The 72,089-nt window shown below is 42.8% G+C and overlaps 3 protein-coding genes, 1 non-coding gene and 1 pseudogene across 8 annotated transcripts in view; 4 read left to right on the top strand and 1 right to left on the bottom strand.

The window, feature by feature from the left end:
• ncoa7b (nuclear receptor coactivator 7b) overlaps positions 1-3,612 on the bottom strand; it is a 14,353-nt gene extending 10,741 nt beyond the window's left edge. For all 4 annotated transcript variants that reach the window (XM_076756136.1, XM_076756139.1, XM_076756137.1 and 1 more), the window contains exons 1-2: positions 3,550-3,612; positions 2,449-2,629 (exon numbers count right to left, since the gene is read on the bottom strand). In XM_076756136.1, coding sequence (XP_076612251.1) covers positions 2,449-2,486 — 38 coding nt within the window. In that variant the 5' untranslated portion in view covers positions 2,487-2,629; positions 3,550-3,612. The remainder of the gene's footprint in view (positions 1-2,448; positions 2,630-3,549) is intronic.
• A 238-nt stretch (positions 3,613-3,850) lies between these two features.
• Positions 3,851-3,922, top strand: trnae-cuc (transfer RNA glutamic acid (anticodon CUC)). The gene has a single exon. It is a non-coding gene; the product is annotated as a tRNA-Glu (tRNA).
• Positions 3,923-19,597: 15,675 nt separating this feature from the next.
• gata4 (GATA binding protein 4) lies at positions 19,598-26,035 on the top strand. Its single transcript, XM_076756576.1, has 6 exons — positions 19,598-20,120; positions 24,573-24,739; positions 24,913-25,038; positions 25,438-25,519; positions 25,616-25,752; positions 25,910-26,035. Exons 1-6 carry the CDS (start codon positions 19,598-19,600, stop codon positions 26,033-26,035), a joined length of 1,161 nt encoding a protein of 386 aa, XP_076612691.1.
• Positions 26,036-33,424: 7,389 nt separating this feature from the next.
• fdft1 (farnesyl-diphosphate farnesyltransferase 1) lies at positions 33,425-40,448 on the top strand. 2 transcript variants are annotated; one of them, XM_076755982.1, is made up of 8 exons: positions 33,425-33,735; positions 36,395-36,492; positions 37,162-37,345; positions 37,549-37,677; positions 38,006-38,197; positions 38,607-38,783; positions 38,934-39,086; positions 39,166-40,448. In XM_076755982.1, the coding sequence occupies exons 1-8, from the start codon at positions 33,637-33,639 to the stop codon at positions 39,391-39,393; spliced, it is 1,260 nt and encodes a 419-aa protein (XP_076612097.1). In that variant the 5' UTR covers positions 33,425-33,636; the 3' UTR covers positions 39,394-40,448. The 2 variants fall into 2 exon arrangements, with proteins under 2 accessions (XP_076612097.1, XP_076612096.1); XM_076755981.1 differs by lacking the exon at positions 33,425-33,735 and having other exon boundaries at positions 35,905-36,492.
• LOC143336657 (uncharacterized) lies at positions 40,285-63,370 on the top strand (annotated as a pseudogene).
• Positions 63,371-72,089: the final 8,719 nt, after the last annotated feature.

The raw sequence follows: 72,089 nt of genomic DNA, 5'->3' as shown, positions 1-72,089 counted from the left end.
AATATTGTTGTTTTTAGGATATGTCTGTTTTACTTTGACTTTGTTTCTGAATCTGTGAAATAGCAGCTCTCTTGCAGACACCAGCAGCTTTTCCTTCAGGACATTTCTTCATTGCAGCGCTCACTTCACCCCCTTTCTTGTGGCACAAAGGCATCCCCAAAGCATGATTTAAAGTGTGGATTTCCACTGATGTGCACCTTCCACCAAAAACATGGCCACAATCGGAATTCTCTTCTCATCAGATGAAAGAACTTCCTCCTACTCTGATCGACAGGCTCCTAAATATCTTCTGGCAAACACAGGCAACAATTGCAGCATTGCTGCAGTGTCTCGCTGTATCAGCCATAGCGCTCTGGCTCTGCCATGAGCCTCTTGGTGGTTTGTGCACAGCCCGTCCCTGGCAAATTTATAATCTCTCCATTTTTTATTCATGATCTTATTGCATTCACTGTATGTTCATGGCCTTTGAATCTCCATAACCTTGTCACATATTTGTTCAGAGTACTTTTTGCTGCTTCAAAAGGTTGTTTTCAGTAAACTGAAGGAGCAGCACAGCAGCTGAACCTTCCAGATATTTAGCCTAAAAGCACTTGACACACCTTCATATAGTGTCAATTTCATTTGCTAGTTCTAGAAACATATTATCACCCGTCACATTAGGGTAGTTAATACTTCGATGTGTTGGCCTTTGCCAAATTTGTCAGCAAGTGAGGCAGCGCGTGGTGCAGCAAGCAGAAGAGCTGCATGTTACAGCAGCTGTGTTGGAAGACGAGGCTGTTCTTCCATCCTCACATGTTCACTCAGGGCACAACATGGCTATCGGTCTTTACAGCGGTAGAGGTCTGCAGGAGTCTGATCCAGTATTGATCTCTGCTGTTTTGCTGCTCACCCCCGACGAGTCTGCACACTCCATTTGTAGGAAAACACCACGTCTAATTCAGCTCAAAGCCCGCATCCCAGTAATCAGAGAGCGACTGAAATGCGACGCCACTGCAAAATAATTTCTCTCCATGCAACGTGACATTTCCAACATAAGCCAATCAAATCAGGAAAACACAAGACAAACTGCTGGTTTGTACCAGGCTGTCAGCAAAGCCTGGAAGTAACCTGAGACATTATACGAAAGAATAAAGCCCATTAGGCTACACTGCATTACCTCACGACATGAAGTACACACTCAACAACTGTGATATCGAGCACACTCACCAGGCGAGTGCTGCCTTTCGCTCTGCCCCTGGGCCTCAATGTTCAAAGAAGCAAATGTTTACAATTCAGACAAGTTATGTAAATGTTTTTGATGCTACGATACCCCGTTTACGTAGAAAAGGCCAGTCGAGGGTGTGATAAATGAAGCAGAACAACGACTATATTGAGGCTTTTTAGACACATTCAAGCCACATGACAGAGTGGTACTCCCCTTCATCATGTTTACGTGCTTACATTATTCACTCTCTAAGACACATCTCATCTGCAGATGTCAGAAAGAAAGGGCTGCTCTCCGTCCGTGACCAGCCGACGGCTGTCGCTCTATGCACCGTAGCCGTGACGAGCCCCTTTCCACACATTTCCTGCTATCATGTTTCCCAGTGCTGCCACTATCCAATTTTAAAGTCGGCAGGATCCCACTGGGTCGTTTCCTGAAAGAAGTCTGACGCATGGCTCGGATAATACGTATCAGCTGGGTGCAGCTCACGGACAGGTGACTTAACAGTGCTGATCCATGGTTAAAAAAAAGGATGGGAATAAAGAATTAGCAAATGCACCTTAACGGCAGAATGTCAATGTGTAAACAACTACGCAGCACAATGGAAAAGTCCCGGTAACTCCTCTAAGCAGCAATGCAGAACTTGTTGGTAAAAAAAATGTATTTTGGACTTTCCCCTTCAGATATTCAAATATTACCAGAGCCAAAAGACTTCCTTCCAACACATACAGATACACATAGATATAGATCTAGATTAACATCTGGGTGAGAAAGCCTGACTTATCAGTGCTCATCATTCATTGAACTTCATGATATTAATAGGAAATTTGATTAATAGAGTCATTTCGGCTAGCATTTGGAGGAAACCCAACTCTCTAACTGTACTGTGACATTAATGCAGACATAAGCTTGGTGTCATGACTCACTCAAAACAATTACTATGACAGGATTTCTGAGCAGCTGATAAGTCACTGTGATGACCGCAATCGCTCCAAATTGCTCAACATCTTGTCTGATACGAATTCTGCACATATATTTACACTTCCGTTAACAGTTTGTCACACTGCTTCTCCATCTGTGATTTTAAGGAAATAACCATGGATGCAAACCGAGTTTAGTTAAGTTATTGCAAGTACTAAAAACGCAGATTAATCAGAGAGAAAAGCTGTCACTTCACATTAGTTTTGCTGCATGAGAAATACCTGAATCAAAAGTGAAACACACAAATGCAAACAGTCTCTTACCTTGCAAAATATCCCGGCTTCCTGTCTCTCTTCTCCATCAGGCCAGGGTCCTAAATCTGCACGCAGTCGAACTCATCCATACAAACGCCCACCCTTACACACCCCCACAGTGTGTCCCAGCCAGCAGACACAACTCTGGAAGATCACCTCTCACGCTGTGCTCTCACACTTCTTTCTTGTCCTGCAGAGGAAATAAGTGAGGGGATTAGCAGGCTCGCCGGGTGCCTCCTCACTCAGCGACACTCACATGAATGCAAAAGCCCAATAACTGATGGTGGAGCCTCATCAGGCTGAGTGGAGGGCGATGAAAGCATCCTATAATAAGCATGTCAGGCCACTCAGCTGACAATGGCTGACCAACAGGATGGAAAATGTCTTCGCATCTGCTTCTACTTAATGCTGCTACAGTAAACATGCGTTGTATTATGTCCATTATGCTTCATCGCGTCTGTTTTGAGCAGCATCAGTTCGGGAATCCAGTAGATGTAAACATTCAGACCACCGGGGCTACACAAACAGCTAGCTGTGAAATCACAGGAATGAACGAAAACGAAACAAGCGATTACATGTCTATCACACACACAAAAGAGCGGAAATCAGGCAACTGAAGTTCATCCACGTGTAGCCTGAAGGTATTATATAACAGGTACATGGCTAATCAGAGAGGAAAGGCTAAATCTGAGCAACGTTACCACACCTAGCTACATTTTTCTGTGTGTTGGAGCTTGCTTGAGGCTTTCTCTGTGAACCACTGACCAACCTCTTCTTAAGGTGCAGCACTAACAAAAATATATCCAATTATGCTAATGCTAATACCGACAGGTCTGAGCAAACACATGCACGGCGAACAAGGTTCAGTCTTCCAGCTGACCTGACAGCTGCTGCTAACTGTGCTAGCTAGCCACTTTGTTTACAGGACAATAGCAACCTGGTGGAGACGGTAAGGATATTTTATTCGGCCGAGCCTCTAGTCCGTTCTCCAAAAATAAAGTATTCCTATCCAGGTAATGCGGCCGAACCCTGAACCCAAACTCTGACGTTCAACGACGCATTGAAAAGCTAAATTTGACATAAAAACAGGTAGCGAAATTGCCCACATACCTTGCGTGCATCCCCAAACAGCTAGCGGTTAATGTTAAAATCAAAATGAAGCCTCCCTTCACGACGCCCTCTGGTGTCACATGCACTGTAAAAACACAAACGAGATTAATGTTACTAGCTACTAAATTGTGTTATGGAGGTATAAACGGAGGCATAAATCTCCACGTAGCTAAAGTGAGCTTAGGTAGGTTGAAGAGTTGAGTTGGTTTATGTGACAACGCACAATATAGATAACGTAAATGTACAACAGTGCGTTCCGACATGATTAAAACTACATCTGATCATAAGACGAATATCGTTGTCCCTGGTGGTCTAGTGGTTAGGATTCGGCGCTCTCACCGCCGCGGCCCGGGTTCGATTCCCGGTCAGGGAACAATATTTTTCGGATTGTCGAAAATTTTTTTACCCTTTTAAGCCACCTCGAAACACTATCATTCTGCAGTCTCGTAAACCACACGACAAAGCCCTCAGTATCTTTACCTAAATATAACCAAGTAGCTTTGGTTCCTACACGTAAACGTTTCGAGGGTTATCACCTAGTAGGCGTCTCCTGGAGCTCCTGTGAGTCCGCAGACACACCCGCTTGTCATGATCACCTCCCATGCTATTAATCACATACACCGCTAGGTGGCGACAGTTCACAACAAATGGAAAAGAGAGCCCGAAACAGGGGTCTGCAAGCTATGGAAGAAGGCCTCCTGCCTTATGTATACAGAACAGTGCATACATGAAAAGTATTGTACATTAAAATAGTGTATGCCATAAGAACCCTGTAACTTAGATGAGCTGTTTAATTAGCTTTTATAAGTTAGTGTGTTTGAGGAGTGAAGATGCCCCTTTCACCTCAACATTTCATACTGAGAGGTTAGCGGTGAGGGAGAGACTGTTGAGAGTCTTTAACATTTGTTGTTGAGCAATTTCTGCAGTTTGCACATGACACATGAAGTCCAATATTCACTAAATATTTACAAAATTCACTCAAATGTTCAGATATAACTGTAATGACGGTTTTCTGCCCCTCCTTCCATTTAACGCCTAGTTGAATCAAACCTCTTTCACAGTGAGGGCAATGAGACGCTGATAATGTGTGTTTGTGGAACCTGGGTCTTAGAGAGCCCTCTAAGGTGGGGAAAGACAGAGACCCCGGCTGCAGGCCCTCTGATTGGACAAGGCAGGAGTTAACCAGTTCCTGGCTGGCTATGTATCTTGGCAGTTATTTTGACAGGCGCTATCATTGTGAGAGACGAGATAAGTTGTCTTAGGGATCGCCATGGCGCCGGTGTGTCCCTCCTCCGTCCTGTTCAGACTCTCATCAACCCCTCTGCACCCCCTCCCTTTCCTACCCTGCTTGGAGCAAAGGATTGTGGGGGACTGTTTGGTTGGGAGCGGGGTTTGTGTTGGCAGGGACCTCTGGGCTCTGGGTATCATCGTCCCCCTTCAAAGCCATCAGAAATTTCATGGGACGAAGCAGTGGGACAGCCACCTAAATGTCGCCATCTTTAAAATGCTCTCTCCTGCTCTTTCTTCCCTTTCCTCATTTCTAATATTTTCCCTCAAGTTCTGAAATGCAAGCTCTCTTTGATTTTTCTCCCTGAAGGTAGAAAAGGAAATTTGAGGCAGACAGAGCAAGACAGTTTCACAGAATTTTAAGCACTAAAAGAAGCCAAGGATGAGCTCTAGTAAACTTTTGACTCTTAACTGAGTAATGTTTTCAAGATGTGGCTCACAGACAGGGCTATAATACTGGTCCAAGTCGGTCAAATCTATAGCGGCCCCGGTCTCCCTGTCATATAAGATCTGTACTGTATACAGGTAGTCTCATTTCAGCCTCTGATACTAGAATTTTTTTTACGGTACTTTCCTGTCAAGCCTCACAAACAGCTTGGTAGCATTACAGTTTCTGTTTTTTGTGTTATTGTTATTACTGCTACACACACACACACACACACACACACACACACACACACAGGAATTTATGTTGCGGAAGATGCGCAGAAGAGGAACAAAAAAAAAAGATGAAGCATATTTTCAGGACAGTGTATCTCCATGTTCCTTATGTGTGCCACTGAGGATGCATATATGTTCTTGTATTTCCCAATGAATTGTATTCAGTACTCAGTGCATATTTAAAAATAAGCCACGTGATCTTCACTTGATTTTTACTATTTATATACTATACATATACTATTTTTACCCTGCCTGGTGCTTGAATGGGGGACTTAAAGAGTCAGACTGTCAATTGCAGCAACTAAAATCCTTTGTCATTTTATTCAGTGTCTTGTTTTGCTAAGTAGGTTTAAACAAAGATAATATCTTGCTTATGTGTTTTAAAGTGTTATAGTCACAAAGGTCTGATGCAGCGTAGGCCTTGGAGGGATTTAAAATCATTTTCCTCAGACGTCATACACTTCTAGCTTAGACTACAACCACTGATAACTTCAAGTACACCGTGGCAGCAAGAAGCTGCAAAACCTAAACACTGAAAAAGGATATGTCACACAAATGATAATTGATAGGCAATATGGGAGTCATAATTCATTTTAATGAACCAAACCTAAAAAAAAAATATGTATCTGTATGTTTATGGGAAGGCGTAAGAATGCTGACAGACATGTTATGCAACAAACCAATTAGAACAAGATTTTTTTTGAGATTGAGCTGTTATTAGTGGAGCTAATCAGAGCAACTGTTTAAAAAAATCAGGACTGAGGGACTCACTTACAAGCCAGCAACGGTTACAGATTTATAAGCGTTTGCATTGAGGCTCAGATGTACAAATATTTCACTTTTTGCCTCACCTTTATGTTTGGCTTGTTCCACCTCGTCTTGTTTCACCAATTCATTGATTACTGAATTAAACCGGGTTGTATAACAAAAACTGTTAATTGTGTAAATGTAGAGATTAGCTGTTAGCATATTTACACTTGGTAACTAACTTTGCAGCCAAGTGAATGAACTGGCAAAGTTAATGTTAGCTTGCTAACATGACCTGTTTTAGGTTAAACAACCTATTAACAACAATTTTCAACAACATATCAATATAATTACAAAATGCTAATGACATTGGACTGAATGATCAAATTTCAGCTGCTAATAGATGTTTGCTAGTAACCAATTTACACCTAAGGCAGCCTACTAAAGTGTTTGTTAGTAAAGATATTCCCTCTGCTTTAAAGGATTTGAGTGTAAAATAAAACCCAAAAACCAAAGTGTTTATTATGGATTAAAGAAATAAGAACTAGAGGTGTAATTTTTTTTACCATTTGACAAAACCAAGTTAGCTGTTTCCTGCTAAGCTAAGCTAGCTACTGGCTGCTGATCGTAGCTTCATAGTAGCAGATTTATTGTTTAATATTGTTTTTTCAAACTTGCATATGACGCATCACAAGATACAACAGTTTAGATGTGATGGAGACACATTTACTACTCCCTTGGTGGTCTATGAGAGTCCAGAGTGACTGAAAACCCACCAGGTTACCATGAGGTTAATGACCCCCTACTCACACACACACACACACACACACACACACACACACACACACACACACACACACACACACACACACACGCACTGCCCACTTGCACAAGTCAGTTAATGAAGACAGAGAGGGGAATGAAAGTGATGGAGACATGGCTTGAAACACACTCCATACTGTATACCGTCTAGTGCCACTACACTCACTGTCAATCTGCCAAGTCAGCTGAAGCACTGCAGCCATGACCTTTGACCCAGGAACTGAATGCCAGGGGAAAGGTTATCAATGTCGGGGTTTTCATTCTTAAAGCTAAATGTCCAGATGGTGCAGGAGCCACACCTCGAGGAAGGAGCAGGAGTAGGAAACCTGAAGAAGAGATGGACATTAGTGCTATATCGCCTCTCAAACACACACACACACACACACACACACACACACACACACACACACACACACACAGACACCCTCTCATCAGTGTTTTTGATCACATGACCATGGTAGGGGAGCAAACAGTGCATGGTTGTTTACCCTGCTTATCGGCGGTGTTGTAACAAGTAGAGGAACACACAGGCTGACCTCAGTGCACACATGCAACAAACCTCACTCTGGGCTAATGCAAAAAAGATCCAAAAATCTAATGGTATAGATCATTTTCTGGCTTTTAATAACCTTATTTGATATACCCCAGTTCACGCTAACAGAAGCCTATATTCTAACACTTAGACAGCCCACGATAATGAGCACAGATCACGAACTATTAGCCAACATTAGTAATAAATCTCCCTCAGTAACTCCTTAACTCTCCTCTGATCTCATCTGCCATAAAAAGAGGCTTGTCCTGTACAGTAACCATCACTTTTCAGAAGAAAAAGCACAGTCCCCGCTCAACTCATAGGTAAAACTATGAACTCCAGCAAACACCGGCCAATAAATAACAGCTATAAATTCCTATATGAATTATGACCGTGTCTGCTTATTTATGATTTTGCGATAAGTCAGCTTTTCGTGCACTGTAAAGGCTGTGTTCCTTTGAGAGGCAAAAGATATAAGGGCAACTTGAGTGTGTGCTTACTGTGTCTGAGTGTCTACATGTGTACGCCTTTTGATGTGTGTGTTCTTGGGCATGTGTGTCTGTGTGCGCTCATACGTCCACTCCCACTCTCACACTCAGACTCTGGTTAGTCCTAGCCAGCGCCACATCAGTCCATCATCACAGATATGGCTTGTGGTCAGATAGCAGGGCTGGCGGCGCACAAGACATTTTGTCCACTCTGTCATGTTTACTTATAATGATAAGCTTTGATGGATTCCCCGCAAGCTATAGACGCCATGGTGCACACACACACAGATTCACACATGCATGCTTGTGCACACACTGTCACACATGCATAGAACTAGAGGAGCAAAAAACACATAAGAAGTAGACAAACTCCAAATATTAGCAATAAATGCTATTAAAAATACATTATAATATTTACCTTTAACAGAACATACACTTATATGAATCGATAAACACAGGCTCCAGATGGCTGATTGTGAGATTTAGACATTGCTCTGTTTTGCTCTGGGGAAGAAAAATATCTTTTGAATTAGAGCTACGGAGACAAAGTTGGTCAAAGTTTTGAGGGCACAAGTGAAGGCCAACAAGCTGTCAAGCGAAGGGAGTACATGTGTTTAGAAATGGATTCCTTGTGTGATTTTTAAAATCTAACAAAGCAGGTCCGCGAGTAACATTTCACAAGCTCAGATGTTTAATTTCTTTCGGCATCAGCTGAATTTGCTATGACCTAACGTGTTAATTAAAGATAAAAAAAACTGTACGCTATGAAATCCCCTTTTGGTTTAGTCTAAATCAAACGATGTCTTTGTCAGGCCTGATGTTGCACTCTGTGATCTGTTGGTCGGCCTGCACAGTGTTTCCATTTGGTTGGTTTACTTTAGCCTGGCATGTGGCCAGACCACAGGCCAGCTCACTACAACTGTTTTGGACCAATTAAAAAGACTAATGAGGGCCTGTGCTTATCATGTTCACCCATGGGGCCGAGAGGGGGGCACCGAGACAGGCAGCGTGGCAGACTATCAAGAGAGCCGAGGAGGCGATAGCTGGCTGGAAGGTGATCACATGATTCATTTACTATCTTTATTAATGAATCAGCCTTCTGTTCAAACACGCCCTTCCCGAATCTGTAACGTCACCCACAGATGTTTTTAAGTGGTTCGCTGCTGCTATCCTGCCACTTCTCTTTTAGATGGGAAGTCAAAATTTGGTCAGTCAAGCTAATGTGTCAGAATGTAACTCTTTTTGAGCTTTAATATCCTCTTAATGGACATTAAGAGGAAAGTCTGCTATAATGCATTGGTTGAGCCTGCTGCCACTTGTCAACATGTGCACGTTACCTGCCAGACAGCAGCTGCATGGCTTTACAGATGTTGAGCAATGTCATGCACCCAGGTGGTGTTGAGCACATGCATGTCTTTTACATACAATCCACAAGCTGCACGACAAAAGCCACCTATGGCTTATTCATGCGCTGATGTGTGATTGTCATTGTACATTCACTATATATTTGCCTTTTAAGGCCCAGTAATATAGTATATATTGAGAATAGTTTGGGTGCAGACACACACAAGAATCCAATTACAAAGTCTGTTGTAATGTGAGGTGCAGGGTAGCATGAGGAAATGCAAGGAGGACAAATAATCACAGTGGCATGCTGGGAAAATAGGCCGAATGTTATGTGTGGCCTAAACTGATGCTGCTCTTCAAGAACCAGTTCATTCTCTCTCCTTCCACTCATGAGCGCCCACCTTTCCAGTTCAGACTGGCCCATCAGGTACAAAGTTAATAACAGATACACATCGTCTGTGTTCAGAATCGCACGCTAACGTACAATTCAACATCAAATTGAATATATGACCTCGGAGCTGTAATGCTATCATCAATACAGTCATGTCATACAGTTGCATGACTGTCTTGCTTGAGTCTGCTGGTGATGAGATGACAAACAATCATTCATTTAGTTGGCAGTATGCATTAGGTTAGCTTACGATTCCATACACATCCATTGTTTTCTTAACTTTCTCATACCAGCAATTCATTCTTCAATATGTTAACTTGAATATTGTACATTCAACAGTTGCACATCAGTCAGTATTTATCTTAAGTAGCTGTCATTTCATCACACGTCCACTCGAATCTGAGAACCTGCAGCACATTAAAGCTGCTGCTGTTGAAGCAGCTCTCTTCCATGAAGGACTCAAACTCTGACAGGTTGTGGCTTTGATTACAGCACCTCTTTTTATGCATTTTAAAGGAATCCAATTAATTCTAATGCTGAGTACAAATCTTTGTCAACTGACATAAAGAAAACGAGAATGTCCACCGTTCTTTGTGAGGGAGTCAGTGCTTCCTCACAAAGTCTAGTCTGAATGTTTGTCTTAAGAAACTTGCATCTTTGGTCACTTGTGCACTGATTTCAGCGACTTCAGGGCACTTCTTGCTACTTCCATATTAAATCAAATCACAGCTGACTTCTTTATGTTGAATCCACAGAGCAGAGAGAGAGAGAGAGAGAGAGAGAGAGAGAGAGAGAGAGAGAGAGAGAGAGAGAGAGTTCAAGCTGTAAAGCTGGAATTATTCTTTTCCCCAACATTTGCAGAGAGCATCTTAAGTTCACCTTTCATTTCCCACCTCTTGCTTGCACTCACCTCTACTCCTTATTCCTCACTTGTTTTATAGTTATTTATACTCAAGGACACTGCGGCCACTGGTGAAATTTAGGGAATGTGTGTCTGACAAAGAGGGTGAGAGAAAATGACAGCGAGGCGGAGGGGAAGAAATAAGCCACTCAGAAAACAACGGCCTCCTTCTTTCGCTGATTCTTATTTTACACCTCACCCCCTTCTCTCGCTCTGTCAAGGCCACTCTTTTCTTCCTCCTACTCGCTCGGCCGAGAAGAGGTCAGAGTAAGAGAGAGAGAGACGCACACACCGCAACCAGTACAAATCTTCTCCGCCTTATCGAGGACAACACACAGATAAGAGTGTCTCCACTCCCCATCCGACAAATCCATCTCCGAAAACATCTGAGACACACGGAGGAAGATGTGGAAATATATGTGTGTGTAACTGGCAGATTGATGCTTCCATTCACTCCCATTACTGTAAAGCAGTCAAACCAGAGTTTGAATAGAGTTGAGACTGGTGGTTTCAGTGGATGCACCAATGTCGAGGGATGATAATTAACAAGGTTTAGATGACACGAGTTGCGTGTGTGTGTTTGCACATTTTGGGAGTGCTGCACCTGCAGCTAATGATGTGAAAGCCGCCAACTTCATCTGCTGCAGCCCTCCACACACCGCTCCCTCCCCTCAGATCAAACTTGCACCTGTTGACCTGTACCAACACACACACACACACACACACACACACACACACACACACACACACACACAGTTGTGTTTCCAGCAATTTGGAGACATTACATAGACTTACATTTATTCACATGCATTCATCTACATCAAATATAATGGTTTACTTCATGGGGACTTGCCCATAACATCCCTGTAAGCACACACACACACACACACACACACACACACACACACACACAAACATACATGCACACACACACACACACACACACCTTTTAAAGATGTTTTTGGCATGACAATAGCCATTCCACCACTCAGGGCTAAGTGCCTCCTTAACCTAGTCTCAGGCAATTAATTTCCAGATTTTTCCTCCCATGAATTCGTGTCTCATGGACTAATACCAACCCTGACATCATAATCAACTGCGCGGTCTTTTATGGAGACACATGGGCTGACAAGTGTCACGTAACCTCAGCTTTATCTTCAGCCTAAATGACAGTTTCCTTCTCCACATGATATCTGTCTTATACTGTTTTATCAGGGTGAAGGGTGTCAGGGGAATTGATTTCTCAAGAGTGAGGCTGAAAGCATGTAATTCATGGCTCATTAAGTGATTCCCTGAACTTGTGCACTTTGTATTTATTAAATGGAAGTCAGTCACTGTGGAAATGTTGTGACAAAAATTATTGGAGATAAGCAGTTACAGTAATATTGCTACCTTGGGACATGTTTGATGCAAAAAGACATGAGATGTTCAGCAATTTCCATAAGAAACAGCTCACTAACAGCACAGTTTGTATCTTCTGTGGCCGAGATTCTTGTATTTACTTTAGGCTGAAAAAGAGACGACAGGGTCTATGAGAGTTTATTTCATATATATGCTCACAGCTTTATATGCATTTACATATGCATATGTTTCCTTTTTTATAGATGTGCAAGGTGTGCTGCAGATACATGGGTTTTACAAATCACCCTATACATCCTTTTTTTAATTATAGGCTTTTGTTAAAACAAATTCCCAGCATGCTTCCTAGCAATCTCCAAATCAGCAGAAATAAGTCCAGTGGGGGAAATGCTGATTAACATTATATTTATTTTATTTTATTATTGTTGGTCTGAAAGCAGTCCAATTTAACCATTTTTTGTAGGGTTAGGGTTAGGGTTAAAAATTCCTCATTGTGTAAATTTTTAATTGCAGAAATTCTCCCCGGGTTACCACCTGCCAAATTCTCAAAAACTGTGTGTGTTTTAACAAATTAACCACATATCCTCACTGCTACGTGTGTTTTTGTGGTGGACGTGCGGGGCCACTGGGTCGAGGTGGGCTGGGTCCACGGTTCCCACAGCCTGTGTGGAGGCAGCCTCTGCCGCGCTATCAGCCTCCGTCTCCGGCCCCCCAGCACCAGCGGGCCCCCATGACGTCAGCCCTGGCCTGATAACGGGGTCCGCAGCAAGCAGCAGAGGGGTGAGAGGGGGAGGAAGGCGGGGGGGGGGGGGGGGGGGGGGGGGGCCTGTAGATGGAGGGATGAGGTGGAGGGAGAGCAGCCAGCAAGGAGGGAGGGAGGGAATGGGGTTACACTAACAGAGCCAGTGGTGGATAAGACCCTCAGACAGATAAGACAGAGCAGAGTGTGGAGCCTCTTTTGTTTTCCACTGCTCCTCCTGTCTGGTGGCATCTCCCTTCTCCTTCTCTCTGACGTTCCCTCCTTTTTGGTCCACTTTCAACGTCTTTTTTTCCAGCCAATTTGTTAAAGCCACCCCTCCTCTTTTTGTCCAGGCAGAAATATTCCTGCTGTTATCGGGGCATGTGCGCCACGACCGTCCCTGGATTGAGGAACCTTTTCTCCTCTGGCTTCCTCATTGTGTTTTTGTTTTCTCTCACAGTGCTTTGATAGAGGGAGGGGCCTGCGTTTGACTGACGGCAGAAGAAAGTTTTTGACACTGACGAAAAGTTCGCACACTTCTTCTCTCGGCCTTCCTCCATCGCACGCTGTATCTTCTTACACCCTTTTAGCCACCTCTTTAACCCTCTCTGCATGAACTCTGAATGAACCCTTCAAAGACACCAGAATCCATTGTTTTGATGATGTCACCTCACCTTTACCTAACCTGAGTCTTACCCCTAACTTGCCCCTCCACGTACAAACAAACAGCTTTCCCTCTGCCTGCCACATCACTGCAACTAAGCCCCAAGTATCAGCATATTAAACACTGTCTTTGCATGTGTGTGTGTTCCCTATTTGCTCTTCAGGCCTTCGCTAGCCTGCGGACTTTGGCCACTGCTTATCACAGGGAGAGGTCCTGGGATCCCTGAGTCTTCATTGCTAAAAATACACTCGCTCTAGCTCCCACACACACAAACACGCACACACACACTCTGGTATCACAGGGCACCCTGCTATGAGGCTGTCAGTCAGATATCCAGCCAGTATGATTGGTCAGTGGTGGATTTTGCACATGGGACCGTCTGCACAACGCTCACGTGATTACAATGAGTCACTCACAGAACTTCCTTAAGATTTTTCTCGATTTTATAGCTGGAGGTCCGAGCGAGCAACACCCGGGAGTGGAATTCCAAATATTAGCATTCAAGCGTCAAAAGAAATATTCAAACGTGTGTGTTTGACTCAGTTGGTTAAGTAGCTTTACAATCAGCGGAGCCCATCAGAACAAAAGAGGTTTTGATAATTGAATTCTTATCATTGGTAATTAAGCGCTGGCTGATGTGTTTGCGCTGCTCTTCAAACAATGTGAACCGAGAGTCCAATTCAGAACTTGAGCCTGTCACATATGAGAACCTGCAACTGAGGAGTTAATAATTTATTCAAAAAACAAAAAACACACTCCTGGTTAATGGTGTGAGTGTGTGTATGTGTGTGTGTGTGTGTATATACGTGTGTTACTCACATATATCTGTTTGCACAGTGACTTTGTGAGGACTCACCTTCCTTATGGGGACAAAACACAAGTGACCATCATGCAAATCATTACATTTTGGGGTGAAGACTTGGGTTAAGGTTAGGGTATGTGTGTGTGTGTGTGTGTGTGTGCAAGTGTATTTTCACATTGTGATGTTACCTCAGTGACATTGTGGGGACTCGCCCTCCCTAGGGGGACAAAACTTAGGTCCCAGTAATGCAAATTGTTACATTTTGGGGTGAAAACTTTGGTTAAAGTTTGGGTGTGTCTGCGCGTGTGTGTGTGTGTGTGTGTGTGTGTGTGTGTGTGTGTGTGTGTGTGTGTGTGTGTGTGTGTGTGGGTGTGTGTGTTAGTCAGAAGGAGAGAGAGATGATCTGTGTTGCTGAAGCCCAGGTGTCTCCCTTGTGTGACTCCATGACCTTGCCTGGTCAAACACTCTTAATCCGCAAGCATAACATGCAAACACCTCAGAATAACACCCAAATCCACACTCTCACATACTTGCTCCGTCAAGATTGACCCATTTATAGAAAAATAATGCTGAATGCCTAAAATAAATGCAGCCTTAATAGATAAACACAGTATTTTTTTGCATTAAACTGATTTTATCTGACTCACCCAAAACATAACCAAAGTATTTTTAATAAAGTTTAAACTCCTAAAAGTGAACCAAAATATAACAAAGTTGAAAGTAGAGTTGTCTCTGGTCCCATTCACAACTGATAACAGGCCAAATTCCATTTTATTGAGGAAGCCAGCAGATGATGGAATAAATCACCTTTTTTAGTGTAACAAATTAAATCATGTGTTATGTGCACAGGTCTGACTGAATAAAGCCAATCACTCAGACAAATCAGTCGAGCTTTACCGAATACTTGTCAAACAAGAAAAATTGAATGAATAAACAATACGAAAGGGACAAAAATGTGAGAGTCGTCTGACGTAATCAGAGGTCTTCATGAGGCCGTTTGACGGACAGTGAGTTCACATTGATTAGCACTGTTTCGTCGTTATCGTTATCGCACGTGTCGATCCATGATGATCAATCTGATCAGGTTAAACAAGACAAACAGGTGAGGTCAGCAGGAGCACACGCAGGCGGGATGAAACTTTATGCTTACTTTGAACAGCACGCCAGCGAAGGACATCAATGAGTACAACTAAGGGACGAGTGTGTGTGTGTGTGTGTGTGTGTGTGTGTGTGTGTGTGTGTGTCTTCCTCTGCCCTCCATTGGCCCATATGGACAGGGTATTCTGCCTCTTTGGTTTTCCTGCTTCTCCATTTGAAGTCTTCTTCCTGGAGCCAGGAGTCTAAAAGCCTCGGTGTGTGCGTGTGTGTGTATGTGTGTGTGTGCAAGGAAGAAGGGCCAAAGTAAGTCACTGACCCCAAATGATTGAGTCTCCGCGGCAGCCGAGACGGGGACAGTTTTCCTGGTGCCTGGTTTGGACACACAAGTGCACACACACGCACACACACGCACACACACACACACACACCCACACACACACACACACACACACTCTCCTCACTAACAGTCTGCTGCTGTCTGCCACATACCAGCATCTCTATCTAGTCCATCACCCAACACCTCTTCATTCATACACAGTGAAAAGACACACACAGTTGCACAAAAGATGGTTAGAAACACACACATACACACACACACACACACACACCCCACACACACAGTTTTCATGGGCTCTGGCCTCTGTCACTGTCAGTGATACAGCCTGGCATGTGCAAACACACAAATCAAAACACACTCTGTACTGTACAATAACAGAAAAGAGGATGAACTCTGTTTGATTTTTGGGGTATTTTTGTAAACTTTTCACTCTATATTTGACCTGATTACAGTGCACCAGGGTCTCATAGCCATGCAAAACTAACAGACATACATCAGTGTTTCTGTGCTATAGTCATTTGTGTCTCAGTCCAGTCTCCTGTTCACATGGCGGCTCACAGACTGAACTTCTGTACTTAAACTGGAGCATAAAAACGTGAATCATCTCTGACTTTGGTGCTACTTCATGCCCTCGCAGGCAAACAGTGACCCACGCCTTGATATTATTAGCAACCAATTGGTGGTTCTGTTATCAGCCTGCAGTTACACATTGATGACAGTTCCCCATTTCTACTGAGGCAATATTGCTCTATTTGACTTCTACGAGAGACAGAATCAATACTTCTGTATAAGGTTACAGGTTCTTGTATGAGGTGCATACATAGATAGACTCAATAATGCATTCACTCAAATGCCAAATAAGTAAAAATGCTAAATCTTATGCATGTGGATGTTTTGATAGAAGAAGAAGTGATCTTACCACACATCTGTTGCACGCACCTCATATCCGATTGAGGTTAGAGGCTTGAGGCCACATCAGCCGCTAACACACATGAGCTTCCTACTGAGCTGTTGCATTGTGGGTACTGTACGCTTTACAGGTTTTGACAAAGAAGAGTAATGCAACAGCAAGATGACATCTCTGGTTCTGCTGCATCAGTTTTTCAAGCTGTCCACCGTGAGCACCTGCAGTTGCCTGATAGACCCACATGGTTGTTTCAGTTACTTTACCTGAGTAATGTAACTATACAGCTGGATAATTTGTTGTGTTATTTCTTTATTTTTTTTTTAATGTATCAATCGTAAGGGACCATGTAAAACATTAAATATGAATTATGCTGTTGTAATGTTGTAATGTATGTTGTAATGTATTTCACAAAAGTCCATTTAGATGTCGTGCCTTGGCCGGCCAGGTGTGAGCTCTTTTCAAGAATCTTTTAACTTTATTGAGTTGATTGATTGATTTGAAATTTTTCATTTGACTTGATTTCACAGTAGACAGTTTTAACTGTAATAACAGGAAACTCCAGGTGTAATTATTTACCTTAATGATGGCTGCATTCCATTTTGAAGTCAAAGCAGCAGTGGTGTAAAGTAATGATGGACCTGAGTACACCATGCTTACAAGTTATAAAGCGTCTTGTCACATGATCAAATGGAGACTTGACATTGGACAATAATACATATTACCCAGCAGTCACCCCTGCATATCTGCACATGAATAAAATACCAAAGAAAATAAGAAATTGATCATTTGAATTGGTTGATTTAATAGATTATTTAGAGTTTTGTTATAGCTTATGTACAATCTTATATTTTTGTTATAAATTAGTACTGACAATTTTACCCATAAATAAACAAATAAATAAATAAAGAGAAACTCATGATGGAGAATACAGTTGTCCATCAAAGCAGAGCCTGCTCTCTCTACGGCCCGCAGTGCATCCAAACAGCTCACACTGCCCTGACAGAGGTGCATCTAGTGGCACAGAACAGCCTTGTCAAACTGGAACATTTGTTCATCTGGGGGAGAAATTGAAACAAATAATAAAGTCTTCATCTGAAAATTCAGTGAAAACGTGAGGTATTTTTCAAACATTTTTTACCACTGATTTGCATCACAGTGGGACATTTATGGATTAAAATGATCAAGCCAGAAAATAGATACATTTTAAAAAATAAAAGACACACACACACACACACACGCACACACACACACACACACACACACACAAACACCACTACTTGTCTAACCCCAACAATAACCTTAAAATCCTAAAACATAATGATTTGTTATTGGGGCTTGTGTTTTGTCCTCATACGGCAGGCGAGTCCCCACAATATGACTGTGAAAACATATGTGTGTCCCCACAACGTGAGTGATAGGCTGCACACACACACACACACACACACACACACACACACACACACACATACACACACACAGCAGACTCGCATAATTCAATGAGCGGCTGTTTGTGGGAAGTGGCTGCACAATGAAATGGCCTCGTATGTTTATATTCTCTGGTGTTGATGACAGGTATAAATCTGTCCTCTTGAGGACAACAACCGCCGGAGACTTCCTACTAAAGGCGCGTCAAGCATCCAGCAACGATACATCACACTGTCATGAAAACAAGGCCTGAATGATGCCTGTAAGACACGTAAATGCCACATCAGCAAATGTACGGAAGTCATGTGATAAACAGATCAATGAGCTGTCAGAGCCACCACGTCACAGCGACTGATGACAACTTATCTGCAATTATTTCTTTATTTCTAAAGGCCTTCTGTCGGATAATAGGAAAGTTGGACCGATGGCTGAGACTGTGCGCAGTGAATTAATATGATAACAACGGCTTAAGAATATCCTGATCAGAATAATCAAATATTCGTTCATAAGCAAGTTTTATCTTGTGAGGCACATTCCTGCTGCAAATACCAAATATCACTCGGATCAAATTTTTCAGTTTTATTCAGCTGCAACAACCAGAGGAGAAATATTTCGAGGACATTTTTGCAGAAAACTAATGCGCATATTTATGATCATAGCTGACAGACAAGAATATTGTCATGATTTTCCCGGAAAGATAAATCGGAAATAAATTATCCTCCAAGCACCATTCAAAGAGTTTTTTTTTTTTAAATCGGATTTCTGATCAGATTGACGCAAAAATAGTTTGACAAAAAAAATAAAAGAGTGCTGCCGTTTAAAAGTCGTTTTAATGTTCAATGAGTTTATTTGCTGATTATTTGAAAGTGTTGATGGCCGAAATAAAGACTGATCTGTCATTCTGCGTCAGGGAAGAGGCCAACGCACGACCAACAACTCCACTGAAACTTGTTCGTTGATTTAATTCACAATCGTTGTTTATGGATTCAAATGATTATCAAAATTCACAAACAGGAAAAAAAAAAAAAAAATCACAGAAAAAAAGCGTTTTATCGAACTTAGCAGCGAGGACATAATGAGTGATAAAATAAAGATATATATATTTTTTAAATGTCTCCAGATATCTTCAGATATATTAAATAAAATTAAAATAAAACTTTGGTTGGTCGAATTTTTTTGTTTGGTTAAAATCATTTGTCACGTTTCTTATTGGTTTGGTTAAAAGAGAGAGAGAGAGAGAGAGAGAGAGAGAGAGAGAGAGAGAGAGAGAGATGATAACAGCTGGATCTTGATCAGAAGGTATAGTCTCTCACTCCTCCTCCTCTCTCTCATGTCTCCTCTCTCTGTTTATTCTTGATTTTCTGAATGTTGCCCTGCTTCACTTCTTACCAGCAGATCTGATTTTAATAAGGACCAGAGAGCTTTGCGGATTGTATTAAACTACATGCTTTTGCGTTAACCCTCAGCGATCCCGTGCGTAACCGCATCCATACTTTCACTATCCCTTCTATCAACACGGATGTGCAGCCTCAAGGAGAGGATATGTATCAGGGCATAATGACAACCAACCACGGACCCCCTTCCTATGAGGCCGGATTTCTCCACAACGCCTCGGCGGGCACCTCACCGGTTTACGTGCCCACTACCCGGGTCGTCACCCCCATGATCCCGGCGCTGCCTTACCTCCAGACGCCCGGCGCGTCGCAGCAGAGCAGCCCCGCGTCGAGCCACTCTGCCTGGGCGCAGCCGGGCGCTGACTCGGTGCCCTCGTACAACCACTCCCCGGTGTCTCCGCGCTTCGCCTTCTCCACCAGCCCGCCTCTGTCCTCCGGCGTGGCCACGGCCCGGGAGGCGGCAGCTTCGTACACCAGCCCGCTAAACATCTCTGCCAACGGGAGGGAGCACTACGGCGCCCGCAGCCTCAGCGGGTCGTATCACAGCCCCTACCCGGCCTACATGAGCCCGAACGTGAGCGGAACGTGGCCGGCGTCCCCCTTTGATAGCCCGGTCCTCCACGGTCTCCAAACCGGCGCTCCTCCTGGAACAACCCGACACCCAAACATAGGTGAGCAACAGGAGAATGAAATATTTATTATAGTTGCTTTTAAAGATGTTCTATAAATGTCATGCTGAAGATATTCTCCTTATTTTTTCCCTCCATTAAAAGGTGTTTTTGAACTGTCAGCTTCACTGTCACCACAAGGAGAAAAATAGACAAAGATTATTCATTTGTATTTGTGATTAATGAGGCATGGGATTAATGACGGTAATGGCCATAAAAAGCACACGTGAGCGAGGTGAAAGGTTGTCTGACCTAATTGAAAAATTATGTTGTTTTTTTTTTTAAGGCAGAACAAGAGCAAGATTATATTGGAAAAACTACATAAATATATTTTAGACACCTTTCCTTCTGCGTGGACAGCAGAAATAATCTCTTTTATAATTAAGACCCATCAAGATTAAGACAGAGTTGATTGACAGAACCCACCAGAGATAATTTAAAAGGCCCGAGATGTGATTAGAAAATAACAAATAAATCGATGTTATAATAATACAATAAAAGGACATTAAATGTGTGATATTTTACACATTATTAAGGTAAACTGTGATATAAAACGAAGTTTAACTTCCGGCGTGTTGTTTTTAAAGGTCTGTTCGTCAAATTTCTGCAGAGAGAAATTTGACTGAAACTAAAATGAAGCAGGAGGAGCGTGTTTTTTAATTATTTGTGACAGCTGATTAAAACTAAACACCAACCTGGAACATTTACGGATTTTAGAAAGTCAGCCACATGAGATCAGCCAGCGCGCTGATTTGACTTTGATTGCAACTTAGAAATAAAGTGACAAACCCCAAATTTTCTAAGTAACAGATTTATAAAACAGAGGATGACACGGAAAGCATTTTTTTCCCCTAATAAAATGTAAGTTATGTTTTGATCATGCTTACAGTTAGTTGACAGTCTTTTGAGTCTGCTGGTTTCATTATTATTATTATATATGAGCGTTTGTCACACGTGAGGCGACATTTTACACGTGAAAACAACTTAAAGTCATTGAATGAAATGAATTTATTTTGACTTGATGTGAAAAAAGAGTTCTGTATTACACACGTCTATTATATTAAACAATATTTTAACACAATTTCCTTTATGAATACAAAGAAACTAATAGGTCAGACTGAGTATTAATGACACTTTGTTGAGGTGGAGTTCATTTAATGCTCAAACTGCCTGTTTAGTAGCCACACATCCTCAGGTCAAACACAGCAACATGTAATTAACCTGTAATAAACACCTTTTCTGTATCTTTATGAATCAAAGGCTGATGATCAGAGTGGCAGGAATTAATATTTAACCGGAGCTGAATTGCTGACAGAGTTTATAGGGGTTGTGAGTTGTGTTTGACTGTGGCCTCAGCGTGAGGTCAGATTGGATTTGATCTGAAGTGTGTTAGAGGACACTGATCCTGATCAGCAGCACAGGAGTCAGTGAGCTCAGATGAAGAGGAGTCCTCTCTGTAGGTGAGGACACAGTGAATCCTGTCTCATTATTGGAGTCGTTTGAACCTCGACAGTCGGCCTCAGCTTTCTGCCCCCAGCAGTGCAGCTGGCCTGTAGCTGCAGGTTGCACTCTGGACCATATCACAATATATTGATTTTGCTTAGCTTGTCAGTTTTCCAATGACTGCGACTTGCACCTTGTGGAGTCTACTCTACTGATCACGTTTATTTGACCTGCGTTTTGTCCATTAGGCTGATGCACATCTCAACCTTTTCACTCATGTTTTCGTGTCTGCATTTGACTAATTCCCATTTTATCATCATGTCATTCACAACCTAATCTGAGAGGCCGGACCTCTATTAGACATATCCCTCATTATTAGTAGCTTTATCATATTAATAGTTGATTAATTAGTTCCTCATTTATAAATATCAGCTACTCTCTGTCTACACTTAATTCAGTTTATAAGGCGATCCTTGAATTCCCAAATGTCCTCATCTATGAGGCAAAACTCCTCAATCCGTTTGACGAAGACAGAAGAAGATCTGCTGCACCAGAGTGAGACAGATAACAGCATTGATCCACGCTGACCTCCTCATCTGATCACAGTCACACTCGACTCACAGCCCGTCTGCTCACTGATGGAGGAAAATGTCAACAGGCTTCACCTCACTCTTTTTTAATCACATCAAATCCAATCAGATCAGATCCCGGTGTTTGATTCAGTGGCCACGCAGTGAAAGTCTCCGTTGTTCTGTCGGTGAACGGGCGACGGGGAAACTCCCTCAGCTGGAAAGTCAGTTTCTTTTTCTTCTGAGTCAGTGGAAGAAGAAATAAATCACGACGAGGGCTCTTTGAACGATCCTCACATAAAATATCAGTGATAATAAGCTGAATGCCTTTCTGAGAAACATCTGTGGTTATTTAAAATCTGATTACAGTTTTTATTTATGTCTTATTTTTCCAGAGAAACATCACAGTTACTTTGATTTGATAAACATCTTTGTTAAAACTGTATTAGTAAAAAAGTTGAGATGTTTAACTTGTGACGTTCTGACTTGATATCGTCGTTCTTTCTTCAGTTCTGATCTTACATAAATTGGAAAATTAGCTACATCATTCCTCCAACTACCAGAAAACCTATTTATGATATATACTGTATGTTGTGGAAAAACGTCATTATTCTAATGTGTGTTATCAGTCTGATTGGGCCCTGGCAGTACTGACAGATTTACACTTTAGCACTCTCTCCCTGCACTGTCATGTTCACAATTAAGGGTTTTCTTGGCATCTGGGTCAACAACTGTGGAAAAAATCTAACATTTAAAAAGCACTGAGCGTAAAATGCACTTCAGCAAATACTTCTTCTTAAGACTAAGTACAAGGAACATTAAAAAATACTCCGTCACCCTTAAAACTCCTGTGCTGAAACTGTCACTGTAGTAAAAGTATGTATAATTAGCAAAATGTGCTACAAAAAGTCTCCAAAGTAAAAGTATGTAGGTGTTATACAAAGATATGTATTATCACTAGATTTGAATTGCTGACACATTAACATGTGAGCAAACTACTTAACTAAAAACTACTTAATTCACTGTTTGGGGATTTAATTTACAGAAATGCATCATATTTTATAAACTCAGATAAAAAGTGCTTTCCATCGCTCAGACAATCCCCTGTTATTATTATTATTATTATTATTATTATTATTATTATTATTATTATTATTATTAATGTTGCAACTGTTATAAATCAAACGTACAGGCTTGCACTGTATTCCCTCATTAACGTCATGCTGCGGTACGTTGAGTCTTTTATTTATTTTCTTCACCTTTGTCCTCTAAGAGCATCGCGGTGGATGTTTCTAAACTGCACCCTGATAAAGACAAACGCTGACATTTATGCAGCGGAAAGAATAAACCTCCATTCAGACACTGCAGTAAATTTCTCTTGTGTATTGTCTCGTGTTGCCGTATTGTGTTGGCTACGATTGCTGCCTGGCTCAAGGTTAGCTTGCCCTGCTGTCTTTGTTTTGCTCTCAGCCTTGGAGGAGGCCTGCATGCGTATCAGTGCCGTTCCAGTTGCACAGAGCAGATGGAGGCCAGATTTACACAACCTGCAGGAGAGGAATCGCGCAACGCCCACATTTAAATGCGTTAAATAAGTTCAACCTCACACATCTGATAAATACGGTAACCTGTGCTGTTCATATGGCTGCAAAGCTGTCACTTCCACACTTTGATGTCTCCTTCCCCTGAACAGCTAAGTGGTTCTTGGGAGATGCTCTGCAGATGAGAGGGCGAGGCATCCATAGCTATCTGAGACAGTGGGAGATAGATGTGATAGACACAGAGTCTCTATTTGAATATGATGGAGCTCTATTCCGTCTCTATTTCCAGCCGGCTCTTAATCTCATGGGGAGCAGTGAGATAAGGAGGGATTCCAGGCTGCTGTTGTGTGGGCCTGCAGGACTGTAGCATGCGCCTCCTGCTGGTGGAGACACGCCGCTGCAGTTGATAATCACCCTGTCAGGGTCTCGAAGTGCAGGAAACTGTTTATTAAAAAGAGGGTGGAAAGAATTTTTGTGGCTTAAGCCCAGCTGGAAGTTAATTTCTCTAAGATATGAGCTCAGTTTGAACCTGTGGTATGAACTGGACGTGTGTGAAGTAATCATGGAAATCATGCAGAGGGGAGTTTAAGTTTCTCTTCAATGGCTGACAACAGATACTCTGAATCGTCCTTGTCAGCTTTAATGACTTAATGTTGAAACGCCATGAATATAAGATCATTTCTGAAAAGCAGCCATGACTTCAGCTTGACCAGGATGCATTTCTTCAGTTGAAGGAAAAGTTACAAAACCACAGTGTAAAAATACTCTGTTACAAGTAAAAATCCTGCATTCGAAATTATAGTACTCATTATGCAGAATGCACTGTGTGATCCTTGAGTTGATGTCGATTAAGTTTTTACACGACTCACTGTAAGAAAAACCTCTTTCTTGTGCTTCCTCCTCAGACCTGTTCGATGACTTTGCTGAGGGGCGAGAGTGTGTGAACTGTGGGGCGATGTCAACCCCCCTCTGGAGACGGGATGGTACCGGCCACTACCTGTGTAATGCCTGCGGGCTGTACCACAAGATGAATGGCATCAACAGACCTCTTATCAAACCTCAGAGACGGCTGGTGGGTGACAGACTGCGCCTCCTTCATTTCACACACACAGTGAAGTAATGCAGTGTGTTCTACACAGGTGATACACTCACCTGCAGCGGAGATATTTCAGTTTTTTTCCTGTATAATAAAATGAATGTTTTTTTTCCGTTTCTCCTGCCTTGGACATATTTTCTATGCTGCAGTCTGCCTCCAGGAGGGTGGGCCTGTCCTGCACCAACTGCCACACCACCACCACCACCCTGTGGCGACGAAACGCAGAGGGGGAGCCGGTCTGCAACGCCTGTGGCCTCTACATGAAACTCCACGGGGTGAGACAGAAAGTGCATCTCCGACACTGCTGTAATCTTGCATATAACTGGTTTTATACAAACATTTTTACCCCAACTTAAAAGTTTTACACTGAATCTGAGAGGAGCTTTGCAGAGAAAAATACATAAAACATCTAAATGCATCAATGTCAAGCAAGTAAATATATATTTTCGAACCATATTGTTGGTCAACTGCATACCATCCAGTGATAATATAACTCTAAACTCAGAGATTACGACATGTTTGATTTAATGGATTAGGTTTTAAGTGCAGGTCTTGAGGACAAGATGCTATTATTTTCCCTTTTCTTCTCGCCAGCCTCCATAGATGCTACACACATCTTAGTTCAGCCTGCTGTTTAGACTAAAGGTTATTCCTCCGTCTTGGCGTCTTCACAGGTACCACGACCCCTGGCTATGAAGAAAGAGGGGATCCAGACCCGCAAACGCAAACCCAAGAACCTCAACAAGTCCCAAACTGGTGAGGTTCAAAACCACATGTGCTTATGACTCACAATTATTCTGTCTACGATAAACAAAATGTAGGCAAGGAAAAAATCATTTCTTTGCTCCACAGGGACCCCAGGCAGCGAAGGGACTCCAGTCACGCCGAGCAGCACTCCCCGTGCCTCCACCGCCACGGAGGAGCCTCGCCAGATAAAGACGGAGCCGGACACTCACAGTTTGTACACACACCACAGCGCACATGCACAGGTTCGTCGCCTTCTTACTCAAATTTCAGAGAATATTTACATCCAAAATGTCTTTTAGAGCCTTTGATTGTGATGACGAAAGAGATAGAGGCTCTCATTGCTTTACAGTGTGGAGTCTTATTTTGGACTTCTCACCATGTCCTCCTGCATCCTTCTAGATTTCAGCCCTGCCAGCTTACATGGCAACTCAAGGTGGGGCCATTCCTCTCAAGATGTCCCCTGGGGGCCACAGCGGATCTTCTGGCACCAAAGCTGAACCCTGGAACAACCTAATCCTGGCCTAGAACCCAAGATCTCAAACCGACCTACAGTTTAAACTCTCCTGAGAGACGATGGTCTCCAGACAGCAGACTGCCGCTCTGGATGCAGATGTTCCCGCAGCCTTCACACCGCACAGTGCCTCCAGTACAACGCTCTGGGACAAATATGTGGGCGCCACAACAGAAACGGAGATCTTAAACAGAACTGCACAGATGCTGCGTGTTCAGTCACAGCAACGGAGGGCAAGAGCAGCACTGTGATGACACACACAACAACTCTCGATATGAAAAACTGCAACAAGTGAAGAACTGTTTATGTCGCTGTCACCTTTTCTAGCGGTGCAGGGGCAATAAGTGTTTGACAAATGCTGGCAAGTAATGGTCAGACTTCTTTTTATTCCAATATATTTGTCTTCAGCTTCATGTTATTATGGACAATTTTCCATACAGTGACAAAAAGTGAAGAGTCACAGCAGCACATGCTAATGTTAGCACCATGGAGGAGTTGCAGCGGGTGTAGTTAAAGGGTCAGTTCACTTTAATAAGAAAAGCAACAACTGTGTATTTCCACACTCATAAGTGGTATTTACTTGTAGAAATGCCTCCACAATGCAATTGGGGTGAATGGAATTTTGTTTGCGGTGCTGAAAGCATTTAAAATTATGTTTCAACGAGTCAAAAGTAATCCACAGAGCTCAGTGTGCTCAGTTTTCAGTGTTTTGCGTGTTCAGCAGATGATCGTTCAAAGGTGGCAGATCTGTGGAGCGTCCAGAGAATCTGCTAAAGCACTTTGCTACGGAGGTTTTCAAAAGGTGTCAATCGACTGAGCACCACACACAAACATGCAGTCCAGTGTAATTTCTCGCTGCATCTAATTCTACAAGCTGATCGGGAGCATTTCTTCTAATCTTACTGTAAATAAGAGACAATTGCTCAAGACAGCCATCACTCCTCAACAGCAGTGATATGACCTTCAGTAAACAGGACCTCCTTCTCAGTGCAATAGAGGCAGCTCCCTGTTGGCTTGCTGCTTCTGGATCTGTTGCCTGAACTGCGTGCTTTTGTCCTTTTGATTTAAAGTGTGAAATGTCAGTATTGACACCTCTATCAAAACAACTACCTATGCAGCAAGTATGAATGTGGATGGAAGTCATAGCACGTAGCTCCCTCTGCTGACACAACTGCAGAAGTGCACCCAGAGGAAATCTTAATACTTAAGAGCCTTTCCAAAGCTAGTATTTATTATTACAGGCACAACCTCAAGCCGCAAAGTTATCATCTATCAGCTGGAGGTTGTTTGATGAACTTTATGGAGTATTGTATCAACACTGTAGAGTTTGTCAGCAATACATAATTCTTTCATTTGCTTGTGAGGAGCATGAGGTCGACATGTGCAAATGTGGGATATCGCCATGTGTAATTACCAAGATAACAGATATACAAGTATATATGTAAAAACTCCACTCCAGTATAATTGTAATACACCATTTGTGATATATTGTAAGTAAAGACACAGTGAGAGATGGACATTTCTCAGTGTGCACTAACACTACCTGATGCCCTTTCCTCTGTGTGCAACTGTAGCTCGACTGAGGAAACTAATAAAGACAAAGCATTTTGACATAATGCAAATGGTATGTATGATGTAAAGGTTTGCTGTCATTCATTCTGTTCCGAATGCATACTAAACATGCATTTGTGACACATTTAGTCTTATCTTTCTCATCATCTTGGCAAAGAGTTCAGTTATCGGACACCTTGAGGAGTGTTTGAATCTTTTTCCGAAAACTGTATCCTTCCAATTTGTAAGTATTGTTTTGTGAACTTTCCAACGTCTTTGATGAAAAGCTGGACGGTGCATTGATTGAAGTCTTCAGTCAGCTTCTCCCTGATGAACTCTGCATATTTGTCCTGGACCATCTCCTTCCAGCACTGTTGAAATGTGAGTCTTATTTGATCCTGGACGGCGTCAGATTCGTGTGAACTAAAAGCATAATTGAGTGCAAACGCTTGTCCTTTTTCTAAACATTCCTCAAAACTTGCACTTTTTTCTGAAAGCAGAGCTTGTGCTGCTTCAATCATGGTGTTCACATCCTGTGTGAAGATTTTTGTCTTGTCTTCTGGTAAAATACTATGCATACCTTTGAAGTAACTCTTCCAGTCTTGAGCCTGTACGATCGAGGGGAAACTCACAGATCTCAGGAGGTGTTTGATGGCAGAAAACAGGTTTTCACATAAAGGACTGATATCAGTGCTCTTTTCAGCTGCTTTAATGTAGCCCTCGTGGTCCTCAGTCTGATGTATATAGTCCACTTGGCTGTACTTAACGTCCCTGAACAGATTTTCTTTAGTTCCTTTGAAGCCCCAGCATTTCACATAACCGATATGAGTCTTCACTCCATACGCACTCCACCACTCCTGAGCTCTCTGAACCAGGTTCAGCATGCATGGATCAGTGTTTCTAGCCAAACATGGGCTGTTCATGGTGAAAACATACACCTTCCAGTCTGATGAGACAGCCTCTGAGTCCAGAAGTTCCTGGGTTTGTTTGATAATGATGTCCTCGCTGTGCTCTCCATTGTTGTAATTAGGATAATAAGGCCCATACATGACGATCTCCTCCTGCTTCTCAATGACGGCCCACGAATGCTGCTTATCTTCTGCACCACATTCGTCAGTTATGTCACGGTGAAACTGTAAGAATTTCTCATTGACCGAGGCATTGAGGAAAATGTCATCGTTGTTTTGTCTGAGCTTGAGATGCTCCAAGACTCTGATCACAGAGTGTTGTGTGGAAGCCCAGGATGATATCTGCTCCAATAAGCTCTCAGTGTCAGTCAGGTGTTTGGTGCCTCTTCTGTTCACACAGGCTTCAGGTGCACAGGAGTGACCACAGCTGGTCCTGTAACACAAAGGTATCTCATTGTAAGACACACAAAAACACCGTGCTTACAGAGGTGTCTCAAGGGTGCGTTTCAGAAGTTATGAACACGACACATTGCAAACACTGACAAAAAACTAGCATTTGCATTTTGGAACATAGCACAGCAAACTTCAATCTGCTCTGCCTAGGTTGCATAATGTATTTAAGTGCCTGTTTATTGGCCATCCACTTAGCATAATGTTAAAAAAACAGGCTTGAAGCCGAAACAGAGGCTTCAGGTCGAGGTTACGCCCCTGAGACGCAGCTTGACAATAGTTTGACAATAGTTTGCTTCTTGCAGAGAGTTAGATAAGATCAATACCACTCTCACGTCTGCCCGCTAATTATGAATCTGCAGCTAGCAGCCTGTTAGCTTAGCTTAGCATAATTAACTGCAAAAAGTAAAAAAAGGTACGATAAGGTAAAGAGTATGCATTGAGAGTTATGATAATATGGGAATATACGTATATCATATAAAGCGTTTAATATGACTGTAATAGTGACACCCTGAGATTGTTGTGACATGACTAATGCCAACAGCAACTGTTTTACCTGTGATACCTGAAATACCCTCTGACCTAAAACAACCCAGGCACTTTAATCAACCAGCAGTTTTCTTGCTGCGACACATTATTTACGACTCCAGGTTCACAGCCTTTATAAACAGATACTGAAACTGTTCTTCAGTCAGCACTTACTTCAGCCTGTCAGTCTGAAATGTGTCCAGCAGGGATTTCAGTCTCACCAAACATTTCTTTGAGCACAGCGGAGGCTCCTCTTCGTATCCATTCAGCAGCGGGCGCTTACGGCTGAACCTGAATAAAAACAGGCCGATTAACATGCAGGATCAGAGGAGCAGCAGGTAAAAATGGAGCAAATTGGATGACATTTTGGTGGTTTTGCTGACTTCAAGGGCCTGTGTAAAGCCTTGAGCTGTTTGAGGTGGAAAAATGTCAAAGTCAGACACCTTTTAGGACACAAGGAAACTTTTCTTCACTTCTCTTTCAGGTTTTTGTCTGTTAAGAAGCGAGTGTACTCACGTGGGAAGCTCCATCAAGACTCCACAGCCCTGCAGTTCAGGAAACATTCAATTAATATGTGTCTTTTCTCAGGTAGGGTCAGTCATGTGGAAAAGCTCAGCTGATCACAAGAGAGACTGCTCCACGACAGCAGAACGGTTACACTCTCAACGTTTAAGCCCAGACAAGTGCTGTTTGTGGCGGTCGACTGAGCTCCTCCTCTTGGTACTGCTCACGGCCATGTAGATATTACCTAACTTATTCCGCTGAGTTTCAGCATTGCCTCGAGCAACCAAGCTGCACAATGTGTGTGTGTGTGTGTGTGTGTGTGTGTGTGTGTGTGTGTGTGTGTCATTAACTGTCTCATGACATCCTTTTTTTTCAGTTTAGCAATTCCCAGAAGTATGCAGCAGACATCGATCACAGCCAAGTTTTCCTTTGAAGTGCAACATGTGACCGTTTAATTAAAAAGAGTAGATGATGAATGAAAACGTATAAAACGCTCATGTTTGACTTTATGAGCTGAAGTCATTCAAAAAGTGATACACACACTGTGCAGGAGGTTGGCTTTGTGCCCCTTAGCGAAACCCATTAAACTCTAATCACATAATTAGTCCGGTCTTCACGAGGCTTCTATGATCCCAATGACAGCGTGTGTGTGTAAACTACATTTTTGATGCACTTCATCCAATAGCTCATTTGTTAATGTGTTCGTCTGAATGGGAATTTGAAACTTTATTTATAAAGTTATTGCTTTCATAAACACACTTCACCCTTTGTGTTCAGAAGGTTTCAGTTTGGTTTTATTTTAGCACAGGCCTCTGCGATCACTCTGATGAATGAAATATGAGTGCAATAATCACACAGGAGCCAAAATACAACAGTTTATGTATCACATCAGACGCGTTTATGAGGCTGTTTGAGCAAAACTGAACTTTTCTTTTCTGTCTGTCCAACATTTCCCTAAAAAAAAAGACACACAGCAAACGTTGTGGGAGTCACCTTTGTGTTTTCTTGTGGTTTCTGAGAAATGCAGCTGATTGAGGTAAACAAACACAACAGCAAGTGAACGCATGTAAGGAGACTGTTGCTACAAAACAGAGCCAATGCAGAGTAACACGTTAGACAGGATCTGGGTGTTACTCTGTGTCTGCTTACTGAAGGAGTAACAGTGGAGCAGGAAGTATTCAGATCTGTAACTCAAGTAGAACTTCTCAAACGAGTTCCTGGTTAATCCATTGATTATTGACGCCTTATCAATGTTTTTGACCAACCAATTGTCCAGACATCAGAATTATCAAAAATCACTAAAATAATCTATACAAAAAGGAGCAAATTGTCATATTTGTGATGCTAGAACCACTGAAAGAATTCTCAAAAATAGCTACCAATTAATTTTCTGTCAATCGACCAATCAATGAATTGACCAATCATTTCCGCTGTACTTGTGTATACGGTTGGGTAGTTTAACTTATAACAAAACATGATATTTTATAAGTGCTTCATATGTTTTGTATGCAGAAACAATTATATGTAAAGTGACTAAAGCTAACTAAACCTGAGACTGAAATATCTCAATAACTATAAAATGTGTCGATGTGAAATTTTGTCATGATAGTCATTGTTTTTCAGTGGATGAATCCTTTCTGGTGATCCCCTGACTTGTTCTCTAGCGCTACTATGAGGTTAACATTTGTGGTTTTGAGTGAAATGTCTCAACAACTATTAGATGGGTTGCCATACAGTTTGCTACAGAGAGTCGAGTCCTCTGACTTGACATCCAGCATCATCAGGTCAAAAGTTTGGGTTCATGACCAAATACCTGCAAAACTATCGACATTGCCGTCAGCCTCAGCTGCACTTTGTGTTGAATCAACTAAAATGCTGTACACGGTCAACATTATACTTGCTATAAATCACCATGTAAGCGCTGTCATTGTGAGCATGTTAGCATACTGATGTTAACAGAAAAGACCTCTTTCATCACTGTACAGTACATTTCTCACGCTGATGACACACTCTTTGTGGATGCTTGTGGTTGCAGTGTGTTGATAACAGGTTTTTTTTTTTCACAGCAGACGTTTGAGTCGTAATAGCACAGGTGCAACAAATTACACTGACGATGGCTCTGTTCAGTTCAAGTGGTCCAGCAGGCCATGCCACCTGGCAGTAAGGCACAATCCCAGGGCTCTGAACTGCCCCACCTGAATGGAATGGAGCCTTTTTCACAGCAGCTTAGAACAGCAGCTCTACAGAAGGTCTGTTTAACACCGAAGGCCAAACTGATGGACGATTAAATAGACTTTGTTATGATGTCATGTGGTTGATTCTTTTACGTTCTCTCCTGTAATGAATCGCGCAGCATCTTCAGTGCTTCAGAGTAGTGCAACCCGTGATCTCCACTGTTATTGGATTTGTTAGTGAGCTCAGCGGATCCTCATTAACTCCACAACCATCAACATAATGGTCTTAGCTAATTTGTCTTGTTGTTGTTCAACCAACAAGGTGCATAACCTGCAGCGGCTGACTGAATGTGAGCAGGGTCTCTAACATCTCAGCCACTTTAAATGTTATCCTTTGTGAAGTCCTCTTCACCAAAAACTTAGGGATCTCTTTGTATTTTTAGGTGAGCATATAGAGCCACTAGTTCAATTACAAATTTCAATACAGCACACTGACATTTTATCTGATATTTTCCCTCATCAGCTTCATTGATTTTTGTAAATATCTGCTTATTCTGAATTTGATGCCAGCAACAGGTTTCAAACAATTTGGGGCAGGAGCCACAAAAGATGGGGGAAGTTGTGGAATGCTCCAAAAACACCTGTTTGGAACATTCCACAAACAGGTTAACTGGCAAAGAATCAGCTCAGCTTTACTCACACTCAGCAGGCTTTACTCCTCAGGTAGAGCTGTGCATGAGCTAAGACACCTAATCTGAACTCCTTATAAATGATCTTTTCAACAAGCAATTCAATCAGTGTTCCTATGGATGGTCATAACAGATAAAATTCATGTTTTGTACTCATCTGTACTATACATATGTTCTACAAAAATGTTTAGAATAATAATAATAATGATAATGATACTCTTTATTTATATAGCTTTTTAAAAAACAAAAAACAAAAAAACACACGCAGTTTCAGTGAGAAAAAAAAACAAAACAAACATAAAAGGCTAAAATATACCAGAATGCTAACATTGGATATGGTCATAATAAGGACGAAATATTCCAAAACAGATAAACTCTGGAAATATTCATTCATTTTCATACTTTTCCAGATAATGTGCAGCACACACGGTGTCCGACCGCGTCTTGGTGTGAACACGGTCTGCTGGTCACATCCAACAGGTGTCTCCACGGGATTATATAAGTTTAATTAAACAGGTATGGTTCACCCTATGGATAGATAAATGACCAATCAGAAGACGCGCTGCACTGGCTGTCCGCTGAGGCGGGGCATCACACCAGACGCTCTGGTTGCTCATTGGAAGCTGCGCGCTATGCCCATGACTCGCCAGCCAATCAGACGCGTCAGTCGATCTGACGACGCTCGTAACAGAAGCCGCGTTCTCTCCGCGCTGCTGCCGGTGTATCTCAGCGACGCAACGCTTTGATGGGGAGCATCTCTCCGTGTTCACGCATCAGTTTGTGAGAGTAACAGCTGGATCCCTGAAGCAACATGGACATCCTGAAGTCACTGGGCCACCCGGAGGAGATATTCAACCTGTTTAAGTTTAAAATGGGCGGCTGCAGTGCCGTCATGCCAAAGTTGGATTATGTGAGTAAACCCGCTTTTTTGAAACTACATCCTACAGAATACCGAGAATAAATATGTCATGTGAATGTGAAGACAGCGGCCACATGAAGGCTGGTTGGATGCACGGTTGCAAGCACATAGTGTTCCCCTTTTCACAGCATCGGCACGGAAAACCACACAGGCCTGTTAGCGAGCAGGTCTGCACAGAGCACACAGCCAGCATCGTAATGGACTGTCCTACATGGTGCTCAGTGTTGCTCCGTCATGAGCCGATGGAAACAAGAGGCAGCTAGTTGGACTAATTAGATCTGTGCTTTTCTCTCCTGTGTTGGCTCAGATGCGCTCGGGCAGATCTGACCATTGACTCGGGATTTGCGTTACATAATGAGCTTGGAGGGTTCAGCAGCGGGAGGAGATGCTGTGCGCATGTTTGACAGCTAATCCCACTTTTTTAACACCAATGTGACCCAGAGAGATAGAGAGCCTGCATAGACTCCAACATGGTCTGAGTCTTTACTGGGCCTTAGGTTGGCAGCTTTATTAAAGGGCCCAGACACAACTGGGCTACTGTCACATCCATATGCTGTGGCAGTGATTCTGTCAAGTGATTCTAGTCATATTTCAACTTCCCATTTATTACAATAAAATCTGTAAATAAGTCTCAGACTGACAGACAAAACAAACTGGCACTGCATTTTGACAGTCAGGCCAATGCAAAGGATTCTGCCAGAGTCACTTATACTTCAATTGGCTTATTACTTAGATAGATGTTGTCACCTTACCTGTGAATTTTATTAATATCTGGGCAAAGCATCCATATTTTCCCCTGTCACCCATGCAGTGTCAGGGGATCTGACAGGTGACAGATTTTACTGTAACACCTTGTTGTGGCAACAATCTTAGCAACTGGTGAGAAAAGCATCCAGTTCCACAGCACCCCTGGTCTTTGCAAGGTTTTCTTCAAACCTCCTTACCCTCATAAGGAGGAATGAGGCCCTGAAAGCGACTTCATCAGGTTTAGGTGCTACAGACTTGGCACGCATGAAGTGGCCTGTCTTATCCGAACATACAGTTTTTCTTTGCAGGCAGAGAAATCACCTTCTCCTCCCTCCATTACACACAGATGGCTGCACAAGCACTTCTCTTATCATGCTGCACATTGTTAAATGGAAACATACTGAACTGAAAACCATATTTACACAGCAAGTGAAAAGCCACTCCATATTAGGTGACATCACCATTTCCTCTACAACCTGTGTCCCACATACATCTGACTGTGTCTCCCGGCAGTCTAACATGCAGCTATCAGGTTAAAATGATCCTGTCTATTCATTTATTCTCTTGTATATTTTATCATTTACTGCATAGGTTATAACTCTTCATTGTGAACATTTAATTGTAATAATTACACCAACAGATTACACTGACTTCATATTAATTTGCATGTTCTCCTCCAAGATCATAAATACATCAGCGCTCTGTCATTATATCTCTTAAGACAGTATGCCACAAGTATTGCAGTATTTATTCTATCTTTGCAGTATGTGCAGTAAATGCTATATTAAGTTACTGCTAATGCAAACTGCGCATTTCCTACTGTTGCAGCTTCACATTAAAAGCATTTTACCTGGCGCAACATGAGTTGACTTTTATTATGAAGTACTTACAGGAATGGCGTTGTGTTTGTCAGTGAGATAAACACTGCTACTGTTCAAACATGCATCTGCAAAACAAGACACTGGTCAGTCAGTGGTTTGAAATACTGCGTGTAGGAGCAGCCACAGCTGAGCTGTTAGACTGTCAGTGAGGTAACAGACTCCCTGCGTCCTGCTGTCTGCAGCATAAAAACGACCATAAACGTCAACGGTTGGTGTTGCTGCTCCAGTATTCTGTGACCTGCAGCATCAAACCGCATTTGCTGTTGCCAACATTAACTGCAGGCGTCGCCAAATCAACCACGACTGAAATTTGTCGACTGGACTGGAAACCAAAACATACCCAAGTCCCCCAGTCATGACCGTGAAACACGCTCATGAAGCTGTGAGCGTGTGTGCAGATCATCAGCACGCAGCTCTAATTCACTCTCATGTGTTTCCCATTGAAAACACTGCAGTATCTAACTCTAACACAGTAATGTGTACATTGTTCTTAGCAGCGCTGCTCACTTCCTCGCTTCTAGCAGATGAAGAAACACTGCGTGGAGCAGCTGGTGTTGTTTTGGGTGGAGGTGGGCGGAGCTGTGGAATCACAACATCAGATCTACAAACGGTGTGCGCGGACGCAGCGCGTGTGCGCGGTGAGGCTCCGCTGGTTGCAGATCGGTGCAGCGCTTGTTTTAGCTCGCCGAGAAGTTTTCACCTCGCTCGACCTCTACATGGACTGCGTGTTTCAGGCTCCTGCACCAGCCGTGGCGTCCACATGGGTCGGATCATAGCTGCAGGGTCGACCGTGCTATTAGGTTATTCGTATGGCCGGAGCTTGCTGCAAGTGTCCGGTCTCTCTGTCCGTGTTCAAGCGCTCTCTCTCGGTGGCGCCGCGCGGCTGCGGGTCCGCTCCTCGGTCCCTCCTTCTGGGCTGGAGGCTGGGGGAGCGGGGCCTGCAGGAGGCCGCCCGACCCTCCAGCGCAATCAGACCCGCAGGTTTTTATCAACACACGGCCTTCCTCTGTATCTCCTGCCAGGAGTCCATGAGCGAGAGTCTGCGGACCTGCTACCTGTACCTGAATCAAACCAGCCGGAGCTTCGCAGCGGTGATCCAGGCGCTGGACGGGGAGCTGAGGTGAGGAAGGGCTCCGCATGCAGGGGTGTGTCTGCGGGCATGTTTTCTGTCCTGAAGGGCAGAACCAGGGGCGGTGGCTGGGCTACTTCCCTTTTCCCTCACTAGTTTACGTGTGAAATGTGCAAAACAAAAGATACATTACTACCTGTAGTTCAGACTTTGCATTGGATCCGTTGTGGTCTTTGCTTTGTCTCATGACTCCAGAAAACTCTACACAGCTGAAATGCAGGTACATCCTGGGGACTCTGAGTAATGTTTGTGTCAGTCACCCAACATGTCCTTTACTTCAGACAGCATGTTGCATCAGGATAGCTAATCAATAGCTTATCAGTTCAACCAGGGGTGCAGCCTCAGTAGGCCAAAATGCATGTTAGGTAAAGCGTTTTTAGGGAGTAACTTCTGGAGGACAAAGATAAAAATTCAGCATTGACCCTCCACTTTAATACTGGAGGAAAAATATTTCTTTATTTCTGTCCATTACAAAGTAAAGTGACCATCTGTGTAGGTGCATGGATACAGTGTGACGAAGTTCATTACACAGTAAAACATTCATAGTCACTTATGTTTGCAGCTTACTCATTATTGATAAATCAATAGATTCTTTCTCACTCAGCGTCAATAATGACAGTCGGTCCATCTCATGTCCTCCCTCCTGTCTTCATGATGCAGACACGCAGTCTGTATTTTCTACCTGGTGCTTCGAGCGCTGGACACGGTGGAGGACGACATGAGTATCCCTCTGGACAAGAAGGTGCCCATGCTGAACGACTTCCACACCTACCTTTACCAGGACGGGTGGTGCTTCACTGAGAGCCAGGAGAAAGACCGACAGGTTCTGGAGGACTTCCCCACGGTCAGTAGCACTGCATGGTGGTGCATAGAGGGGCGGTAGGCTGCTGCTTTAGGCCCCCCTTACTGATGTAGTTCTTTTTAAATGACAGATGTGCAGAGAAAATGCACAGCTGTAACATTTCTACTGTCCAAAATGAAATCTTTGTCACTCAGATTGAAAGCTGATATAAATCATTAACTACAATCCTAATGTGTACCGACCAGATATCGCTGGAATTCAGAAACCTCGCTCAGGAGTACCGAGACGTCATCTCAGACATCTGCCACCGTATGGGAGTGGGAATGGCTGAATTCCTGGAAAAGAAAGTGGGATCCATGAAGGAGTGGGACCTGGTAAATCACAGCCTTGTGTTTCCATTACATTAGAATAACAGAGATACTAGACAAATGAGGAGTATGACGTGTTTAACTGGCAGTAAGAAGCAAATGTGTTAAATTGTAAAAAGACAAACGGACGTCTGGCAGTGTTTCTCCTCCACCTTGGAGCTGGTAGTGATCATTATGTCAACAAGAATATGGCCATTAATGTGATTTTGTCTTAAATTATATTAAAACTATAGAGATATTATTGTGAAAGACTCCTACCGCACACTACACTGTGTAAAACTTCCTCTAAATCAAATTAAAAGCCTGTGTCGTTCTTGTTTTTTCCTCTGTGCAGTATTGCCACTACGTTGCCGGGCTGGTCGGCATCGGCCTCTCTCAGCTGTTCTCTGCGTCCAAGCTGGAGGACCCCGAGGTGGGGCGGGACACCGAGCTGGCCAACTCCATGGGCCTGTTCCTCCAGAAGACTAACATCATCCGAGACTATCTGGAGGACACGCAGGAGGGACGTGTCTTCTGGCCACAAGAGGTGAGAGCGTGGTGTGGGCTGGTTTGTTTTAGCTGTGTGTGTGTGTGAGACAGTGAAAGAAAATGCTCCTGAATGCTTTTCACTGTTGAACCCACTCAAACTTAAATATTTACTCACATTTTATCTGCTGAATGTGTCGATTATGCACACTGATTTTATGCAGCAGGAGAGTTGTGCCACATGTCGGTCAAACGTTGATTCTGTCTCTTAGGAAAAGTAATATTTTTAAAACTGTGATGCATCTTTTACAATTACAGTTTTGTTGTTATTGATGAGAGAGACGACAGTTAAGGAGAGAAAAAGCAAAACGACACGACTTCCTTTCAACATCATATTGCTGAATATTGAAAAACAACTATGTGCCTCATGTGATGTGTTAATCTCTCGTGTCCTTGGTGTCCCTGTGCAGGCTTGGAGCCAGTTTGCAGGCCGTCTGGAGGACTTGGCCCAGCCGGAGAAGCTGGAGGCGGCGCTCTCCTGTCTCAACCTGCTGGTCACTGATGCTCTGCGACATGTCCCGGATGTCATCGCGTACCTGTCTCGCCTGCGCAACCAGAGCGTCTTCAATTTCTGTGCTATTCCACAGGTGTGGCCTGATTCTCTTCTTACTGCAGGCCAGCGATGTAGTGATTGAAACTGATTTGCATGACATGATATTTTAGTTGAATGCTCAGATAGGACTGACAGGCCTTTATTTAATTTCATCACTTTCTTCCATGTGACTGCATTTGAGCAGGTGATGGCAATAGCTACACTATCAACATGCTACAACAACCCCATGGTGTTCCAGGGAGTAGTGAAGATCAGAAAGGGACAGGCTGTCACGCTCATGATGGAAGCCACCAACATGAGAGCCGTGCAGACCATCATCGCCCAGTACAGCCAGGAGGTCGGTGTGTTTGTGTGTTTGCTCTCTTATTTTCCACCGTGTCGGTGCACTTTAATACAAACAGTCTCCCTCTGCGCAGATTTTACAGAAGGTTTCCCTCACTGACCCGTCACGAGACAAGACGCTGCACATCCTGGCTCTGATCCGAGAGAAGTCCGCCCTGTCACAGTCCAGCCTCCCCTCCAGGACCCACCACCTGTCGCCCATGTACCTGTCTGCTGCCATGCTGCTGGCCGCCCTCAGCTGGCAGTACCTCAGCACCACTGCAGCACAGGCACAGGGCACCGGCGACATGCAGGGACAGTGAACCCATTTACCCTCACCCCTCCTGGGGCCCAGAGACTCACAAAGCCCCTTTGGACTCACTCTGGAAGTCTGCTTCTCGTCTGACTGGAGGAATCTGAAGCACCTCTCCCCACTTTGCCCTCTGTATTATGGCTGTTACAAGACCATGGACATATTTAGTCTTTGGAGTGAGCTCTTGTAGCAGGCTGGTGTCAGGAGGTTGTTTGATAGTGATTCCTAGTTGTCCATCCTGCATCTGGATAAATTATTTACACACAGTGTTGTGTGGTTATATTCACCAGCATAAATGGCACATTGAAACCATTCAGGGCGTCTTGTTGTTTGATGTCTATGGTGATCGTGTTGTTTTTTTTTTTTGTGTCATTCGTTTTAATCATTGTGACCCTTTGAATTGACTACGATTATTCAGCATGTTTGATGATTTCAAGACTGAAATTAATAGTTTAATTTTCTCTTTTACGTGTGCTGAAAAGGTGAAAATGCACCGTACAGGCCCATTTGAGGATTGTGGGGGACGCTGTCACCAAACTTCATTACGTTTTGGTTTAATTTTGTGTCAAATCTTAGTCATGTTTTTCATTTCAGATAAAAGCTAGTTCAATATTCCAATTTTTTTTTGTTGCTACACTCAAATGAATTTTCACACCAGTGGATTTTACAGTAGATGAACTATATGTTTGCATAGATGACAGCAACTTCTCACAGTCGAGAACACTTTTATGTCTGTGTTCTCTCTGCTTTTTCTCCTCTTTCAAAGGACGGAGAGTAGAAACAAAGAACATTGCAATTTCAGGGTAGTTTTGACATGCACTGTTTTAAACACTGAGGGAGAACAGATGTGATTTCTGCTACATTTGATATCTGAAAGAAATGCATATTGAGACTGCTAGCTAAAGTGTCCTTAATGCAGCTTTGGTGAGTAGAGAGGCTAGCACAGAGTAACCTTGTACAGAACCAAAGGAGAGCTACAAGCATTGCTATGTAATGTGAAATCTTGATATGTACATATTTGAACAAATAAAGAAGAGTCTGAACAGTCAGAATGGTGATGATGCATGAAGCAGAAGTCGTGTTTTAGAATCACCTCCTTGTGGCTGTATGCTGGAGGAGAATACAAACGTTTCACAAGTGCACAATTCAGCATGTAAAACCAAAGCACATGGAGACATTATACTCTCTTGCATTATTGGTGCAGCTACGCAGGCGGGTGCAGTAGCTCAGTCCATTCAGGCACTTGGTTTGGGGATTGCAGGGTGGCCGGTTTAAGTCCAGAGAGGACGGGAGAGGAAGAGCTGCCAGTTGACATCTGGGGCACTGCTGACGTGCTCTTGAACAATGCACCTAACCCCTAACTGCTCCCTCTTGGTGGAGAAGAGGGTGGAAACCTTTATACTGAACTCCGTATCTCTCCTTGCACGTGTATAGATTTCTGCCTGCTCAGACGTGTGTGTGTCATTATTATTATGTTGACTGTGCGTTTATGTGCGTGTTTCTTAAAACACATTAAAATTCCGGCAGCATATGAAGCTGCGGGTCTGTTCATCATCTGTTTAGTTGCTTTGTTCCCCTTTTCTTTAGCGTGATCAATGACAACCAGTAGTTGTGTGAAGAGGACATTAAAATCTTGAAATTCAGAAATAAGTCTGATGGTTTGTAATTTAAAAACTCCAGTCAGTATATTTGAGCTGTGGCTGCAGACTCTCAGTGTTTTTGTCCTGAACATCTTTAATTTTTCCATAAAACTAAGCTCTGTGGTAAATAGAAACCTGTGAACAAGAGCTGCGGCTGTCTCATTCACATTACTGATTCTTGATCTTTTGGTTATTTTCTTGATTAGTTGATTGATTCCGGGGTCAATGACACGTTAGGAAAAAAAATCCCAAAGCCAACAGTTCTAAAGCCAATCATATTCACTTTACTATGATATAATACAAATAAAAGCATAAATGTCACATCTGAGAGGCTGGAAAGAGCACATTTTCCTCTTTATTCCTTGAAAGTTACTTAAAGGCTTTATCTCCTCTTCATGTGATTGGTTTATTTGGTTATAGTGGGGTTAAACTTGATTTTATAGATTATAAAATTATATTAGATTTTAAAGCACAGGTTCAAGGTTCAGACACTGTGCTGTGCTTTGTTTTGTTTTAGTTATCTTTCTCTGTATGTGTGTAAATGAGGAAATCTTCATTACAAAGCAAAATAATGCAGAAGAAAGATTTTCATGAGATTAATAACGATGGTTGGTTGCATACGTTCTCTTTATTGCACGCCATAACTTTAAAATCACCTGTCGACCTCTGCAAGGTTTTGTCAATCACATGACGCGTGCAATGAGGATGCATTCATTACCCAAACATGTGATTCCATCGCTTGTGAACAGGACAGTGAGATGTGAGAGGACAGAAGAGGACTGGTGTTCTGTTCAGGGAGACATCCACCGAAAACAGCTGCAACAGGTAAATATGAAGACTTGTTTTCTTTGACTGTGTTGTTATGATTTCTTTAATGAATGTTTCATCACGTTTTACATGACATCTTTATATTTGTGTTGTTTGCTCATAAGAGGAGAGTTTAATGTTGCATGTGCCAGCAAACATACTATATAAATAGTAATCAATGGTCACTTGATTTGCTGACTCATCCAGATTTTACTACTATTAATCACTTACTTACTGGGAAAATATGGCTTTAATAAGATTTAATTTCTGAAATGCAGTTGTTGGTGTTGACGTTGAAGTCTGGCTGTCATCTGTTTTGCAGGATGCGTTCACTGGCCCTTCTCTGTGTCCTCGTGACAGTCTCTGTCACCTGGGCTCGTGCTCCCCTCCCGCTGCTCTCCTCAGAGATGATCAACCTCATTAATAAGGCCAACACCACCTGGACGGTGAGCCCCTTTAAAGCAGCCCATCTGTATTTTCTGGGTACTTCCTGTACTTTTGGTAACTGTCTCTGCACCGTACTGTATGTCCACCTGAGGAAACCAGACAGTGATCATGAATGTTGTGATTAACCTGTGATTTTTACCACTTTTGCTCCAGGCCGGGCAGAACTTCCATGAGGTTGATATCGGCTATGTGAAGGGACTGTGTGGGACTTTACTGAATGGACCCAAGCTGCCAGAGGTGTAAGTGTAAATAGTGGTGGAAAGTAACTAAATTCTACTTTGTCTTTTCTTAACTCTCTTCTCCACCACATTTCAGAAGGAAATACTGTAGTTTTTACTTGTACTTGTACATGTATTTGACATGTGACATTTTCAGTACATTTTCCTGATTATACTCACAAACTAACATTTTCAGTGCAGACTACTTTCACAGTCTGGTATTATACACCACATATGAGGGTGTGTGGCCATGGATTTATGTGTGTGAGTGTGTGTGCAGTCCCTCACACGCCCAAACAGGTGACAGTCAGCAGGTTCATCTTATCTGCAGCGCTCAGCGACCGTCCTCTCTTGTTCAGGTTTCACAACATTGAAGGCATAAAGCTTCCAGACAGCTTCGACCCGCGCCGGCAGTGGCCCAACTGTCCCACAATCCAGCAGATCAGAGACCAGGGGTCCTGTGGGTCCTGCTGGGTAAGACAGACCAACAAAAGGACACGTGAAGATAGATTTCAGTGGATAGTAACAGAACCAGCAGGGTGGTTAAAAGATGCTCAATTCAGGGGGACCAAAGCATAAAACAAGTGCACTTTAGATAACCAGTGTTATCTTTCTTGATATCCCACAGGCCTTTGGGGCAGCTGAGGCGATATCTGACAGGCTGTGTATCCACAGCGATGGTAAGGTCTCTGTGGAGATCTCAGCTGAAGACCTGCTGTCCTGCTGTGATGAATGTGGCATGGGGTGAGTGTCTCTGCAACGTGCCAGCAGGTTATTACTGCTCATATTTAGTGTCAATAGTAATTATAACAGCAGCGAAGGAGGAAGTCAGGCGATGTAGTATAAAGAGCATGAAAGTCTGGATATGGAGGAGGAGGGGTGAATGGGTTGAACGAACACTGAACTCTCATGGTGCTTTATTTTCCCGTGGATGCAGCTGTTTTGGTGGTTCTCCCTCGGCTGCTTGGGAGTTCTGGGCAAAGAGAGGGCTTGTGACAGGAGGAGCATATGACTCCAAAACTGGTAAGTGTGAGCTGAGATGGCTTTGTACAGCCATTTTGTTTAACATCTGCACTGAAACCGATGGTGTGTTCAACAGGCTGCCGACCCTACAGCATCGCTCCCTGTGAGCATCACGTGAATGGAACTCGTCCTCCCTGTCGGGGTGGACAGGAGACTCCTAAGTGTGAGGAGCGCTGCAGTGATGGATACTCGCCATCCTATCAGAAGGACAAACACTATGGTACAGACCTCTAAAATCAGCTGTTTCCACCCCACTTCTCTGTCATGCCTTGTCCTGCTCCTAGCTTTGATGTTGTTGCTCTCTGTGTCTTCAGGCAGACACTCATACAGCGTCCCGCCCCAGCAGGAGCAGATCATGACCGAGCTGTACAAGAACGGGCCTGTGGAGGCGGCTTTCTCTGTCTATGCAGATTTTCTGCTGTACAAGACCGGTGAGGCCGATCTGACTTTACTGCCACATTAACTACAGCTATGAAACTGTATATTATAGGATGTATTTAAGTATTTATTCTTTAGAAAATAGGAAGCAAATGTGTTCAAATGTTTCTTCTGTGCTGTAGGTGTGTACCAGCATGTGACAGGTGAGATGCTGGGCGGTCATGCCATCAAGATCCTCGGCTGGGGGGAGGAGGATGGGACGCCCTACTGGCTGGCTGCAAACTCCTGGAACAGCGACTGGGGAGATAAAGGTGCGACAAACCAGGGTTTGGGGCTCTTTTTTGTTCTAGTATTCTTTCAAGTGCAGAACAGACCAGCGTCTCATAATCTGTCAGTGTTGTGAGTGATATGGTGATACAAGAAGTGTCGGACACACGTCGCGTTTTGTATCTTCTCATTTCAGGCTTCTTCAAGATCAAGCGTGGAAATGATGAGTGTGGTATTGAGTCAGAGGTGGTTACAGGAATTCCATTCAACTAGATGGAATGAGTCTTGACTGCAAACAGTCATCAAAGAGAGTCAAGCAAGAAAGATGTTTAAAATAGAGATTTTATGGAATCAACAGGGAATAAATTACGCAACATGGTGAAACAAGAACTTTGTGCTTGCTTTGTTCTAAATAAATCATTATGTTGATCTCCGGGTGTAGTTTTTCCCAGTGAATGGTACAGTATTTTTGCAGCTTCACAAGCAAATTTAAAGAAAAAGTTATTCAAAATAGATTTAGATGGATAGATGGCTAAATAGAAATGATGTTAAATAGAGAAATTATCAGACTTCTCTGCTTCCATTTTAAGGAACCAAACAAGGAAATATTGTGCTTTTCTGAGCAAAAACTGGAGAAGTCCATGCATCCATCTTGACTGCCACAAAGAACAGGGGGATGTATTGTGTGTTGAGATGGATTAACCTTAGGGCAAGAATGAGCTGAGCACCTCCCATATGGACCCCTAACCTAAAGCATTTTCCCCAGAAACTAACCAGCATTGTTAAACGGAAATAATCCCCTGCCCCAAGCTGTGCTGTAAGCCTGCAACAATTTAATAAAACACAAATGTGTTTATGGACCGTGTAAGCAGAAAATGCAAAAAATAAATAAATAAATAAATAAAATAAAAAATATACACACAGTCATGTTTCCATCACTTAACTAAGTATATAAACATAGAATAACAGCAATTCTTAGAATCTAACTAGGTATATAAACACAGAATAATGGCAATTATTAAAAGTAAATATATAAACAAGAATAACACCAATTGAATATATATTGATTATATATACGCACACTTTTTGTGAGTTGACAACTGCAGTAATATATACATAAACCAGAAGGTGGCGGTAAGGCGCATGATAAGATTGTTACCAGCTGGCCTGCAGTTGAAAATGAGAGAAGAAGAAAAGCACATCCGCCTGATCTTCCATGTTTGTAGTCTGTGACGGTCTGACGCCGCCGTACGTCCTTGGTGAAGGCGGACCACGACACGAGGCGGACTTTGACATTGGCCGATCCTCTTCGATCGTACGATCCTCGGCTGTGATCTGAGAAGCAGGAAGCGGCCTCCCAGTCCTTCGTGGTGGATCCCGGCGGCTCTCTCACCTCCTCGTCAGGGCTGATGGGAGTAGAGGAGGGGCCTGAAAACATCTTTAACGTTAGCTGCTGGTGATGAAGGCAGGTTGTCCGTCCGTCAGGTGTCTGTCCCGTGTGTCGGTTAACTCACCGTCAGCTAGCAGGCTAGCTCTCTGCTGTAGCTCGGTAGATCAGAATGTCTTTGGCATGTTTGGAGCTGTGGAGAACATACTGGGAGTGTGTTTCCAGACCTGACACCGTGTTCATCTGCTCCCTCACCGCCGCTCTGTGCTACCTGTGGGGCCGCCGGTGTCAGGTCAGTCCCTGCGGTCCAGGCTGGCGGTCATGGTGATGAGAAACCAGGCTTTTCTCTTCTTCTTCTTCTTCTTCTTCTTCTTCTTCTTCTTCTTCTTCCGTGTTTTATGTCATTTTTCCTGTTTTCTACTCGCTTTTATTCATTTACCCTATTCAAATAATCTAGGATTTTATCTTTTTTTTTTATTTTTATTTTTTTTTTATTTTTTTTTTTTAATGAAAATATGTAAAAATGTTATAATGTTAGATAGTTTGCATGTGTTTTGTTTCAAGAAAGCTGAGGGCACTTTAAAACAAATTTCATTCATACAACATTATGTGCAGGCCTCAAAAATAATGCTTATTTACCAACACTCTTATTTAAGCATTAATAACATAACGTATATTTTTAACATCGTATGATGCAGTCATGAGGAGATTTAAGGGCATTTGTAAATGAATTCTTGATGTCACTTAACATAGTTGTGACATTTATTATGACATGTTTTTGTCAGTTTTGAATCTATTGACTGTTTCAATCCATCTGTTTAACTTACACAAGTTTTAATTGTTGACAAATTCATGAATAAAACTGTGAAAATGCCTTCAGGTAACTTGTTTAGTCAGACCAGCTGTCCCAGAAATGTTTGCTGCAGCACACTGGCCCTCTCTTTGAAGCTCCATTCCTCTCATACTCACTCCTCCTCTGAAGCCACCTGTCTTGTTTTGCGTGCTTTCTCACCTGTCACAGGTGCCCCCGTACTTTCAGAAATCATCACTTCTCTTTGTCCTCATCACGTCTCTTTTCCTCCCAGACGCCGGCCCTGGTTTCTAGCAAGGCTTTCAGTGCCTTCCTCCACACGCACTGTCCGGTGGTGTCTGAGTGCTTCAGTCCCACTCCGTGGTGCTGGGGGGGCCGGCTTCAAACGCTGGTCTGTGCCCTCCTCAAGTCCAGACCCCCCGTCACTTATCGCAAGTACGGCTAACCTCATGCACGAGTTCCCCTTGTTCTGTCGACACAGACGTCTCACTGCTGTATCTGTGTATATATTGTGTTCCTCCAGTGAGCTGATCCGTATGGTTGATGGCGGTCAGATCTCTCTGGACTGGGTGGACAATCAGGCCAGCGCGGCTTACCCAGAATCCTCTACCCGCCCCACCGTGCTGATCCTCCCAGGCCTGACAGGGAACAGCCAGCAGTCCTACGTGCTGCATGCCATCCGCCAGGCCACCCGCCACGGATACAGGTCAGTTGTGCTCCTCGCCCGTCTCCTGTCCACCGTCCTGCAGCAGCTGTAGCTGTTTTCACCGAGATGGTTTCTTTCCTAGATGCGTGGTCTTCAACAACAGAGGCGCCGCAGGGGAAGAGCTGTTGGCAAGTACAGTGATTACATTTCTGAGTTTTTCTGGAGCGACTTACAATAAGTGCATTCAGACATGTGGCAACGATCCAAGAATAGCAAGAATCATACGAGTGCAGCAGCGTGGATCCTGGTCATGTCACATTTGAGTCTGACGTTTCCCGTTCCCTCTGTCATTTCAGCGCACTGTGTGAAGTCGCCTCACATCTGTAGAGTTTGCACATTGATCTCTGCCTATCAGTCTGCAGGGAGCACTATTTTCAGCAGGCTTGGGAGATTATAGCAGTGTTGTAACCAGCATGATTATTGTCCTAATGCCCCAAGGTTTTGAAATGAGGAAAAACAAGTCAATGGTCAGTGCATTTTTTTCCACTTCTTGCTGGGTTACATCGTCATGGGCAGTTACAGAATCACACAGTTGGCCAGCGTTTGGCAGCTGTAGCTGTGCAGCTTTTAACCTGGATTATGTACTAAAATTCTTCATATTTGCTTTTCATTTGTCGAATATTCCTCTCTGCCGCCAGTCCTCGTTTGTGATTGGTCACATGTGGCAAACACCGCCCCTTTTGTGTCAAGGCGCTCATGGATAAATTTGGAAACCCTGGGTTGACTTACCGACTTTATAACCACCGTCGTGTGACCGCTTAGCGTGATTGCAGTCGTTAAGCTTAGCGTACCCAGATAAGGAAAAGATATCCTGGGTGTGAGCTTAGAAAAGGCCACTTGGTATCTTCTTATTATATTCATTCACCAATTTGGGACAGAAACAGAACACTTTGGAAGGCTTACTGAGTACAAATCTATCCTCACAGCACTGAGCAGTCCCAAAAATCTCCTACTTACAGTAAGAAAAACTGAAAATTCTATTCAGTTGCATGTATTTTTGTCACAGTGTGCAAGTTAATAAAGACCTGAAAGGCAATGTCACTTTGGGAAGTCTGCCACTGCTTCTATTTCCAAGAAAGATTAAAGGATATCGTTGGTAATAAGAGAAATACAGAGTAACACCAGCTGTAGCAGCTCGAACAGGAAGTCAGTGCATGTGACGCTCCTGCTCTGTCCCTCTGCCCGCCTCAGACGCCTGTCACCTACTGCGCAGCCAGCACCTCAGATCTCGAGCATGTGGTGCAACATGTCAAAGGACTTTACCCAGACGCCCCCGTGCTTGGTGCTGGTGTGTCGTTAGGAGGGTGAGTTGGTGGGCTGCTTTCATTTCTCTGAGAAAATATGAGCAGAAAGTCTTTTCATGCTCAGATTTACTCTCTCACGTCTTTCCCCGTGTTTCGTCTTCTCTTCTTTCACCCTGTGCAGCATGATATTGTTAAACTATCTGGCCCATAAGGGCGCAGCGTCAGGCATGGTGGCGGGTTTTACCATCTCTGTCCCCTGGGATGCGCTGAAGTCGTCCGTCTCGATGGAGGAACCGCTCAACTGGCTGCTCTTCAACACTTACCTCACGAGGGGCCTGTGTCGTGCTGTCGCCAGGTCAGCAAACTTTCACACATCCCTGAATTTAGTTTGTGGACTCAGTTTTGAAAGAAATCTGTTTCTCATAGGCACAGGAAGGTTCTGGAGAAAGTGGTGGACATTGACTTTGTCTTGAAGGTATGGGCTGTTCTTTTACATGCACTTTTCTGTCCTAGTTCCGCTTCATCTCTTCCTTTATGTGTGATTGCCTTTTCTTTCCATTCTCACCTCATCTCGTCCGTCTCTTCCAGGCACGGACAATCCGCGAGTTTGACGAACGCTTCACCACTTTGCTGTTTGGTTACAAATCTTGTACGGACTATTACAACGATGCCAGCCCGGGCAAAAAACTCCCCAAAACAGCAGTACCCATCTTGTGTCTCAACGCCGCAGACGACCCCTTCTCCCCCCAGAATGGTAAATGGAGAGAAGATGGACATCGTGATAGACTTTGTCTTTTTTTCACATATTTCCAGACTGTGTGCCATGTTTGCTTTTAATTTCATTGTGATTTGCACTTTATTACACTATTTATTTTTCTTTACCCAGATAAAATCTAGTAATTCTGTCTTCTCGACCCACCAAAAATCCCACCAGATGTGTAAATACAGGCATCAGCTGTCAGTGGTGTAGGGAAACAGGGAAACTAGGGGACTGAAGTCGCTGTCACTGCTTTCTTTTTCAGCCAGCCAGGATGCTTCATTTGCTTTAGCTAAATCTGACTCCCCTTTCAATGTATTTCCTCCCACCAGCCTTCCCTTTGACCATAGTCCAGAGCCTGCCAAATGTCGCTCTTTTGTTGACGGCCCACGGTGGACACATCGCCTTCCTGCAGGGCTTGTTTCCCCGCGGCGAGAGCTACATGGAGCGCCTCTTCAGTCAGTTTGTCCGAGCCGTCTTTGAACACCCGAGGGACATCAAGAAAGCCTGTGGCATCAAGGAGGAGAAGACGAGCTGATCGTCGGTCCGTTGGCCCTCTGAACCTGAATATCAGAAGGACTGCTCGCTACGATGAACACGAGGTCACTGGCCACAACATCATAGCAACAATTCAATAAAATGCATTGCTCAGCTTTGCATATCTCACCACTGAAATGTTGGGTTTGCACCAAAAATGACCAAGTTCATTGTACAATCTTGTGACCTCACTGTAGCTAAGCTAATCTACCTCCTCGCCGTCTCAGTTTCTTTTTAGGAAGAAATTAAAAGAAGATTTAAAAAGTCATTTTTCAAGTATTCCAGAAATCTTGCAGCCAAGCTAATGCCTAATATTGTATCAGCACACACAAACACACCAAAAAACATGTGTATTATGGATTCTTTTGCTATTTTTCAATGGAATGTAAATTGCTTTTGATCGCATCGTGTCTCCCACACGCCGTCCCATCTCCTCGTGCAGCACTGTAATGTATTTGAACACAAAATGCACACGTAGCAGAAAATGAGTGTTTGGATTTTAGACTTCATTTAAAAATGTTCTTTAAACAGAAATGAAGTGACTGTGAAAGCTAGAGCGCGAATGTCGTCCTATTGGTGTTGTTTTGCCTCACTTTGGTTTTGCAAGACTTGTTTTCCTTGAAGTGTGTAACATGCCTTAAAGGATTACGCTTTCAGCCCTGCGTGCATACCGCACAGACAATGTCTCAGCGCACACACACTCTGAGGTAATCCTGCAAACAGCCCAGTTGTTAGAGCTGTCAATCTCAACCGGACAAACATGCCATGAAGAAGAGACACTTTTAGAATCGTAGGCTTAAAATAAAAAAATCTGTTCAAGGTGTTGTGTGCTTGGTTGCAGTGAAAATGATGCAGCACATCAGGGCTTAATGAGCTGACAGCCAGTAGATCTCAGTGTGTTACCTGAAGTATTTGCACCTGTAATTTAATAGCGAGAGGTGCTGACTTGACACATTGAATTTAAGATGTGCAGTCTTTGTACAAGGGCAAGGTGTATGTGTGTGTGTGTGTGTGTGGGTGTGTCTGCACTGAATGTCTTAAAACATGAAGGTTTTATGATGTGTATCACTGACCATTTTTATTTTAAATTTATGATTTCTGTCATTAATCAGAAGCTGCAGTTGTTTATTTTGACTCAAAAACACAAGCGTATTAAGATTCTGTTAATTATATTATCATCTGCTTTAATGGAAATTTTTTTTTATTTTTTTATTACCAGTTTCAGTTTGTATGAGCTGTAACCACTATGCAAGTGTGGGCTTTATGATCTGTTTGGTTTATTGGTTACACTTGAATTAAAGAACACCTTTTCATATCAGTTGATTTTACATCATAAATAATATTAACAGATCGATAGCGACGCATAATCAAGCCTGGCTTTGTCTTAATGAATTCATATCACCATGTTGGTGCCAATGGAAAATTGTCCAAAGACATGCACGGCCTGTCACCGATCCCCCCCCCCCCAGGTCCATAGCTGAAATCTGAGTCGTTTTATCTCTCAGCAGTGGGGTCATTAATGTCGCTGATTAACCAGACAGAGTATCAATAATTAACCGTGAACAATAAAGACCCACACCCTCTGTCACAATGCTAACCCTTCAGCCTCATTTAGATTCATGCAGTGGCGCTGTGGCCTGGAAAACATCCAGCGGCATGTGGAAAAATAGAAGCCCGATGGAGGAGACGCGTTCAGGCTCCAGCAGATGTGATCCCGAGTCGTCCTGTTTGGCCTCGGCTTTGATAATTTTCCCTCAGCTCCAGCTCTCAGTGACGGGAGTGGGGCTCTCAGAGGAGACGCACTCAGCATGATCATGTTATAAAGAGGCTGTCTTTGAAAAGCTGGATCTTTCTTATTGGCTTACAAAAATATCAGGGTGGGAGAAAAGGTGGAGGAAGGCGTTTGAGAGAATACATGAAGCTCGTCTTTGCTGCTTGTGTGCTTCATGTCACTTCCCCTTTCTGCCATCTTTTACAGTGACTTTCTGTTTACTTATGCCTCCAGTTTCAGTTTCTCTGATTTACATCAGTAGGACATAATAAATCACTGCTAAATATCACAGAAATCAAAAATCAGCATGGCAGATACGCCTTTAAGTAAAAACAAGTTAATTTTGAAAGACAGCAAATAAAAAGTGGTGAAATCCAACACAAAATAGTTTCTTAGACCCCAACTTCAGCTTTCTCTCCAGTCCATCCTCCTCCTCCACCTCCTCCTCCTCTTCCTCCTTCTGTGTTCCTCTACCTGGTGTGATGGGAGGAGCCTCAGGTTATCGTTAATGATTCAACACCAGGGCTGCTGAGATTGACAGATAGAGAAAGAGGAGGAAAGATTGAGAGTGAGAGATAGCCGGAGAGAAGTAAAAATAGTGAAAGCTGCAGAGCAGACATGGCAGTGTAAGCCGAGAAAGTGGGCAGCCGTGGAGGAAGTAATGCCAGAGAGGTTGCAGACTGCATGTGTGTATCTGCTCAGGTGTGTCCAGTCTGGGGGTCAAGCAGAAATCGAAGACACAGTGAATACTTCTCTACAACTGAAAGTGGATCCTGTGAGCAGTTATTATTTGGCTCCTATGATCCATGCGGCCTTTGTAAGGTGGACAGACAGTCATCTTCTCTCCTGATCCACACACAGCCTGCAGGTGAGTGTGACTCTGGTTTAATCTGTCTACATGTTATACTGTCTTTGAGAGCTGGGCAGGTATGTAGACAGGTGTGTTCACATGGCTCATTGTGTTTAAAGTACAGATTCTTCATTTTACAGGGTCATAAACAGCGAAATACACCTTTTTCATGCTTTCCCTCTTTGAGGTATTGCAGTTATTTTGCGTTAAATAAAAAGATGAGAGTCTGCATGTGCCAGAAACGCCTAAAATCCGGTGAAAGAGCTCACCTTAAACACACCGTCTCACTAGACACATGCTCTCTCCAGGTTTCTATTACAGAGAACCTTATGAGAATTCAGCTGTAGTTACACTTGGCCATGAATTAGTAATGAGGCAGTATGGAGTGTACAGTATGATGCCTGTATCAGTGTTATGGTGATCAGTCCAGTCCTCGTTTCCTGCTGTGCAGCAGACAGAAATACCCCCCCCTCTTTTTTTTGGTTTTCCATAGCTAATTTTTCATTTCCCGTTCTCTCGTCGGATCATTTACTGGCAGAGTCACTGCTTCTCTGAACGTCTTCCAAACATCTCTGATCACTGCTAGAAATAGGAGACAAACTTAATCAGCTCTAAACGTTGTGGCTTTTTACTCTTCATCCAATATGGCTGCAAATATACCTGAGACATTTCAGTCTTTTGTAGCCTTTGCATCACATGAAAAGAGTAAAACAGCCCATAAACAACCAGAAGCATGCAGCTGCTTATAGGATCGCGGTTTGAACTCCGGCTGCCCTCCGGCTAAAAGCGCAGAGTTAAACTAACAATGATTTCCCTTCATTAAATGTTGACCAGCAGGCAGTAAAGGTTATCATCCCAATCTGCCTCAGCTACAAGCTACAAGTAGAGCTGCAAGTTCCTAGAAAGCTTGTGTTTGTTCACAGCTCTGTGTGTGTGTGTGTGTGTGTGTGTGTGTGTGACAGGTTAATGAAACACCCTGAGGCGAATTTGATGCTATGCTGCAACATGTAGTTAAATTTTTTTTTGTCACCATTATTGTACCCTGTAAAATTCTAATGACCATCCAGCTTTGTCCTTCCTGCACCACAGGCCTATTAACTCTTAGCACTGCGGGTCATTGTGTTATGTGCTGGATTGAATTATTAAATTGTTTTTGATACTGAGTCATTTGTGTGATGGGAAATCTCACATCCAATGAAGTTGTCTGTTTTTCAAGGTCCAAATTTTCTCATCCAGTATTTCGTTCTGTCCACTCTTCGATAGTGGAGCCATTTTTTTTCTTCCCCTGCCACAGTCTCTTGGTCTGTTGCTCAGTGACTTTATGATTCGCTTGAACATCCCGTCTAATCTCAGAGCTGTCCAATGTTCAGGGTGAGGCCGCGGTGACTGGGGTCACGTGATGAGCGAACGTTGGCAAACAGCTTGTCCAGCTCAGCCTTTGCTGGAGCGGATGTGTGCGTTTAGGATATCAGTCGGGTGACCAGTTAGCTTGTGTTTGTAATGACTGTAATGTTTGGCCTGTCAATAGAGATATAAACATCTTTCAATTAAGAGCAAAATCAAAATGGCAGGGGAGCCTCATTAGAAGGGCTTTTGTAAACAGTTGACCTGCATGAAAAAACACAGTGGATCCGGTGTGCAGATCTAATGAATCTGCGTCACTTAATTTGTTAGCATGCGCAAACATTTGTTGTTACGTAGGCTAGATCCACTCTCCACCTTCAACACTAAACTATACAGCAGAGGTGGTTTATGTCACCCATTATAATAGAAGCAGAGAGAATTAAGAAGTACATATAACAGCCTGCAACAAGAGAGATAATACAGAAGGTTTTTGTACTGTTTTGAGAGGTTTTGTGCCATTATCAGTCACAGGTACGGTAATAGATCTTTAGCAAAAGCTGGCAGGGTGTGACAGCATTCAGAAAGCACCCTGTTGACTGTCCATCATTAGTCTGCATTATTCAGTGGGGCTCTTGCTGTGTGCAGGCAGTGGAATAGGGCTCAGCGCCTTGTGAAAAAGGCACCAGTGTAGTAACACACAGCTGAAATATGATATCCGGGCTTTTGTGTGCAAGTTTTCACACAAATCATGTTTAGTGGCCGACTGTATTTTATGTCTGTGTTCACATGCATTTTTTAAATGTATTCCCACCTTTCTGCCTCCAATTGTGCTGCAGTTTACCTGTTAGATTCCACCCATATAACTTTATTTATTCTTTCTTTTTTCCCCTGTAGTCATGGAGAAGCAGCTAGAGGAGCTGAAGCAGCAGCTGGAAAAGCAATGTCTGATCAATGAGGAGCTGCAGAGGCAAAACAAGGACCTGGGTGAGTGCAACCCTAACTTTATCACCTTAAAGACGTATTTCACGTTGGACCACGCCAATCGCACAGCTGGCTGTGGTCTAGCTGGGCTGTGATTACATCTAGCTGTGATATCAGACTGTAGTATAGTGAGCTGAGAATAAAGTCATCATCTATCAGCAGGACAATTAAGATTGTGTTCTGTGTAGACTTTAGGGTGTAAGTTAGCCTGCAGCGGATGCAGAGACCGTAAGACTGTTTGTGTTCATCTCAGCCTCTGATTGCAGAACTCAGCAGAAACTCCAGCTCTTTCTGTTATTCTCCTCCAGTCTCTCTCGTTTTTAGTCTCGTCTCTGCTCCTATGAAGCAGGTTCATAAAGCCCCGGGATAAGTGTGAATTTCTCAAGTTGAAACAAGTTTTGAACTCACATACGCATCTTTGTGGCACCACTATCAGCAAGTTTGTGTCTAGTCACATTTCAATTGCTTTCGTGTGCATGTGCATTGCCCTGCGCTCTGTCTGAGCACAGTTTGACTACAGTTATGCTTAAATGCATGCTTTTGTAGAATTACTACATTAGCATCAGGGTAAAAGAAAGAAATCAATTGCAGCTTAATAGCAATAAAATACAAGTCTGCAACCACACAGGCAGACTTTAAAAAAAACATCTTTGAGACCACACATATCAGCTGGTTTTAGCTTATCCCACATATTTTATCATTGTATACTGGCCTATCAATAATGAGACATTGTAGCTCAGTAGTTGTAGTTTAGAAAGAGTATCTGTTGTTCACCAGAGGGCACTCTGTAACTGTGAAATGTGCTGCCAAAATATTGCCATTCGATATGTTAAACTCTCAAATATCAATGTGGGTAAAAGCTTTAAAAATCCCGTATTGGTTGGCAATATGAGTAAGATTTGTCATCCATGTGTGTCATGAAGGGAGAACATGAATCATGGACTATAGCTCAGGATGTTTCGTACATTTAACACGTTTCTCTGCTCTTATCCTCAGAACAACGATTGCAGGAGAAGGAGAAGCTTTTGCAGGATCTGCAGAGTCAATATCATGATCTGGGTAAGAGTTCAACATGGGCATGAGGGGCAGGGACACACACACACACACACACACACACACACACGATCAAGGTGACCTTTGATTCTTCTACGTTCAGCTGAAACATGGCAGCCATTTAAAGTAATTAACCATCCATTTGTGTTCCTCTGTTTGTCTCTCACAGAGTTTCCCTCCCAGAGTGGTAATGAGATTGAACCGGAGGTCAGGAAGAGCCGTGCGGCTGTAATCGCCCCCGAACCGATCCCTGAGACCCTGGAGATTACGCGCACCAGGGTCAAGAAAACTGTCAGGTTGGTAATCGGTACTGCTGATGAGAGAATATCCCATTTAAGTAAGGGTGCACAGGGTTTTTGCTCCGCAGTTGTGCTAAATCTGATGTAACTGCCTCTCCTGCACCTTAATAATGTGCGATGCGCTTGCATGTTGCGTGGGAGCTGCTAAAAATTTCAGTGACCTGAGATCAAGATGACTTCTTTGACCTCCCATCTTCAGTGAGACAAATCTGATCGTCAAAGCCATCCAGAAGAACGACTTCCTGAGCCGCCTCGACGACGAGCAAACAGCCATGATGGTGGACCTCTTGGTGGTGTCTGACTTCAAACCAGGGGAAGACATCATCAAAGAGGGCTCTGAAGGAGACAGCATGTATATAGTAGCAGGTGGGGACACGCTTGAGTGTGTGCTTCTGTCTGCAGGTGATAGAGGATGTCATTTAAAATTGTCTTAAAAATTGAATTCTACACATTTGCATATCGATCAACTTTCCTGCCCTTCCACCTTTTAGCTGGTGAGCTCCGTGTCACCCAGGCAGGCCGGGACCTCCGCACCCTGACCACTGGTGATGTGTTTGGGGAGTTGGCCATCTTGTACAACTGCAAACGGACGGCAACAGTTAAAGGTCAGCCCCTGTAATGAGTCCTGGAGGTACAATAACAAAAAAAAAACCAAAACATTTACCTCATGTGACCGACCGACTGTTTCTGCTCAGAGGGAAGGAAGGTGCCTCCACAGATTTCAAATGTCTTGTCCTCACGTTAATGACTGAAACAAACAGGAACGCCTTATTTCCACTGTGGTCTTTGACCCTGTTTTAATTAGACATCTTGCTGGGCTCTCTTCTTCTGCAGTGGTATAAATGGTTTTCCAACTGGAGAATTGGCGCCAATTGACTGCCACCTACTTACGCCTAACAATCACGTAGCGGTAGTGGATGGAAACAGCATTTATTTGGATTTTCTTTTGCTGATTTTCTCAAAATTAGGTTAAAATTGGTGACACACTTGTCTTTGTCACTTGTCTGATGGAAGCACAGAATTGCATACAGTGCAATACAAACCACGACCAAATGAATGAGTCTATAAATTAAATGTGAACATCCGCATACGGAAGTCCATAGAGTGGTTAAAAACTGTAAAGCATCTAAATAGGGAAAGCACTTCACCAAGTCAGCTACTTCATTTGTAACCACTCATTACAGTCTTAATCGGCCTTCATCACTTTCACTTATGTTGCAGCAAAGACAGCAGTGCATCTGTGGTGCATGGAGCGGCAGACCTACAGGACGATCATTGCCAACAAGTCCAAGAAGAAACGCGAGGAGCTCATGGGCTTCCTGAAGACGTGAGTGTCCTCTAGGGTTATCCTGTCATAACAGGTGCTTTTCATGGCTTAATGGAGCATGTAACATCTATTTGTAACTCTGCTGCTATATTCTTTATATGCTTTATGTGCACAGGTCTCGAACTCTGAAGGACCTGAATGATGTCCAGTTGTCCAAAATCATTGACTCAATGGAAGAGGTGTGTAGATGTCCCACTGTACTGAATTGACTGTTGTGACAAATAAAAAGCCTTCTAGGTTTAGTCTCAAAAACAGACCTTTAAGTTAAAACCAAGGCTGTTTTTTTTCCCTGTAAGTCCCAAACTTTATTTTCAAGACAAACATATGTGATACGCTGTTGTCGGTATATGGTGTATTCCTCAGGTGAAGTACCAGGACAAAGAAGTTATAGTTCGAGAAGGAGCCGAAGCACACACGTTCTACATCATCCTCAAAGGAGAGGTAATATGGCATTATGTTGTGTGCACAAACTCACATTTAAACCTATACTGTGTGTATACTGTGTGTGTGTGTGTTTATATATACATTGTGTGTTTCCTCCTCAGGTCCTGGTGACTAAGAACGTGAATGGGCATCAGAAGCAAATTCGTAGGATGGGAAAAGGGGAACATTTCGGGGAACAGGCCCTCATACGGTAACCATGGCAACGCAGTACATGCCTGAGGACATTTTGTTGAAGCCTCGTGCAACATTCACCCCTCCGTTCACCTCCCTTACCCGCTGTCATCTTTGACATTATGGCGGTACAACCTGCAGAAAATCTTCTAAATGTGAACCGTCAGTGCAGTGACACACAAATCAGCCAGTTTGGATTAGAAAATTGAAAACATTTTGCAGATATTTAACTGTTCAAGTCTTGTGCAGTAAGGTAAGGTGTGGGTGTCAGTGGTACTGTACAGCTGAGCTGATGTGCAATGTTTTTCCTCTTGTAGGGAAGTCTTGAGAACTGCCACCTGCTCTGCTGACGGCCCTGTTACCTGCTTCTCCATTGACAAGGAGTGAGTTTCAAGTTTCTCTGAATGCAATTACTCACAAAACTGTGTGATTTTTTTAAGGGAGTCTGGGGACTTTCTCCACGGACGACAAACAAATAGCCTATATTGGTGACAGTTGATCTCAGTGCAACTTGAGTGCATTCACACCTGTACTTTGAGCCGTCCACTTTTGATTGGATCACTCATTATGCATGCTGATGCCAGGTGTAAACAGGGCCTCTGACTTGACATCAAACTGTGCAAGTGAAGGTGATGTTCCTGCTCAGTCAGCAGCTCTTGAAGGTCCTTGAAAGAATTCCTCCAGCGTGTTGGTTCTCTGTCATTGTTGCCTTGTTTGCATTGCTTGTTTGTTTAACTAACAATACCTTCCTCTTCTTAAGGGTATTTGAAGAGACCATTCCCATAGAGCACCTGGAGCTGTTTGACGAGTATGTACTGTAACACTTCATTTTCTAACCATGAAGCACTTCTTCCATGCTGTGTAAAGGAGATACACCGTCCTGATTAGATTCCTACACAAATCGTAACTCTCATTTGTTTTTTTTTTCACTCGCAGCTCCAAAGTGCTGCAGGAGGCACAAGCTGCACAGAAGACGAGGTGAGCCGTGGGAGATACGGCACTGTGGGTGCAGGCGGAAATAAATTCAACACAGTCATTCCAATCACATAAACTAGTTCCTTGAAATGAAATTGCATTGGTTCAACGTTCTCGCTCTGTCTGTCTCCAGCAGTCCCAGCTCCACTCTGAGGTTTAAGGATCTGGTTCCTGTGTTGTATCAGGAAGGTCGCTATCAAGGAGATCCTGTCACGCTTGGAGTTGGAGGGTTTGGCCGTGTTGAGCTAGTGAGCGTATTTGACTTTTACTATTTTGATATTTGCTGGAAGGTGAGATGCGTTAGTTCTCTTCAAACCGTAGTGGGGTATACAGTCATACAGTCTCTAGACAGTCTCTGAAGCTAGCTAGCATACATATACACAGTGCACTAATGGTTTTAGTGATTATCATTGTTTTTCTGTCATCCTAAGATGACCACAGTGAATCATGGGACATATTATGCCATGAAGCGAGTCAGCAAGAAGCACATTGTTGCCAAGAGACAGGAGGAGCACATGCTGTTTGAGAGGAAGATCCTCAAAGCCACACAGTGTGACTTCATCGTCAGGTATCTGCCAACACACACACTCATACGCAATCCTTTAATCACAACATCTAAATACAGCGTAATGTGTAGAGTGGTAATTGGTATTTAATCCCGCCTTTTATTCTCTCTCCGTAGGCTTTATGCTGCTTTCAAAGACACGCGATACATCTACATGGTCATGGAGTTCTGTGTCGGAGGAGAGGTCTGGACCAAACTCAAAGAAGTGTGAGAAAACACAGACAAAAAAAAGTCTAGTATCTCATTTCTTCATTTAAATAGAAAACAACATTCAAAGCGAGCAGAGGAATTTGTTGCTGAGAGAGGGGTATTTCAACCCTTCATTTCTCTGTGATTTTCAGAGGGCGTTTTGACGAGCCCATCGCTGTGTTCTGCACTGCCTGTGTGGTGGAGGCCTACGCCTACCTCCACAAGAAGAACATCATGTACAGAGACCTGAAGCCTGAGAACCTGATGCTGGACGTGAAGGGCTACGTCAAACTGGTGAGTTCTCCTCTGTGCATGTGTGTCGAATTCAACACTGTGAGGACAAACTGAACATTCAGCACGTGTTCAAGGTGAGGGAGAATTACGGTCACATTAAGTTAGAACATTTCTAGTGACACCTAGTGGTGAACACTGGAGAAGTTACTCAAAACTCTGGAATAAAAGCAGCGCTGGGTTACACAGCTTTACAAAAGTTTAAAAGCAGCCTAGCTTGAATATAATTTCTAATACAGGACGCAATTTATGTGCCACTAACATTTTAAGGGTTGCACCACCTAAAATAGTTCCAATGGAGGCGAGATACATCGTAAATCTTCCTAGCCCTGAATAGGTGTAAAGTCCCCTGTAAAATATTGGTTCGCATGGAGCATGCAAATGCTAATCAGTAGGATGTACTACCTGTGTGTGTGTGTGTGCGTGTGTGTGTCTCTATGCAGGTGGACTTTGGCTTTGCCAAGGAGATGGTGCGTGGTGAGAAAACCTACTCGTTTGTCGGCACTCCTGAGTACATGGCCCCAGAGATCATCAAGAACCAGGGACATGACTTTGCGGTTGACTTTTGGTCCCTTGGGATCCTGATCTATGAGCTGTTGGTGGGAAGGTAATGCTAACGCTAATACACACACTCTCATTTGGAAACAAGCATCTCTGCTGTCTTATGTGGTTCATATCAGACAAGCTCGTATTAATAAATGATTCATAACAAAAGGAATTCTCACAAGAGTCACATAGCTGTGGTGCGAGAGTGAATCATGAATGAGTCAATGTTAGCCAGTAGATGGCAGCAGGGAAATGTGACTGACGGCTGCAGGATTCAGCGTCTGCAGGCACAGGTGCAGGTTACCCAACAGCAGCTGACTGACCAGTTGATTTCTGAGCCATATTCATGTCAGTTGGTGGAAAGACTAAAACAACACTCTCCTCTCTTTTCTCATCAGCCCTCCCTTTTCAAGTTCAGAGCCTCAGAAGATTTATGCCAAGATTTTGGATGGTGTGCTCAAGTATCCACCTTACTTGAGTGAGGCAGCCAAGTCCATCATCAGCAAACTGAGCAGGTGAAACGATCTTCATGATAAAAATTTCATATACTGGTGATGCTTTCGTATGAATTCAGAATGAGCTCAATGTGTTGCCTAAGTAACTTTCTCATGAAATCATGTAATATGCATAAAAATTCCCTGCTGGAGGATAATTGACATCGCAGCACCCCGCTCCCGTTCTGCCGCAGAGACTTTGTGTGCATGCTGTGTGTTTTTCATTTTTTAAAAAGACATTCGATTGTGAAAGTTACTATTTGACTGTGAAAAAAAAAAAAGGTGCCCTCTTGCCTAACACGTTCTGACCAAGGCCAGAGTCACACAGCGTCACTGTCACTGGTCGAAAATGAAGCATAGGCCAAGCTGAAACGAGTAAATAATTCACCGGATGTCATAATCATGGCAGGTCTCACATCTCGGCTGCAGAGAGAATGATTTGCGCTCTGAGAAATCTAAAAAGCCACGTTTGGAAATACTTCGGATTTTGGCCAGTATGTACCACCAGTATGCATATTACCTAACCTGTACATTTAGACTCATTCATTCACAGGCTTTACCATGAATGAATAGTTAATTCTCCTCACTCAGCTGGTCTGTGCTACAGCATCCATTGTTTCAACGGTGTAAGTTGTCATAAATAATACCTGAGCTAGTTTATGTCATGACCTTCTCACTAATTTTCGTGCACTGACCCCTTGTGGTTATTTAGCGCTATGACGTTTCATTCATATAATTATTATACCGTGTTAAATTTCCTATTCGATGTCACAGTGAAGTAATTAATATTATTCTGTGATGCAGATATCACAAACCACAAATCCAGTAAATTGAACACTGTATCTGCTAACACTGCCAACACACTCACCCTTGAAAATAAATGAATGTTTGAAGATAGACACTTCATCATTTTTCTCTCACTGGAAAATTAGGCCAGTTATGCACAGCCAGATAGTCACCCACGCTGTTGATTACCATGCCTGTGAAAATTACACACAGGTTTGAGCATTTCATACAGTTAATCCAAGAGTGGAGCATGAATTCAGTACCCAGTATCATAACATGCACGTGTATTTTTATGCCTCCGCACTGACGACAGCTGTGGTTGGAGCATTATGTTTACAGGGTTTCTGTCCATATATATGTATGTATGTACCATTCTTGTGAATGTGATAGCTCAGGAATGGCTTATAAATCTGGCACCTATGTAAATTCATTAAAAGTCTTCACTCCATATATTATAGAAGTCTGGACAGACATGGACGTAAACTGTAACTTGACTGGTTGGTGGAGGCAGACAACCACGAGGCCGTAATTCTAGTTGATGCAAATCTCTTGGGAAGTGGTACTCAAATGTCTGAATGATGTCTTCATGCGTTTTTTCTTGCAGACCTCGGCCGGGTCAGAGGTTAGGAAACACCAAGAATGGAATCAAAGACGTCCGGCATCACAGGTGACCATGGCAGCGTATATGAGTGTTTGATAGTAAAATACAGCTTGATCATTGAGTGAAAAGGCACATTATGTATCCACCAGCTGGCCTGCTTCTCTTCTCGTCTTGACAGTTTGAGTTCCTTTACTGCTGACTGAGCTTTTCAACTGTGGATGAATCATTTCAGTTATTTCTCACTCTCAGCGTGTTTGACCCGTGCTCTCCTTCATCTTTTCCCTTCAGGTGGTTCAGCAGTATGAACTGGCACAAACTGCGTGTGGGTCAGCTTGACGCCCCCACAGTCCGACTCATACGCAAGGTTAGTCAAAAACCACTCGCTGAGTTTGTTTACTATTATGTGAAAAGTAGCTTTTGTGTGGTTGAAGAAAAACTGAAGAACAGGGCCAGGAATAGATGGTGTCTGATTTTTTTTAAAATAAAGACAAACAAACAAGACAACTAATCAAAGCTAACTGAAGACATTAAGGTCAAAACACAACTCAAAGTCTCTGGATGAGAGGTGGTCGGCCCTGCAGTCCCCACACTAGAAGCCTCTCTTCTGATGCAGGCAGGGGAGCTCTTAAGCACTTAAGTCCCAGATCAGGTGCACCTCATTCAGCAATCAGATGTAACACACCTGGGCAGAGCTGGAGAGGACAGGAGAGGAAGAGGGACACACAGCACAGGGGACACACAGCCGTGACAGTGTGCCAGACAGAGTTGGCCAAATTCAAGTCCTCAGCTGCAAAAGATGCTGTTTAAGAAAGAATTTAATCACTGGGAGGTTGGCTAATTACAAGGTTTAATCACTGAGGGCTTTTCATCTTTTAAAACATTTTCCCAGCAGAATTGAATGGCAAAAACCAAAAATCCCCCCAAATAACGTTTTGTTCCAATTCTCACAGTTTTTTTTATTTCAATCAGCTGTTTTTCTTTCTTCCCTCAGGGTCCCTGCTACATCAACTTTGATCGTTTCCCTCTTGATCACACTAAGGCAGAGGAAGAGTTCTCTGGCTGGGACCGTGACTTCTGATTAACAAGGATCAAAGCTCCCAAGAGTCGCCCACATCACCCAAATACGGAACCAAGTCAGAATAGCCTCCCTTTAAGCCAAAGCATGATCACATGATGGCAGTATTAGAGTGGAACTGCAGGGAGTCACCCCTTCTAAAATATTTATTAAAGCCTCTCTGTTGCTATAGAGAGACGACCATCTAGCTGGCAAAGAGCCAGAAATATGAGGAGGTGTTAAGACGGAGATGTTAGGACGTTCTGTTTCCAAATGCAGTGCTGGGAGATTTGGTGCCTGATGAAGACGTGTTAATAACATCATCCACATAACACTCTTCACTGATTAGAATGAAACACCCGTCTGAGTCCTTGCTAGCTGAGAAAAAAGGCTTGAGTCATGTTGTGCAGTCTGTACAAAAGGCCAGCTCACACCAAACCTGGCAACTAAATCAATACTGCCCCATCTGGATTGTTCTCCAATCTTCATTGTTCTTTTGAATCAATGTTAGTTTTAGAGATAAACCATGCTAAACCAACCAAAGTGCTTACGTATTGTTGAAGTTTGTGTTTTTTTTATTCTAAACTGTCACTTTTTCCTTTGTTTTTAGATAAAATAATCCCAAATCTATGCCCCCTTTTTATGTGCAGATTACACGCACCTTGATTGTAATGTAAAAAGATAACTGAACATCCTGATGAAACATTTCTACACGACTGGAGATCAGTAAATAAAAGTGCTCTTACATGCTTCAGTTAGCTGTGATTGGCTCCTGTACTTACCCACCGCTGCACTGTAATCAAATCGCAGGTGTGAAGCAGCACACATTTTTTTTTTTGCTGTTGTTGCAAGGTATTTGGAGTTTAGATGTGAGATAGTGAACAACGCACAAAGGGAAACACTGTGCTTGTAAAGATGTTATCAGGGAGGGAAATGGCCTGGGACAGACTGCAGCGTTTACAGGTTTAATCTGATAGAGTCCTGAGTGCTCGCAGCAGATTGTTTGGCTCTGGGGGGGGATACAGCTGTCTGTCACGGCAGCAGGTTTTCAGGCAGGAGGAAGGAATCATCTCGTTCCTTCCTGTTAATGCCTGTGACCTGCCGACTGAGACTATTTTTTCCACATGAGAAAGAAGAAACCTCACATGAAAGCGATCATACCCTCTAAAAGGGGAAAGATACACACCCAGATGTTTCCCTCCTGCAGAAAACACCTTGAAGCCGAGAATTTAATGCACTGACACCAATGACAGCAGTGACCCGGAGGGGTGTGCCATACAGCACAAAAAGCTTTCTCCACAGGAGGTGTCCTGCTTTCCTGCACACTGAATAAACATTTGTTTGCTGATAGCCGTTTTTTTATATATAGCTGCAGTCAGTGCATATAACATGAAAGAAACAGAGTAAACAGGATTAAAGGTTAAAGCTTCTATAGTTTTCTTGCTTTCAGCAAATCCCATAAAAAAAGGTGTTTATGCTTTTCTCAGTGCTTATGGACTTCCACACTCTGTCTGTGACACTCAGCCCATTTGTTCCTGTCGATGAGCAAAATCTTGAAATATGGGCCACAATTATATGGTTGTTTTGTAGTTTTTAGCAAAAGTTACTCTGTAAGCAAGTAAACAGTGTATTTGTAAAGGACTATTTTCAGTCATGGATGAATACACATTTAGTGCCCAAGTTCATCCTAATGAAGGAATGCAAGGAAGCATTTGGTTTTCATTGTGTTATCAAATCATATATTCATATCACATTATTTATTGCACATGTCACATTGTGCTTTAAGATGTTTTTGTCGGTCCCCCTGAGTCATTACCTTACACTCACAGTAGAAACCTTTATGAGCAGCGTGTAGACTTTTTATTTTTTTGGTTGCCCCGGGCTTCACCTCTCAGGCTGCAGACTGGCTGCCCTACTTCTTGATTGACTGTAGGAGTTGCACTTGCCTTGATACAAAGTGCTACAGACACTATTCAGGGCTGAAAAAATGCAAATATTATTTAAACTGTATTTTGATTTATATTTCCTAAAACAGTGGAAATAGCAATGACAATGTTGTCATGACAGATGCAAATACAACACCATCCATAAATGAAAATAATGTTAATGTTAATAATGTCATTTTACCTAGAGATATAGTGCATTAATGCAAGGCTGAATTACCAACTGGGAAAAAATAGGCTTGAGTTTCTGTGATATTATTAATATCAACGGCAAATTTGTTAGTTCTGTATACACAACAAAGCCCATTATAAAGTGAAATGATGTGAGCCTTAAGGCAATTAACGTTCCGAGGTCTGGAGGTCTTATCTTGCAGAAGTTAAGATGCAGTTTAAAAAGCTTTTATTATTTTAGTGCTTACTCGGTGCCTAAATGAATTTCGCAGAGAATACCAACACAGAAATGGAGACAGGTGTTATGAGAGGGGACACATTTTTCCCCACGGCTCATCTAGTGAGATGATCCAGCCGTGCATTTGTCATTTTTGATTTTCACTTTAATTAATTCGCTTCCATTGTTTGCTTCCATTGCACTTTGCATTTTGCTTTTATTGATGCACCAACTTTCCCACTTTTTCTTTTCTGTGCAGACTGAAAAAGCATTAAAACTGGTTCTAGAACCAAACACCTGCCCTTGGTGATGTAATATCACACAGCATTGTGAAGTGTTGCGTTGAAAATTGCACATGTTGCATCACTCACTGTTGCATCACATGCATCATATATGCTGTTTTCATTTACAGCTTTTATCTATTATTAGATATAACCGGTGTAAAAACGTCCTATTGTAGTTCCTGGTCATTGAACCAACCTAACAGTGAATATGCTGACTAGAATGGATTAAAACAAAATTTTCACAGAAAAACAGTTCAATCAGGGGTTCAATGGTGTCTGCTCCTGACGTCTTTCTGTGAAGATCTCTGTGGGAAATTTCTGCTGAGCCCAGTGTGAGAGGATTGACTGCTGCAGCCTGAGGTTTAGGCTACATCCACACTAACACATTTTCATTTTTAAACAGCATTTTAAAACAAAAACGGGACCACCAGGGAAAGCAGATCATTTGTGTCATCGCAGGGCTTTGTTCTGTTTCTTCTCGTACTTGCTTTGTCATTAGATGTTGTTTCTGCTTGAGACTTCTCTGCTGAGCGGTCTTGAGATAATTAGACTCAGTGATTACACCTGCGCTGATTAATTATTGGTTCCACCTGCGTTCAGTCCGCCTAAGCTCTGCTGTTTGCTCCGTCTCTAATGTTTGAGAGGCCTGAGTGGGAAGCTGTTTGCGTGTCTGGTTGTCCAGGTAAATGATTAACTAGCCTGATCACCTCCAGTGATTTTATTACCCACCGTTTCTGTCCTTTGCCTCATTTTTGTGACAAAGGTTACTGTTGTGAAGACTCATGTTCCCCACAAACATCTAGCACTGCATCACATTTCTGCTTTGTTTCCGACATGTGGATTGGTATTTATAATCTGAGACCACGGGGAGGCTGATATATAACATTTGCCTTTGTGTATGAGTGTGTATGTGTGTGTTTATATAATTGTATATATGTGCTTATGAAACGACTTCAATCAATAGCCTGAATGTGCATTCACATTCTACAGGACAAGAGTCCCCTTCTTTGGAAACCCCACACACTGCCACCAAGCTGTCTGGATTCATATACGATTAAAATATCAGAAAATTCTTCAAGCAATAGTTACAGATTTTTTTTTTCTGGCTGCTTGGGGACAGCAGACGCAGAACAATATTAGCATTCTCAACAAATCATTAGCAAAATGGCTGCAAAGCTGTTGTTGCTCACTGTGCCATCTAATTAAAATACAATATTAATGCTAATACAATCTGTTCATTCAACTTAAAAGGAGCTATACACAGTTTCTTTGTGTCTGGTTATACTTAACAAACTACTCCAAATACACAAAATAAGTAGCTTTTATGATTTATGTTTAAAATATGCTGTCTGCATTATGTGACCAAGTCTAATATTCAGTCTACTTTTAGCTGTTTTTTGGCCTCCACCTGTTGCTGAAACCAGCTGCCTGATGTGGGTGACGATGAGGCTGAGGAGAGCAAACCAAAAACAATTAGCTTAAACTATTTTATTAGGTAAAATAGAGCTGAGGGGTCATAACTCTCTGTGGGTTTATCAGTACAAGTGACATCTTTGACGTTACGTTTCATCATTTCATCAATGTTAATACAAAAGCATTGATCAGTGCAGCTAAATTGTGAGTGAGCACACAGAAAAATAGAATTTGAGAGCTAAAATTTGATGCCATGCTCTTGCTTGCTGCTCACATCCCTCCTGCGTTTTACTGACAAGACACTCGTCCCTGTTTACAGCGTTAGGACTCTCATCTTGTGTCAGTTCATGTGTGAGATTTCCTTTGAGATTTCCTCCACTCTGTTTTTTTTTTCCCCTTTGTCTACACAGGCCTCTCTCCTGGGTTTGGGCTGATGTGGCTGGAAGAATTGGCAACTATTATTTATTTGACCCCCAGCTGTTGCATTGCGCCTTTGCTGTGATGTCAGCTTTTACATCCTGCTAAACTATTTGATTCACACTGGTAGAAATACACCTTCTTTACTGTTCTGAATGGCGAATCAGTAAAGCTCTTCAGACACTGGTGACAATCACCGAGTTGCTCCTCAGCGTACGTTTTCTGAATTGGTGTGTTTGCTGATCAGCCTTCCTCTTTATTACATCGTAGACCTACAAAAGAACCTGTCCTTTTCTCTGCTGACTAAAATTTTCTAGATGTTGAAAAAACCTCCCATCTCTAACTGCATGGAATTGCAGAGTGTGCACTTATTTTGCTGAGTCTACACACGTTTAAACCTTTGGGTTTGCTGTTCTGGTGCATGTATAATGCTAGTGTTTTTTTGATTGCTGTTGTGTCCCAAGACGCCGTATGTGATTTCAAATTTCCCAGCCAGCCAAAGCTTCTTGCACACCAATCGAAGTTGCAGGAGTTTGGTCATGCATGAATTCCCTGTGCATGTAGATGGATCTGAAGCTGCTTCCTCATTTGGCCTCAGTGATTGGTTTCTCTTGTGCATGAACGCACTTGAATCCACCTCGAACAGCTGCACTTACAGGCACTGAAATTGTCTCATTTCTATTCCTCAGCACAAACAAACAGGTTCGACATACAGGGGCTTAGGAGCTGTAAGTGGTTTGCATATCATATCTAGATTTCTGTGTCTGAGGTGGTAGCCATGATTAACTGTGCTGTGAGGGAAAAGAGTTAAAAAGGATTCAATGGCTATTTTAATCTTCCCAGGCTATAAAGGGCAGCTGCACATTACTGGTGTGTAGAAATTAGCGTTGTTATCACAGGGTAATCATAATACGCCTTGACGTGTCTTTGCAGGAAAGCATGGATGTAACTGATGTAATTAACGCTGGCTGTAAGGGGTTTGAGCAAGGTTAAGATTTGGGGCATGTGTCTGTCATGGCTTACTTGATCTCTAAATATAATGAAGCCGTCATTTATGTCTTATGTCTGCTTTGAATATGATCGATGTTTGCTCTCCATAAGACAACAAATGCATAAAGATGAACAGATGCTTTTCTTAAAAATCCTTTTCGGATGCAGGTTTCTCCATTTCCAGAGTGCACAGATGAAAACTTTTGATACTTTGGCACAGCGTAAATATCATTACATTTTAAAGGAATAGTTCAACTTTTGTTCTCCAGTTGTCAGATGAGATGTCTGCACATAGTTTTGGGAAAAGTGCTTTGATGAGTGGATTGATGCCATTTTAATTAAAGTGCAGAGCTGGAGCCGAAAGGCTGTTTGCTTAGCTTAGCAAAGACTGGAAGCAGGCAGGGAGACACAGCTAGACAAAGTTTAAATATGCGCCCAGCAGCCTCTATATTGCTATCATGAACATATTGTACCTTGTTTGTTTAAATATGTGCTGTAAGCATTTCTTGGCAGTGAAATAGTGGCCGGTCGCAGTGATACCCAGGAGGTTTGCCATTACTGTCGGGTTGCCAGGAAACCAGTCCAGCAGAGACTTCAAATTTTTCTATTTTCTGCTCTTGTTTATCCAGTTCAGACTAAAGGGAAGCTGCAGCCTTTTCCAGAGTTTCCATATCTTTGGGGTTTTGGGAGGAAACTGAAACCAAACTGCTGTAAATACGTAGAGTTGCAGAGAGAAGGTCTTACCTTTTTCATGTATTTTACCCTTTGAGGGGACTTTGGAGTTGCTATAATGGATAGAATTACAGTCATCAAACCATTTTATTTGTTCTCCTCATTGTCTGCACTGAGGAACCCAGTGGCAAGAAATATCCAGACTACTGGCAGAGATAGAGACACAGAGAGACTGGAGGCTATTCTGAGACATAGTCTGCAGGTGCACCGAGTCATTAATACTACACCTCTCAGACAAAGGACATCTGTTCAACTCGCAGAGGTTGACTGATGTGGAGGGCAAAATGGCTTTGAAAAAAGACAACTGTTGTGACTCATCACCCTCCACATCAGCCTGACAGCTCTCTGCTGAAGCAGAACAGTGAAGATGGAGCTAAAAGGAGTCTAAATTTATCTGACTGCAAGAAAAGTATCTTAAGTATTTTTCCATATGTTTATATAGTTTGAAATACTGATCGAGTCTGAGTGAAAGCTATCCAGAGTTTTGTATAAATATTTAATATCAGCTAATTCTGTATTATAACCCTCATTCCAAACAGGTTCATTGGTAAGTTAAGTTGTTATGGTGAATGAGGTCGTGTTATCATTCACTGGGGTAATTTTATGTCCAGGTGGTGAATTTATGTCCAATATTTACTCTCCTTTTCGCTGTACCGAGTGAAATTTCTGACTTTTCTAAAAACTCTACTATGTTAACCAGCTAGTCGCTAACTCTCTGTGCCTGCTGTTTGGTCATAAGCAAGTAGAGCACAGGAGGTTTGTCGGAGCTTTTTTGCTGGAAACAGCTGCTTGCTGAGGATGAAAATGAGGTGAAATGAGAGTGGACCAAAATAATTAACTAAAACAAGGTAAAATACTCTGTCAAGGTGAGGGGAACTCCTGAGTTGGGTGATCATCTCTCTGTGGGTTAATCATTACTAATACCAGCCTTAACATTACAAAGTCTTTTAATTCATTGTTAATGTGAAAACATTGGTTGATGCAAGGTTAAAGTGCAGAGAAGTTGCTTTGGTCTCTTACCATGTTAATTTAGAATCTCTGACTTATTGTGGCTTAAAAATAATTCAGAATTTTCATTCTGATGGTTTTGTTACAGTTGTTATATAACATTTCCATCCTTCCATTAACCATTTCCTTGTAAACCTCTTTCTCATGAGCTGGTATCAGATTAGATGAATTGAATCACTTTAGAGTCCAACCCAAACAAGACTCCTGGTAGAAATTGTCTGAGTATCTGAAAGAACAATCTGTCTCAAGAGCACTTTTGTGAATCGTTTATAGAAAGAACTGGGACGACCTGTTTCTTCAATCTATTTCAAAGAGATAGCTTGACCACCCACTTGCACAGAAAGTTCCCAAAAATTTCAAGGGCGCAGAGGCACCCTGACATGTGTGCTGTGCTGTCAAATCACAACTGTGATTAATGGAACAGAAATCTGTCCAGACCTGAGGTTGTGACGGCAGCTTTAAGTCCTCGGGCACAGACACAGTCTCTCAAAGATGCTTTAACCTCTCATTTAACATCTGCAAGTGTTTAGACGAAATCAGTCCGATACTTCAGAACACACTGCTTTTATATGAGTTAAATGTGAATGTACAGTAAGCCCTGACAATAGTGTATAATGACTGTCTTATTGTTTAAAATCTCACATCAAAATGATGAGAGCCATCGCTATGTTGCTGTTATTACTATTTAACAAGGATACCTTCTCTAACTACATATGTTAATGCTCCACAGGGAGCAGTGAAGCAGTAAAGGGCAGGATGTCATTCATCCTCTCAGCGTGACAGGATATCCTATCTGCAACAGTCTGTGCGCGACAGGAAAATGCTGTTAGATTCATGGAAAGGTCAAAGTTTAAATCATTCCCGCTCCAGATTAAAGAGCTTTTTGTCAGGTTTGCTGTTAGACTTGGTTATCTGGTTTAAAAGGTCAATCATAAAAAGGGGCTATCGCATTTTTGAATATAGGTTTTTCTTTCTTAAGATGGAGAAGTGTGTTTTTAGGGTGGCAATGATGACTTGATGACTCAGACCACCACCTTGGTCCACAATAATTGGATGGATCGCCATGAAATGTCAGACTTTCATGGTCCTCAGGGGATGAGGTCTTCTGCGATCCCCTTACTTGTCCTGCACTTCTACCATGAGGGAGACATTTTTGGTTCTGAGAGACATGTCCCTTAAATTTGGTACACATATCCACGGTGCGTATAAGCACAGGGCTTATATGTAGTAAATCAACAGAATTGCTTTCTCTCTAATGGAGAGCTGGACTGGACGTCAGGAGTTGATATGAGCAGTATCTCAGCATCAGGGTGTACATGCATGTGTCTCAAAATGTCTATCTAATCCTTAAATTCCAAAAAAGTTCCTCTTTGTCTAGACAAGGCAGACATTGGACACCTCAAGCGCTCTGCCCTTTCATGTCTCTACAGTGATACACATCATATTCAGCTGAGGCTGTCGATACGGTAGCTGAATGCCACAATGGATGCCTCACAATGGAGGCAATTGAACAGCTTTTCCAATATCAGTATTCTCAAAGTCATTCAATAGTGTGTTTTTATGGTGAC

Source organism: Chaetodon auriga, chromosome 18 (assembly GCF_051107435.1).
Source record: "Chaetodon auriga isolate fChaAug3 chromosome 18, fChaAug3.hap1, whole genome shotgun sequence".
Classification (NCBI taxonomy): Eukaryota; Metazoa; Chordata; class Actinopteri; order Chaetodontiformes; family Chaetodontidae; genus Chaetodon; species Chaetodon auriga.
The sequence above is the reverse complement of the archived record's forward strand: the minus strand, read 5'-3'. Positions and strand labels throughout refer to the sequence as shown.

Excerpts from the sequence above, each read along its gene's own strand:
- gata4 (XM_076756576.1), top strand. The coding sequence starts at position 19,598 with ATGTATCAGGGCATAATGACAACCAACCACGGACCCCCTTCCTATGAG. Across the intron at positions 20,121-24,572 it reads AACCCGACACCCAAACATAG|ACCTGTTCGATGACTTTGCT; the intron begins GTGAGCAACAGG and ends CTTCCTCCTCAG. Across the intron at positions 25,753-25,909 it reads ACCACAGCGCACATGCACAG|ATTTCAGCCCTGCCAGCTTA; the intron begins GTTCGTCGCCTT and ends GCATCCTTCTAG.
- fdft1 (XM_076755981.1), top strand. The coding sequence starts at position 36,182 with ATGGCCGGAGCTTGCTGCAAGTGTCCGGTCTCTCTGTCCGTGTTCAAG. Across the intron at positions 37,346-37,548 it reads TTCTGGAGGACTTCCCCACG|ATATCGCTGGAATTCAGAAA; the intron begins GTCAGTAGCACT and ends TGTACCGACCAG. Across the intron at positions 39,087-39,165 it reads TCGCCCAGTACAGCCAGGAG|ATTTTACAGAAGGTTTCCCT; the intron begins GTCGGTGTGTTT and ends CCCTCTGCGCAG.